The 64,116-nt window shown below is 33.9% G+C and overlaps 4 protein-coding genes and 1 long non-coding RNA gene across 7 annotated transcripts; all 5 read right to left on the bottom strand.

Annotated features, from left to right (window-relative positions):
• Nucleotides 1-19,524: 19,524 nt before the first annotated feature.
• LOC18434416 (CASP-like protein 1F1) lies at nt 19,525-20,786 on the bottom strand. Its single transcript, XM_088870546.1, has 3 exons — nt 20,346-20,786; nt 20,125-20,248; nt 19,525-20,011 (listed from the first exon to the last, which is right to left on the bottom strand). The coding sequence occupies exons 1-3, from the start codon at nt 20,558-20,560 to the stop codon at nt 19,799-19,801; spliced, it is 552 nt and encodes a 183-aa protein (XP_088726672.1). The 5' UTR covers nt 20,561-20,786; the 3' UTR covers nt 19,525-19,798.
• A 6,712-nt stretch (nt 20,787-27,498) lies between these two features.
• Nucleotides 27,499-29,306, bottom strand: LOC110007280 (CASP-like protein 1F1). The gene is made up of 3 exons (XM_020667275.2): nt 29,018-29,306; nt 28,770-28,890; nt 27,499-27,827 (listed from the first exon to the last, which is right to left on the bottom strand). The coding sequence occupies exons 1-3, from the start codon at nt 29,230-29,232 to the stop codon at nt 27,609-27,611; spliced, it is 555 nt and encodes a 184-aa protein (XP_020522934.1). The 5' UTR covers nt 29,233-29,306; the 3' UTR covers nt 27,499-27,608.
• A 4,889-nt stretch (nt 29,307-34,195) lies between these two features.
• LOC148781501 (CASP-like protein 1F1) lies at nt 34,196-36,725 on the bottom strand. Of its 3 annotated transcripts, none has more exons than XM_088870543.1 (3): nt 35,845-36,725; nt 35,624-35,747; nt 34,196-34,561 (listed from the first exon to the last, which is right to left on the bottom strand). In XM_088870543.1, exons 1-3 carry the CDS (start codon nt 36,045-36,047, stop codon nt 34,358-34,360), a joined length of 531 nt encoding a protein of 176 aa, XP_088726669.1. In that variant the 5' UTR covers nt 36,048-36,725; the 3' UTR covers nt 34,196-34,357. The 3 variants fall into 3 exon arrangements, with proteins under 3 accessions (XP_088726669.1, XP_088726670.1, XP_088726671.1); XM_088870544.1 differs by having other exon boundaries at nt 35,642-35,747; XM_088870545.1 differs by having other exon boundaries at nt 35,695-35,747.
• Nucleotides 36,726-38,378: 1,653 nt separating this feature from the next.
• On the bottom strand, nt 38,379-42,388 carry LOC148781500 (uncharacterized). The gene is made up of 2 exons (XR_016058368.1): nt 42,322-42,388; nt 38,379-39,154 (listed from the first exon to the last, which is right to left on the bottom strand). It is a non-coding gene; the product is annotated as an uncharacterized LOC148781500 (long non-coding RNA).
• Nucleotides 42,389-43,040: 652 nt separating this feature from the next.
• Nucleotides 43,041-46,685, bottom strand: LOC18434419 (CASP-like protein 1F1). Its single transcript, XM_020667272.2, has 3 exons — nt 46,360-46,685; nt 45,927-46,050; nt 43,041-43,538 (listed from the first exon to the last, which is right to left on the bottom strand). Exons 1-3 carry the CDS (start codon nt 46,554-46,556, stop codon nt 43,320-43,322), a joined length of 540 nt encoding a protein of 179 aa, XP_020522931.1. The 5' UTR covers nt 46,557-46,685; the 3' UTR covers nt 43,041-43,319.
• Between the last annotated feature and the right edge of the window lie 17,431 nt (nt 46,686-64,116).

Genomic DNA, 64,116 nt, shown 5'->3' with positions numbered 1-64,116 from the left:
CCTTGAGAGTCCTCTTGATGAATCTTCTTTATCAATTTTCTATCATTATCTATTTCTTACTTGAGGGGTTAACCTCTTTTTATAGAGAACCATATTTTTATAACTCTCACATTCATGGTCTATAGGAGTTGAGATCCAAGTATAATTCTTACCTTAATTTCTTTAAGTGCAACTAATTAGGATTAACAAATTGTCACTAAACTGTTAATCCTATGCAATGAGCTAAACTTGTCATTAGTGCACTAATGACTCTCATAATAGGATGTCATCCAAACATTCCTACAACTTGATAAAAGATATTTAGCAATTAAATAATTTTGTACATCTATAATATAAAAAAAATTCTTACAAAGAATTCAAGCACATCATTGGGTTTTCTCTCTAGTGACACTGGGTTTTCCCTCCAGTGCAACATCTTATAAAAGCTCAAAAATGGATCTTACTATATGATATTACCCCGTGTCAACCACATGGGATCTCACATATACTATTCAATATGACTTTTGTACCATTATTGAAAAAATAAATTCCCAGGATAAAAGAGCCTGATAGGCCACATTTCCAACAGAGTATCGGTGTATTTTTATAAATATAACTAAATAAAATTTTAAATAAAAATGGTCATAATAACCCTAAATTTATCAGCAAAAAGTTTACATAGAGCCGAGGCTCTAAACAATCAAATGTGAGCCTACCTCAAAAATTTCACTAGAAGAGGTTATTTTGATCATCAAATATCCTCAAATTGATCATCTCGACATCAAGATCTATGGACCTGAGAATAAAATGGATTTTAAGTTTTGGAAATAGTGTATTTTGTAACATATTTTTGGACCGTCAATTTTCAAGATTTTCAAGTTTTCATAGATCTATCAATCTACACTATTTTTGAAGCTTTAAACTATATAAATAAATATGAAAATATATTTTAAGGCTATCACAATTATTTTCAGTATTGAAACCACATTTCTCGATACTATTTGAAGGTAGGCTCTAATTTTATTGTTTAGAGCCTAGGCTCTATACAAACTTCACCCAATTATTACGAGTCAATAGTTTTTTATTCAAAATATTTTTTTATTAATTTTATTCAATCATACTTATAAACTTATAACAGTGAACCTAAAACTAAAATTTGAGATTAATTCTTTAAATAAAAACCCTTTTTTTAAAAAAATATTATTAGCCCTTGGATGAGCATGGTTCAATATGAACTATTAAAAAGTGCATCTCCACTTTTTAAGCTTCTACGTAGTGTACACTTTCCTGACCCTTTTCCTTAGAACAAAATGAAGATGTTTATTTTTTATTTTTTTGAACATTAATGTTAGTTTATCTATATATATATAAAAGATTCGGTTTTAGTGAGTTAGCCACATGTGCGTCTCCTCATGCATCAAACATCCAACTTAGAGATGGACATAAAAAAAAAAGTGCTTTCAGTATACCTCAAAGTAGATGGTGGCAAAACCTATTTTAAAAAAGGAAAATTGTTTCATACAGGTTGGACCGCACGACTACATATGCAGTCCAAAAAGTGTAAAGCATTCATCTTACAGATGGATGCAAGTAGGTGTTTCATTTAAAAACAATAGAAACTAATGGTCCAAATGTTTTTTTTTTTTTTTTTTGACAATTCAAAATTTATTAATAATGGGTGCAACTTACATCAGGGAATCTACATTATCAGAAATCACAAGAGAATCCAAATCCACTCTCCTCTTAGTAAATAAATCACCCACATCATTTGCCTCCCTATACATATGTGCTAGGGATAAAGTCAAAGATGATATCATATCAAAGATTTGCAAACCGATCAATTTCAGTTACCAAGGGAAACATTATTCTTTTTTACACTATTTAGTAACATTCAGCGAATCCCCTTCAATAATGAATCCACCTCCAAAATTTTTGGCCACCAATAATTTCAAACCATAGAAGAAAGCAAGTAATTCAACATGATTTGCCGTAGTAACTCCACACCGGCCAATATATGCAACTATTACATTTCCTTACCAATCACGGACCATTACATAGAATCCAACTAGGTCAGGGTTGCCCAAAGAGCTACCATCAAAATTCAATTTGAAAACACCTTGGTTTAGTGGCTTCCACCTAGCGCATGGTCTATTTCTAGGCATATCCAATTGAAATAGATTAGAAATATTAATCATAACATCAATCTTAGATATTCCCCTTCATTCCTTAGTAAGGGACAACCAAGATCATAGAGATAGTTTGATGTTGTTTACCACCCTATCAAAACTACAAACCACCCCTTCAAATGTTTTTCAATTCCTCTCCATCCAAACTTCCCATAAGATAACTCCCCTTAAAATCTTCCAAATAGATCCACCAATTTTCGGTAAAGTCACATCCATTTGAGTTATCAAATCCAAAACATATTGTGGAAAAGTTGGATTTATCCCCATCATTTGAAAACACCACTACCAAATTTTGGATATGAATGAGCAATGAATAAACAAGTATGCCCCAGTCTCGCCATCTTCTTTACATATTAAGCACACATTCGTGATTATCTTCCCTCTCTTAATCAAATTATCAATAGTAAGAACTTTATCTTGAGTTGCTAACCAAATGAAAACTTATACTTTATGAGGAAGATGCTATCTCCAAATCTGCAAAATCTTATGAAGATTCCATCGCACTCTATAAAAAAAGAGTAGTGTATAAATAGATTTGACAGAAAACTGCCCATTATTTTCTATTTCCCACTCCAATTTGTCCTCATAATGCTGCCTGATAAACGTCTGCTCAAGGTCTTACAAAATGTTGATAAGCGGCAGATAAATATAACTTTGAATTCTCTAATAAGGGAATGTGATGTTCCAACTAACCTTATTACCTCTAACTTCTACTACATCTGCTACCGTAGCTTGGGGATAACTGACTTTTTCAAATAAAAGAGGATAAACATATTTTAAGGGTAAATCTCCCAACCACTTATGGTGCTAGAATGATACCGAAGCCGCCGAACTAGCCAACTACCTAACATTGCAATCCACCACCTGTTTGAAAGCATTAATATCTCTCCAAAGAAATGAAGTATAATCACTTTTATCTCCTCTATTAATCCACATACCAAAACTACCCACGCCATAGTTAGACACAAGCACTTTACAGTGAATGCTTCTTGTAGACACCCCATTTTAAAATTGGCAAATTTTGTGGTTTTTCTGAATCCATAGGACCACACTATTTCAATAGACCTCAGATCATAGACCACCATAATCCATACTGCCTGCTTTGTGATCCAGAATCATGCATAATCCCTGTTTTAGTAGAAAAATCATTAAAAATAACAAAACACCTCGTTTTGACCCAAATTTTGGCAAGCAACATCACAAGAGCACGTAGATCCCCCAAAACTGGAATTTTACAATTTTGGGCATATTTGGTCTGGGTGACGCTCCCGGTATCGCTCGGCCCATGTTCCCAGTATTGCATAGCTTAGACTAACCTTAATCTTGTAGAATACTATATTTTAGTAAAAAAATCATTAAAAATAGCAAAACATCTCGTTTTGACCCAAATTTTGACAAGCAACATCATAAGAGCCCGTAGATCCCCTTAGAATTGGAATTTGCCAATTTTGAGCGGATTTGGTTTGGGTGACGCTCCCAGTGTCGCTGTCATGACGCCGCCCTTCCTTTTAGAAATGTGTAATATTGGGCCGAGATGCCGCAACTAAAGTATAATATTTTGGAAGAAATTTTATATAGTGGATTTTTGGTGTATGAGATTTTCTATTATCAGATGTTCATCTGCCATTTGAATTATGATTTTAGTTCTTTTCCATGGTTTGCTTTGATCACTGATATTAAATCGTTGAGTTCACTTTGATCTGAGTAACATACGCTACCTCTGGATCACAAATCCGCACTTGGCTACCCTCCGACGAGTATGGCAAGGGGGTCGGGGGAGGGATCATGACAGTCGCCCAGACCCGACTGCCCCAAATTGGCAATTTCCACATGCCAATGCCTCCCGAATCTTTTTTGGCCAGGTTCAATGAACCTAGACTATTTTGGTCTGAGCAACACTACTAGTGTCGCCGAAGCCTTGGACCACCAAAACGGCAGTCCAGGCTAGGAAATCTTCTGGTTATGGTATGTTACCCATTCCAGATGATTTTCAGCTTATAAAAATGTCATTTCGGGATAATTTTAGGTTAGACTCTATAGACTCCAGAGACTCTTTATACCTGATTAGTTCGTGAACCCAAAGAAACTTTGAGATTGTGAAACTTGACCTAGACCTAAGAAAACCTTAACTTTAGGCCACCTGCAGCCCTTAGATTAAGAGATCAATTCAACCAAGCCAATACCTAGTCCAAACGTTAAGAGAAACAAAGAGGACGCACAACATAAACTCAACCGGTACTGATACAAGTAAGGCCTTGAAGCTTCAGGAGTCGTGGGCCAACTGGCCCGGTCTAGTACATTTTTACTGTCTTTGTGTTTCTTTTCATTTTCGTTTATTTCATTAGAATTAAATTAGTTTTATTTCTTTTTATGTCGTATTTCGTATTTCCGATCAATGCTAGCTCTGTCACTGATCTGAGAGCAGATCTGCTCATTTCTGAATAGATCTGGCCTCATATCAGAATTTGATTGTCCCATCTCTATCACACTTTTTAAAATCAGTTTGTGATATGGATTTGAGGGCTCTTCCTCTGAAAATCTCTCCGATTTTGCACTGTAAGCACTTCTCCACCACTATTTGCACAAAACTGCAATATTCATTAGCAGAATCTTCTTGATCCCAAACCCCCTTCACCCTTTGGCGTACATACCTTACCCCACCTAATAAGGTGATACTTCATTTCTTCTCCAAAAGAAAGTGCGCATCATGAATTCAATATTTATTTGCAAATGTTTTCTTACTAGAATTATTATTTCTATTTTTTAAAAGTGTAATGATCCTATAGGACTCTCCCTCACCCATATGTGTAGGACCCCAAAAGTTCAGCATTAAAATTGGCACGGATCTCTAGAAATGTTATCACATGGGTGTGGAACTTGATTTTTCTATAGATCCACGTCAAATTTAATGGTGATCTTTTGGGTTATTATACACATGGGTGGGAGGGGGTCCTATAACATCATTTCTCTTTTTAAAATTTACCTATTTTTTCATAATTTACCTATTTTTTCATATTCATGATCTCCATGTTAGAGATTACATGTCTTTTAAAATTAAGTCAAAAAATCCATCTAAAAAATAGATTTATTAAGAAGCCCGTATTTCTACATATGTGGGCTTGGCCGTACGAAAATATGTTTTTTAGCATTGAAAAGAAAAAAAATTCTATATGCATAATCACCATAATAATCGAGATTAACAAATCCCAAAATGTTGGATCCAAATCCATATTAAAGGTAAATTTTTAAGGGGTGGCCGCACGTCTACGGGTGAGTTGGCTGACTCCCCAACCATTTTTTCAAAAAAATAATGGATTAATTTTGGTTCGTGATGGGACATTCACATTGGATATGCCTGATCTCCACCGTTGGTCATGGCGTTGCGTGTAATCAATCCTACACCACTGGTCTATGGTATAGTTCCTTTTGTACGCATATAAACCAAGGCAAAATAAGCTTAAAAGATAAAGGTAAAAGTTTATATAGAGCCGAGGCTCTAAATGATCAAAGTAGAGCCCACCTCAAAAATTTCCCTAGAAGAGGTTGTTTTGATACCCAAATATCCTCAAATTGATCATCTCCACATCAAGATGTACGGACATGAAAAAAAAAAATGGATTTCAAGTTTGGAAATAGTGCATCTTGTAACGCATATTTGGCCCTTCAATTTTTAAGATTTTCGTAGATTTGCTAGATCTATACTATTTTTTAAGCTTTAAATTTTATAATTAAAGATGAAAATATTTTTTAAGGCTATTAGCAAGATTTCCAGTATTGAAACCACATTTCTTGACACTATTTGAAGGTGCACTTTAGTTTGATTATTTAGAGCTTCGGCTCTATACACATTTATATTAAAAAGAGATACACACTCTTTCCTTTAACTTTAAAAAAAAAAACGAAAAAAAAAAGAAAACAGACTCACAATCTTTGTGTGCCTAGGGAAAAGTAAGATAACCTACGGATGAAGGTTATGATTCAATTTTTGAATGGTTAAATCTAATTGATTAAAGCTTTTTTAAATTCAAAATTATTTTCTTTCTTTCGTTCTTTTTTTTTTTCTTTTCTTTTAATTGCTTCTAGAAAAAGGGATTTTGAGTTCATAATTTGGACATTGAGTTCATAAATAGTTTTTATTTTCCTTTTTTTCCAGACAAAAATACTCTTACATGTTATCATTTCAAAAAGAGCGCTCTATACAAACCGCACCCATTTAAATTAAAAAGAGACACACACTCTTTCCTTTGACTTCCAAAAAAAAAAGAAAAGAAAAAAAAACAAAAGAAAAGAAGAGACACACTATTTATGTGTGCCTAGGGAAAAGTAAGATAAACTACGGATGAAAGGTTATGATTCAATTTTTGAATGGTTAAATCTAATTGATTAAAGCTCTTTTAAACTCAAAATTATTTTCTTTCTTTCTCTTTCCTTTTTTTTTTTTTTTTCTTCTAAGTGCTTCTTAAAAATGGGATTTTGCGTTCACAATTTGGACATTGAGTTCCTAAATAGTTTTTATTTTCTTTTTTTTTTCCAGACAGAAGTACTCTTACATTTATAGTGATCCTAACGTGGAACCCAAGTTTCAAATGGAACGAAGCCCATAAATAGTTCATTTGCTTGAGGAAGTAAGTGTACAGTGTGCTCCAACAAAATTGCATTGATACAATCCAAACTTTAATCTCCTATGAAAGCATATCTTACATTCACTCTCTTGTGTAAAACCCTATCTGAGAACTCAATTTGAGATTGTGATCTCAATCTAATGAGCAACCTCAAAAAAAAAAACGAAACCTCAAATTAAGTGCATAGTGGCTCTGGTATAAGTTTGTTATAGGCGCTAAATTTGAGACTTGTGGTCCTTTCAAAAAGGGACAACCAATATTTTGAAAATTATCAAAAGTTATTATTTTTAGTTTTTAAAATTTACATGTTTTTAGCCGTTTGTGCTCATATAACTAAAAAATTAGGTCTAAAATTTATCTAAAAAAATGGACCATAAAGAGGGGATGCATATCTACATCTGAGTCTTAAGACTTATAAAAACTGTGTCCTCCTGAGATAAAAGCTTCCATTCGTGAATTACTCTAGTTTTAATGACAGCATATGTTTTAAAAAAGGGTGCAGTTGGCATTACTCTAGTTTTAATGACAGCATATGTTTTAAAAAAGGGTGTAGTTGGCATACGGATGCATTCGTAGGTGTAGAGGTAAGGTGTACCTTCAAATTTTATCATGGTATATAAATTTGTAGTAAAATGTTGTTAGGATTATCTCAAAATCTATTTTTATATCTAATTATAAAATTTGAAATTTCAAAAATGATGCTGTTAGGATTATCTCAAAATCTATTTTTATATCTAATTATAAAATTCTAAATTTCAAAAATGGTTAAAATCAAGTAGATCTATAAACATATGAAAATATTGAAAATAGACGGTGTAGATAATATGTTGTAAAATGCATTATTTATGAGACTTAAAATCTTTTATTTTTCATAGTCATACATTTGATGTCGAGATGATTTAACATTAAAACTACCTTTTCCGATTGATTTTTGAGGGGCGTCCATAGTTCTACATTATAAGGTAGCATCCTTATATAAAATTCTTCCTTTAAAAAGTGAATAACATCTCACTTTTTTGTGTATATCTTCATTGCGAAATGTATACAATGGGAAGACTAAATTTTCCACTCAGCCATGTCACATCCTTGTTAGTATGTGACGGTTGTAAATGAAATATATAGCATGTCATCATCATCATCATCATCAAAATCTTTTCTCAACTAATTGAGATTGGCTTACATGCATGGTGTCTACTACAAGTAAATGTTCTCATCGTATATGATACCTCCTTAATCAAGGTTACAATTAGCTTTGGCTTTCATAGAAGAGGGGCGTGCATAATAACCTTGTAAAAGCCAAGGCACTTCATCTCTCAGTTAGAAAGTTTATCATCATTATTTATAAAACAAAAAAAAAATTATTTGTTATATGAAGAAAATAATTTTATATGTTTATTTTTTACTTTTTGGATGTTTATCACTAGATTAGGGAACATATATATAGCATATGGATAATGCAATAGATTTTTAAGATAAGTAAAGCTGGCCTCTCTCTGCTCTCAAATTAGACAATAAAATCGACAGTAGAAGTGCTACTTTTAATCCATAATATCAACTGCTAGGGACTCAAACCCAAGTATAGTTCCTAGGATACGCACAACTTTTAATCCATAATGGTTACGATTTATTGGCGTTGTACCTTTTGAGAATGGACGGTGGATGCTCTATTTGTGCGTCTTGTAGCATACACATTATGCTATTATATTCACTAACTTTCCCCTTGAGAAAAAGGCAAGCTTTTTATATTTCCCTTAATGTGTAGTAGTTATATACTTCCTTTATCTAGCCGTCAGATATGAATGAATGGTTGAGATGGATCTAATTACAATATCACACCTCAACACTGTTTTATTTTTAATTTGTTTTTTATAAATGGTTTGAAACCAAATTTTGAGCGTCCACTCCTTTCTTAAACTTGTGTCTGCAAACAATATAAAAAAATATTCTTGATAAACTATAATGAACAAAATACCCCTAAAAAATTAAGAGGCATTTTGGTTATTTTATTTTATTGAAAATATTGATTTTATATTTTTTAGGTGCGACCGCTTAAGTTGATGGCACTTACCAAATTTAATACTTATATAATTTTTAGAATAAAATCGAAAAAATAAAACTCTGAGGCGTCAGATTTAAATCAAAAGGTCAATGGCTTAGTTGATCTAAATTGAATAGATGGATGCTGGAAGTATAAACCTTCTATAAAGTAGGAGAAGTATAGAAACCTTTCCATTGAAAAAATAGCAATATTCTACATCCTTGTATGTTGTCTTGAAAAAAAACTCGAGCTTTCCTTTCTAGGATTTCTTTTACAGGGTTATAGAAAACAAATTGTTTGAATGCATGTAAATGGCTTAAAAATCTGTTCTCTTTCCTTGGAATATGACAGATTGGTTTAAATTTTGAAGAGAAAAAGGAAAGTACGGAGGAGCCTTGGAAAAGGAAAGATCTTGAAATGTGTTTTTTAAAAGGAAAATTGTTTTATGTGGAATGGACCGCATTTCTATATATGCGGTCCAGAAAGTGTGAAGCTTTAAAGGTGGATGTAAGTTGATGTTCCATCTAAAAAACAATGAAAACTAACAATCCAAATGTGTTTTTACTAGAATTATTATTTTTAATTTTTAAATTTTATTTATTTTTTCATATTCATGATCTTCATGTTAGATATTACATATCTTTAAAAATGTGGTCTTAAAATCCATCTCAAAAATAAATTTATTAAGAAGCCTGCATTTCTATATGTGCGGGCTTGGTTGCATAGAAACTGGGTCCTTTTTTAAATATGGGTAGTTTCAAGAATAACAAAAATTTAAGTGTCTTGGAAAAGAACATGTTTCAAAATTGCATTAAATTGCTGGAATGGAATCAGCAAGTAGAAAAGATCTTCTCTTGTGAAACGTCAGCTAGATCTGAAGAGAAGTTCTGCAATGACATGCTCTGCCTGTCACTGTCCAAAAAGGCTCCAAACTAGTTGGTGAGAGTTTTATCTTTATTTTTGGGGTTAAAAAGAGATTTTTCTATTGGTTGTGGTTGGCATAGTGTTGCAACATTAAACAATGAATGCTGCACCTTCAAACTTTGTTATGAGATACAATTTTGGTATCGAAGACTAATTTTGTCCCTAAGTACAAAATTTTAAACTTCGAAAACGGTTCCAAACTAGCAAATTTATAAACACATGAAAATATTAAAAATGGACAGTCCAGATAATACGTTGCATGATATACTATTTTTAGGACTTGAAATCTCTTTTTTTTTTCCATATTAATATATCTCGATGTTGAGATGATCAATTATATATTTTTTCAACATTAAAAAAACATTTTTTGGTGGATTTTAGAGGTACATCTTAATTCTATATATATTAAAGTGTCAACCTTAAGTAAACTGTTTCCTTTTATATTTCCTTTTTGTAAAAGTACACGAGGACACAATATATCAAATACCTCTACAGAACCGGTAATAACTGTGTCTACCCGCCAATCCAGGTCCCCACTTGGGCCTACTGGATTCGATGTGTTGGGTTTGGGTCTACTTAGCCCAGACATAATCCTTTAGGGTTGGGGTAGGCCCAACCCAATCTAGCATAAGATATAATGTGTGCTTAATCTAAGCGTCCTACACTGTTCCGCACGCTAGGCGGCTCACAAAATCTTTATCCATGTATAGGAAACAAATAATAACGTAAAAGATAGTATTTGATGGATGACCCATATTGAATAGGAAAAGTATAAGAGACTATTTACTTTTAATATAATGAAGTTATAATCAATCTTTTCCTTCAAATTGTAAATCGGATGGTTATAAGTATGTTGTTGACTAGAATTGAAATTCAAAGAGAAATTCTCGTACTTCATGACACACCTCAAGTCATCTAATTTGACATCTAAGGGGCAGAGTGATTGTGACCTCCTTATAATAATGGTAAATGGTCTCATAGTATACAAACCTGTTGAGTACAGCCATCTTTATGGGTGATGTTTTCTCTTAGTATTTCTTTTGAATTTTTTTTTTTTTAGTCCTATGAATCCCAAATATGGCACACATGTGCTTGACCTAATTACTCAAAAAATAAAATAAAATAAAATCGTATGTACAAAAATTTTGGCCAAAATATCTCCACCATGTATGGTACATACCAGCTGTCTAGGTTGCTATGCTAGCTTCAATCTAGGGTGTCTAGCCTATATTGTTCCGTAGGCTAGGGATCTCACATAATCCTTATCCATGTTTAGAAAAAAAGATAATATAGGCCGTTAGGCAAGAGAATAGAGTAAGCCAAATGACCTAGATTGAATTTGACTTATCAAAACAGCTAGCATTTCATGTTGGTACTTTACTTTTAATTTTTTTGAGATGGATTAATGACCTAGGTGATCGACAAAAAATTATAATATTATGAACAAAAGATTTGGAATTAATGTCTTTATATAGCTACCAATAGGCTCTCACCTAAAATGAATAGTCATCTAGGTTATGCATCCAATGATTAGATATTGATTATATGGTTGAAAATGCATGTTATTTATTTAGATTGTAATCTTTTTGTACAAATTATATTAAGCTAAAAATTGAGGTATATCTACTTGACATCATCACACATCAATAAAATGTAAAAATAATTTTGAAAATCTAATTTGACCTAATTAACCCAGAATATTTCAACGGTAGTTTGGTCATTTTTAGTTTTAAAAACTATTTGTTTTATATTTTTGAGTGTCATATTATATAATAATACATATGTCAAAAATTTCATCTTGATCCAATTTTTAGAAAAATTATTAGGATTAAAATAATAACATATATTTTCAACTATCCGATTAAAATATGACAACGGGGAACTTAACCTAAAATATTATTCATTAAGTACGAGTTAGGATGCACCAATCGACGAGTGACTTAAATGAAATACACCCAAATTAGAATGATTTCGATGATGGAATTCTGGATGAAATTATATACAAATTGTAAGAAGGTTTGGGTGTGGAGAAGTTGGATAAAATCCTGTTCAAAATAGATGAATGAGGAAGTTTTCTTATCGAAGGGAAACTTAAGGGATGGGAGCACAATTGCATTCTCAGTTTTGGAAATGAGGATAAAAGGTCAAGTCTTTCAGCATTACATCATTCTCTATTTTAGGTTGTAACAGATATTTTTCTAAATATTCACAAAGAAACCCATATAGACATTCTTTGGCTTGTTTTGCAAGAATCTTTTCATCCATGCCTTAACCGAACAAACCAGCTCTTCTTTTTTTGTTAGTATGTGAGTTCCCTATCCGTGTCCCAACAGGCTCCTATGAGAAAGAAGGAACACTAATCCATTCATACCATACAAGTGTTATCAGGTTCGGACTGGTGTTTGAACCGGTGAAGGGGTTGGTCCAATAAAAACCGGTTTAACCTGCAGTTTGACCGATCGAAACTTTTTTCACTACAAAAAAAATAAAAAATTGATCAAAACATCTTAAAAATTCATTTAGAAAATAGAAAAATGAAGTTAACTAATGGGAAATAAGTAAAACTAAGAAATTATTTTTAAAACATATTGTAAAAATTAATTCTTTAATAATAAAACATTGCATTTTAAAAATTTGTAAATTACCATATTCATTAGTTAAGTAAACATTGCATTTTGTTTAACTAATGTTTAAATTCAGTATTAATAAATAGTTAAGCATTGCATTTTATTTAATTAAACAATACATTTTGTTTAATTAATAGCAAGGTGCGTATGGAAGGCTTTTCCTCTTTCCATATTACATGGCAAAGTAAAAAGAGAGAGAGAGAGAGCAATAAAAAGCAATATTTTGATAAATTTAACCTTTTTGTTTTTGAAAAAAAAAAAGTAAGTAAGATATAACTTCTTTTTTATCATTACATTTTTTGGCAATAAAAATTTTCCATGCAATCAACGTGAAAAAAATGGAAAGAAAGAATAAGATCATGTAAAAAATTGATAATTTTTTTTGAAAAAATAGAATTTAAGCTCAAGACCAATATAACCAGCAAAACCAGTAGTCAAACTGGTTCAACCAATCAAATGCCTGTTTTGAGCATTTTGATGCAACTCCCGATTTAGTACTTGTATTACATTGGACAACACTCTGATCACCGGTTCTATCTGTCAAACTGCTAGTCCAATCCGGGTTTTATAACTTTGTTCCATACTATCGTTTGCTGTGATATAACTTTTTTTTTGTTTTGGTAATTTAGTGGGGGAAGGCGAGCCTCTATTCGTTTTTTCAAATGGTTTAAGAGTTAGTTTTTTTGAAAGTATTAGTAAAGTGGTAATAGTGAGAATGAAAACAACATGATGGCTAAGGTATGAGGATGTTACCACCGCAATCCCAGCTGCTTTCTCCCTTTTTTATTTTTTTATTTTTGGATAGTAATCTGACTAGCAACTAATGCATCACCTACTATAAATGGCTCGATATTCTTTACATTAAGAAACCTTCAATCAAATCATTTCGACCTTGATCATTATGGTTGTGATAAAAAATTAAGATATCAAGCCTTAAAAATAGTATGTATTGTAATTTAATACAGTCAAATGATAGACAAGGATTGTGTAGCGGGCCTCAAATAGTTGAAAAGAGACTCTGATGATGATATTGTAGGGGCAATGATTTCATTCAATGGTTGTATAGTAATATAATGCAACAGCCTTTAAAAACCATGTTATGGCCATTTGTTTGATCCGAATTTTGAAATATATGCTCTTTTCATTATAATAAACAATCACAAGAAAAGAAAAATTTTAAAACACAATCTAGAAAGTATTTTTTTAGCCCAATTAACATAGGTCGTTCATTTTGGTGAGATACTTAGATCTAGGCATTATAAGGATTTTTTCATTTTCAATTTTTTTGGATACCTTTATGATCATTAGATGAACAATGTTAAAAAGAAAAAAAAATGATTTTGAGTTTATAAAGGCTAGAATCTTGAGACAAAGAGTACGTATGGCACCACACTATTCGCTTCACCAAATGAATGGTCTAGATTCGTTTTGGATGAGACTCATTTTGACTGTATCTAGGGATTCAAATTGAACTTTTTCTTTTTGGGATTGATTATTGAGATGAAAAGAGTGTGTGTGCAAAATTTTGGGTCATACAAATACCACAACCATAGTTTTCTAGAAGTGTCGTTGCATTATACTATCATAGAACCGCTGCATGAAATAACTGCCCGCTATTGTAATACATTATTAGACCCTCTAATTTCAAGGGTTCATGGATCGACAACATCTATATCATTTTATGAGCTGCAAATTTCATAGCCGATGGTAAAAGGTTTTAGAGCAATCTTAGGGATTTCCCATGCCCGAAATATTTTTCGGACAAGATTAAGAGGTGAGGCTTTTCTTTTTTTTCCATCAGGCTTAGGCCTTACAGAAACTGCATTATTTTAAAAGTCGGAATCAGACACTAAATTATTAGGATGAGGTTTCTCAATCCACCCAATCCATAATGGTGATTCCTTATTTAAGATAAGTGTATAGACGGAACAAGAAAATAAAATTAAAGGAAATCAGGCAATCATCCCCACCATTTTCTAGTTCAGATCAGGCCATTCGACCAGGTTCGAATTATTTTTAGTATCCTAGTTTGAACATATGGTGCAAAGCCGCAAACCAAGCAACTTACCCTGAAAGAACTAGGGCTAGCAACATGCCGGGCTAACCCTAGCCCAGGCCCTATCTTGGTTAGTGCCAAGCCGGGCCATGTAAAATAAAAAAAATAAAAAGAACAAAACAAAGAAAAGAGAGCTAGGTAGGGCCAGACCAGCCATGGCCAAGCCTAGCTCGGCCCTAGCCTTAGGGTGCGGTTGCTTGGCCTTGGCCGTGGCCCCACCCCCGCCCTCAAGCCACATTTTGTGGCTCAAGCCCCAAATTTTTAGGGCCGGTCTGACCGGGCGAGGCCGGGCCACCCTGCCAAGAAAGAACTTATAGTATGTCCAAATGAACTTTGAAGTTGGTTGTTACAAATATTTATATTGATATGTGAAAATAGCAAAGGCGGTGCCTAACTCGTCCTCAGGTGGATTTGAATCTCTCTCTCACACTCAAAGAGGTGGAATTGGATCTTTGAGTCACCCACTTTTTTCTTTATAAACAGTTTTAGTCTCTTTTTGTTCTGTTTTATTTGATATGATTTAATATTCGCGCCTAGGAAAGGGAAGTGGTGACTTTGGTGCACATCAAAACCTCTTTGTTTGATGCTAGAGAATTCGGGTGCCACTCCCCAACAAACCGCTCACCATTTTTCTTGTGACAAGGACCAAAATTCGAAGTGTCTTTCCGTGTGGAAAGAAGAGAGAGAGAGAAGGTAAGCTGCTTTACCAAACCCAAGAACAATTTACTAAGTCTTAGAATGTGTTCTAAATGGAAGATGTATATGACAATGACTAAGTTTGCTCTTTTTTTTGTGGAAGGGGTTTGGCGGTTTTAGCCGGCCAATTTATTCAATGTGATTTCCTTCAAAAAAAAAATAAATAAATAAATCTTTTTTTAAGTTTTCTTTTCGAAACTAAACCATCAAAATCATTAATTAAAAAAATGAAAAGATTTTGAAGCTTAAAAATAGATCATTTAATCTGTACTATATTTTGAAGTGCAAAATCTGGACCTAAAACAAAAATTTGTCTAATGTGATTTGGTAGTGTTGTAGATCATTTGATCTCTAAGACGAATTTTAGGACGGAACTATTTGGTGTTATCAAGCCACTCATCGAACTGCTTAAGGGTCTTCAGTCAAGAACGGTTTGAATGTTAGGAAGTTGTTGCAGAATATATACTCTTTTTTTCCCAAATTACTCCTTTACCCTAGGGAGTTGTTGCAGAATATATGCTCCTGCAGAAGCATGCTATACACCCTCAAGATTTGGAATTAGGGTTCTTGTATAAAGATTAATTGTGCAAAAAATATTTTAACATGAAAGAATTCCCTCATGTTGTTAGATTTGGAAATATTTTCACAATAATTGATTCTAATGCATCTTTTCACACAAATTGAGGGCAAATTGGTGCAGAAGTATTCTCACACATAACCACATAAGATATTTTTTTTCACACGAAAATATTTCTTGAGATATATTTTCAAACGAATCAAACGTGTCCTGAGAGTAAGAAAATGTGTAAAACAGAAAAAAGGAATGGATCAGTTAACCTCTATGCAAAAGAGTAACACTACTGGATCAAAGGCCCCGTGGGTAGGGTCGAAAGTGAGCCAGCCCTGGCCCTAGCCCAGCCCCAATCCCCATATGGCATGCCTAGGCCATTGATTTTATCAACTGACTCAAAATTGCCAATCCAACTTGAAAAAAGAATCCATGGAATCACTCAATTTTTCAAATTTTAACTTTTTAATTCCTTTTAAGTAGAAGAAGAAGTTCTTCATCCAACAGAACACAAGACCTCATATTGTTGCATCCCAACAGCTGACTATATCTCGATCTGGCTAAACAATTATCCATGTCGAACCGAAATCGGATCCTCCCCAAGTCAGGACGGATCCATTTTCTACGTACTGCATGTGAATTGGCATGTCCAAGGAATAAAGACATGAAATGGAATTATTATTATTATTTTTCGTACAATCATTATTTTTTTCGTACAATTGCAGTGGGGTGTCGTATAATAAATGAGTTATTGAGCACACATGTAAATCGTGACGTAGGTACAGCACAAGGAATTTTTGTTTTGAGGTTTTATGGGCATCGGTGTTGAACCCCAAGACAAAAGTTAGTGGCGATCAACAACCAAGCTTCTACTTTTTGACCTAAAACTTCTCTCATCTAACATTGTATTTAGTTTCACAAATTGAAGGTTTAATTTAGGAGATTGTATATTTTGAGAATATTTATTTTTTATATAAGGAGATTAGAATCATTTTTTGCCAAATCTAATAGATGAAAGTGCATCTAAACATTCGAGTAAGTTAATTTTGGATTTGGTCCCCAAACAATGACACATTCTCAATCACCCAATTTCAAATCAACGGCCAACTATGATTGTGACTTCCGTGTATTAAAAATAAATGGTTTTATTGTATCCATTTCTTTAACTTAAAACATGTATTTGCTCAAGCTCAAAACATGCAGAAGTAGTGAGATAAGATATAGGGGCTTATTAACCTACCGAGAGTATGTAGAGCAAATTGGTGCATCTGGGTTCGTATAACCAACCAACCAACCTCAAATAGTTAGAGAAAAACTTTGATGATGATTTGCTCAAGCTAAAAAAATATAAGTTGATTATTAGCTTGAAAGGGAAAATATAAGTTGATTACTGTCTCTCTCTTTTGTTTTATTGGCCTCCAACTTGGGATTAAGTGGGAAAGGGGTTGGGGTCGTAGTGGTAGCACCCCGACACCTTAGTCACCACATTGTGATTTTCATTCCCATCACAAACACCACCCCATTACTTCTAACTTGAAAAGGGGTTGTGATTTCCATTCCCATCATTAACGCCAAGTGGTAGCACCCCTGGCACACTAATTACCATATTGTGATTTTCATTCCCATCACTAATACCATCCCAATAATACTTTCAAAAAGCTAATTGCAAAAAGCTAACTCACCATTTTTTGGGTAATTCAGTTGGGATGATAGGCCCGTACCCATTTTTTGCAAAAAGCTAACTCACCATTTTTTGGGTAATTCAATTGGGATGACAGGCCGGTACCCATTTTTAATTAATTAATGGTTTTTGAAGTTGTCAATTAGAATAGAAGCCACAATGTGCAAATGAGATATGGGGTGTGCTACCACAACCATCTCAGCCCCTTTCCCACAAAATTATCCCAAAAAAAAACCTCGGGATCAAGTTCAATCCTCGGTTTTGCATGGGACAAGATGGAAGGAAATGATCATAACATGAAAATAACGGGCGTTGTGACGTTAAAGAATCCCATGGGTTACGTTACATGACTGCAAGGAGAACGTTCGAATGAGTTTCCGTTTAAATGTGATTCATCTTTTAAAAATTTATATTTAGAACTCTTCATGCATTTCTACTTTTATGATTTATAGCTCAAACCACATCATTAAAAAAGTTATCACATGGGTGTGAGACTTGATTTTTCTATAGATCCGTGCCAAATTTAATGGTGATTCCTTTAGGATCGACTTTTCTATAAATCCGTGCCAAATTTAATGGTGATCTTTTGAAGTCAACTTTTCTATAGATTCGTATAAAGATCCGTGCCAAATTTAATGGTGATCATTTGGGTCCTATACATAATATTAAATTTAACAATATCTCTAGAAAAGTTAAATGTTATAATGTAAAATCTCATTCTATAGAGTGCTTTCGAAAAATTACTATTAAATTTGATCCAGAACGCTAAAAAAATCAAATCGCACGCTTTAGAGTCTGACTCTATGCTTTGTAGTTTGTACTGTCTTACTTTGGTTTAAAGGGCCAACTTGACACGTGACTTCACCCTTGGTTTAAACGGAAAACTTTACTTGTGGCTTCATCCACATGTAACGTGTATGTGATCCCAACTCGTAGTCGTTAGATTTGAAACTTTGTTTTAGGGGAAAACATTACATGTAGCTTCATCCACATGTAACGTGTATGTGACCCCGACTGGTAGCCGTTAGATTTGAGTGGACAATACAGATTGCTTCAGTTATAGTGTCGTAAGTTATCTCCTGTGTGTCACTCAAATTATGTAATTTTTATTTTTTATTTTATAATTAAGTTTGCAATAAATTTTAGAGTGTTCACCCACGTGATTAAAATAATAAAAAAATATTCATAATGAGGAAAAATTACTAGAATACACCCTGAAATTGCAGGGGCATTTTGTTTGTTTATTTTTATCAAAAATAATTTTTTTTGTTTTTTCCATGCACGACAAGATCGACACAATAAGGTAGGAGGTCGCTCCAAATTTTGCTCAAAAATTTTTTGTAGAAAAATAATAAAAAATAAAAAACATTTGAGCATAGCTCGTGAAATGAGCAATTCCAAATGTATAGTTAAATTGGATGGCTGGGAGGTCAAGGCATATAATATTATTAACATGTAGGTGATGCACATATAAAATTTTCATATTTAGTTAAACGGTACGGTTTGTATAAAATTGAGGCTCTAAATAATCAAAGTAAAGCATATTTTTAAATAGTATAAAGAAATGTGATTTCAATACTAAAAATCTTGATGATAGCTTTAAAATATATTTTTATCTCTAATTATAAAATTGAAAGCTTAAAAAATAGTGTAGATTAGGCCGATCTACAAAAATTTAAAAATCTTGAAAATTGACTGTCCAAAAATACGTTACATGATGCCCTATTTTCAAAACTTGAAATCCATTTTCTTCTCATGTCCATTCCTTTTGAAATCGAGATGATCAATTTGATGATATTTGAGCATCAAAACAACCTCTTCTAGTGAGATGTTTGAAGTGCACCCTAATTCGATTGTTTAGAACCTCACACTTGCATAAACTTTTTCCTTAGTTTAATGCCCTCCGTCCGGAACCTTAATTAGGACTTAATTCGATACATAATATAATTGCTAAGGTTTAGGCTTCCAAAACAACCATATGGATAAATGTTCTAACTAACTAGAGAGAGATATTGAAAAATCACAAACATTGAAGAAAGAAGAGAGAGAGTTCCCAAAATCACACACTTGAGAAATACTTGCCAATAGAGAGCATGAATAAAACATGGAATTATAGAGAGAGAGAGAGAGAGAGAGAGATAACAAAATCAAGAAAGAAGAAAATATGCATTGCACTAATATACTACACTAAATAGTGAGAAGTGTAACAAAAAAGAACAGGGCAAATAACCACAATGAAAATCAGAGTAACCACCTCGTATCTCCCATAGAACTTCCATATGATTTTTTACTTATACAATCAAACATCGAAATAATTGTGCTTTCTCTCTCTCTCTCTAATCATACATAGATCCTATACTATAATTTCAAGTTTTTTAAGGTAACTGACCAATATTTTCACCTACTCCTTAATCTTAATGCTCAACTCCTCTGCCTGTTGGTGAAAAGCAGCATAAGGAGAAAGGATACAGCAAAAGATCCGTAAGAGCAAACCAGGGCCACACCTGTACGGCTGCAAAACCTGTGGAAAGTGTTACAAATGGGTAGCCATCCACTGTGTTCATCTCCATTTTTGGCTACATAAGATATAGCAGTTGCGGCCGATAACCCAGCCATTAGCAAACACAACATCATCTGCATGTCCAAAGTCCAACGGTAAATCACCAAACGTCGAGAGATGATCTGCAATACATGAAACAAGAGAGAGACAGAGAGAGATGATCTGCAATACATGAAACGAGTCTTACCAGGTCGATAGTGTATACGAAGAAATGAAATCTTGGGTTGCACCTTGGATATTTGAGGAGGCAAACGAAGGGCAATGAAATCAATGAATATGCAGCTGCAATTCCATTTGCTACTACAAAAAACCTGAAAATCGCGAAGATGAATTGTTAGAATTCCCTCCCATCTCTCTAGTAAAGAATGAATTGCAAATTGAACAATGTACTGGAGATTTTGGGGGCACCTGAGGGCAGAAGAGTAGCTATATTTAGCGGTGAATGGCGCGCCAAACAGAGTGATGGTTTGCTTTGAAGTGATCGTGATAAAAATGGCAGCTAAAGAAGCAATAGCTGCAATTAACCTCAGAAAAAGTTGAAATATGAAGAGGGTTTTATTAGGCTTTCCATTGGAGATTGGACATGCCTCTTGTTGGGATATCTTGGCCTGGTCTGTAGCCATTAATGACCTGAAAGAAGGTTGTGAAGCTTCTTGTAGAGAGAGAGACTAATGAACCTTTTACAGATAGAATAATGGAGAGGAGAAAAGTGGGTTGTGCAGCTTGTATAGAGTGAGGAATTTCCTAGGGTTGCTGAGATGAGTTAGAGAGGGATTTATAGAGTGGGTATGTTGGCAACTAGTTAGATGACGATTTATTTATCAAATTGTATTATGTTTATTAACTGTGTGGAATTGAAAAGAGGGGCATGGCATGCGATAGTTCCAAGGGCTAAGGGTCAAATGCTCATTTTAAGGGGCAATGCTGAACTAGTCAAAGAGGGTAAGGGGAAGTTGGAAAATCACATAATCCTAGGCCAACAAATTGTACATTTAATAATTAAACGTGCATTTGTGGTCTTGCAAGACCAATTTTAAGTTTGGTCTCTTTGGCGTTACATGTGGGGGTCCTTTTATTATTACCATTACTTGAGCCTTATCCCAATTATTTGGGGGTTGGCTATATGATTCACATTCCACTATTCTTCTCTAAAGCCACACCGTCAAACCATAAGTCATCATATTTTTTCTCCATGCTTCCATTTATATTCTTTTTGGCATTGTCCTTGCCCTTTTAGAGGCTACCACTAAAATTAAATCGTTCCTCTTAACCAGTATTGAGGCTTGGGCCGACCACCGTTGGCCTTAGGTCAACCCTAGTCCCTATAGGTTCGGCCATGACCGGGCCAAAAAGGCTGTGGCCCGGCCCGACCATAGAACTATCAGGGCAGAGGCCAAATAAAATTGAGAAAAAGCAAAAGAAGGTGATTGTTGATAGTTATAGAAACCAGATATTGAGGTTCTTATCTTGCATATTACAATGTATTAAGTTTCCTATATCGAGTTTTCTATTTTGTGGAATTAATATTACAGTGAGAGTTGTTTCCTAAAAGACAAATATTGTAACTCTATAAATCTCTGGTAAACTAGAGTAATCTTTATGAATGAGATATTTGTTTACCTTCGTAGACGTATGTACCATTGCCGATTCTTCTTCTCTCTCTTATCCGTCTGTATTTCTTTTATTGTAAACTCTGCAATAATAAAGAAAAATAGGGCCTGGCCTTGCCAAGTAAAATTGAGAAAAAACAAAAGAAGACAACGAAGAAAAAAAAAGCTAAGCAGGGCCGAATCGGGCCAACCATGGCCCAGGCCTGAGCCGGCCCTACCCTTGGCCTGGGATTACCCAGCCCTCAAGCCACATTTCGTGGCCAAGGACCTAGTTTTTTAGGGCTGGACAGGCCAGGCTTCCCTCGTATAGAGGGGTTCTTTATGAGCTGAAAATTTTCACAGCATCTTTGAACCATGTAATCAAATTCAACGGATGAAAAAAATATTTTGGGGTTATTAAAACCCTTAATATTCAAGTCATGGTGTAGATAGGTGATGGTCGAGAGCCAATTTTGCTGGAGTATTTGGACCTTATTATGGGCCACGCTTTTTGTTATAGTGATATTAGAGATGTATAAAGGCGATTTGGGAGTCCCTAAAAGCATCCACGATGGGGGAGTGTTTTGGTTGTGGAACGAAATGTACAAATTGGTCCAGCGAGAGTACTCCATATTCCAATAGGAATCGAAAAAACAAGCCCGGCGTGATACGTTACACGGATGGACCTCGCGCTCATGATTTTTGGGGGAAATTTTGAGGAAGAATAAAAAAGGCAAGGCAGGGCAGGGCAGGGCAGGGCAGGGCAGGGCAATGTCAAGTCGGTGTTTGAAGGCACGAAATTCTATTGGCGATGGTTGGCACGAAAGGTCAAAAATTGGTGTTGCAGTCGTCCGTTCTGCCATCATTCAGTTTTTTTCTTTTCGTTAGCGTAGAGAGAGGGACTTCAATGATAATTCGTCGTTAGCGAGACGGTAAATAATAAAAAAATTAGGTAGACCAATAAATCGATTTGATTTTAAAAGAAATCAGATAAAAAATATGGGTCATCAAAAAATAAAGTAAACTAAGACATCGTAGACAATTTGGATCTGGTTCAAATACACATAGTGAAAAATCGGATACGTAATGATGAAACAATATAAGATTATGATTTACAACAAAACATATCATAGATTTATTTAAAGCACAAAATAAATCGAAAATAACAAGTAAGAACTAATTAGTAAATAACAAGCACTATGAACCAATGTATATAATTATTTTTCAAAGAAAAAGAATAAAATATTCCCTCAATATAGGATTGCAGCTAATTAAAAGAAAAAGTAAAGACCAAAAAATGTAAAATAGTGGCTCATCCAAAAAATACAATGTTGTATACACCAATAAAATATAAAACCAAAAAATAACATATGAAATTAATCAAACTTCTCTATACATAAAAAAAAAAAATCTTAAGAAATTGTGAATCTCGCACTGAATTCCTAGCTACATAAATCTTTAGTATCATTGAATCTTTCTCTTGCCTTTTATAAAGACGTTATGGGTTTAAAGAAAAAAAATAGATTTTTCATGAGATTACTCTTCTTCTTATTTTGCCTATTATTTTAAGATATATGATTGTTTTAATTTTTTTTTTAGGAATATATTGCTTGTATTTTTTCGTACTATTTTTTAAAAGGGAACTCATCAGTGAAAATGTTTATGGAATTTTTTGTTAAATCAAGATTCTTAATTAACTTCCGTTGTTAATATACTTATCTTTAAATAAAAATTTAATAATATTTAATTAGTGAAGAAATAAAATTATAGGGAAGAGGTTTTTTTGAAAAAGATAAAATACAAATTTATATCGATTCCATTAAAAAACGTGAATTTTTGAAGATTTTGAAAAAATCATGTTTTTAATGGAGACTTGCTTACTATGGTCTCTATATACATATTTATGGACATGGGTGTGGTTTGCATAGTGGGTCAACTTTACGTTAAAAAAAAGAAGTAAGGTGCACCTCTAAATTTTGCATAATGTGTCAGTTTTGGTATAAAAAATCTTTATAATTGCCTGAAAATCTATTTTCAATTCTAATTATGAAATTTAAAGCTAAAAAAATAATGCGCGATCGAGTATATCTAAACATACTTGAAAGTCTTAAAAATGGATAGTCCAGATATTTTGTTACATGATGCATAATTTGTATCACTTCAAATCCTTTTTTTATTTGTAACCATACACCTCGTGGTCAAGATGATCATAGTTTTCTAACATTTCCGATGGGTTTTTAAACTACGGCATACTTCTACACTATAAAATTGATCTTATATAATTTTTAGAGAGAGAGAGAGATAAAGCTTTTTTCCCAACGAATCCCAATCCGTCATTTTACTCTATTAAGGGTCATAGCTTTAGTGAGACCATAAGTCTCCATATCTTTTATCACTACTTCCAACCATATTCTTTTGGGCCTATACCTTGCTCTTTTTGAAGCCCTCCACTTGAATTAATTCTCACCTTTTAACATGTGCGATATAGGCCAAATTAAGTGGCCTCTTTAGTGACACAAAATGTTATTCAACCTTCACAAACTTAATCCTCATAAAAATCGATTATAGTCAAAGATAGAAGCGCAAAAGATGCAAATTGTGTCTTATGACGTAAATAGATGCTTAAGCTTTTGCAGTTCTAGGCATAACTTAATATACTTCTACATAAAACGTAACAGTAAAAATTGACATGAAAAATATGAAAATTGTTCTTCAGGCATGAAATGCCGCGGTGAAGCTATTTCAATAATGGGAACCTCTTTCGCAGTCCCATGGGACCAAATTGGACATTTGGTCTTACCGGCAGCGCTCTTTATTGTGGGAGGTATGCCTTGTTTGAAACTTGATCTCTTATTCAACTTCCTATCACTTATTTTTTAGCTCTTAAAACCCTATATTTGGTAGTCAATCTTAGTGCCGGATTTGATTTGGAGTGATTTTTTGTGGTGGAAGATAATTTCTTTTCTTTTCATTCCTTTTCTTATTTCTTTTCACATGAACCAAGAGATGCATAAGGATGACTTGCTTCGAGGTGCAAGTCCCCTAACATGATGTTTTTGGACGTGAGACTAATAATACAATTTCAACCCACGAGTCTACAAAATGTTTTTCAACAGATTCAATTATCAAGGATAACAAGAGGGTATAAATGATGTGCTTTTTATTTTTCTTGTTTGTGGGTCATTGGGGAGAGGGCCCGACCGTCAGTAGGAATTGAGCGTAGGACGTAACGTCGTAAATCATGTGCCATTTACAATATGAAATGATATTAACATTTGATTGATGAGACAAAAGCCTGATAAGACAATTTAAAAAAAAAAAAAGTCAGAGGATGATTGACACGTAACGGCAACTTGTCAAATTTTAATTGTTAAAAGACAGGAAAGAGAGAAATTTCAGCCATTTGTTCATGTTTTAAGGCCATTGACATGCATTTAAACTATCGGTGGTGGTGTCATGCCATTTAGATTAGACTTAACAACAAAAACGTTATTCTTTACATTTCATTTCATGCAACTGCATGCCTTAGTCTAAACCCCTAGTCGTCACAATTTTGTCTGGCATAAGCCTCCCACCTTAGTTTTTGTTTGCAGATGCCACGAGCAAATTGCTTTGAAGAGTTTTCTTATGAGAAATGTTCGCAACCAGTATTGCCAGTTGGTTAGCTCACTGCATCGGTTAGAGGTTTGATCCAATGGAAATTGATTTTTCTACTTGATGTCAAATAGGATTTCAAAAATAATATAAATTATAAATTATATTAAAAAAAGAATTGTCCAATCATAATTTTTTGGTCCATATAGTTGGAATAACCAATCTAACTGACCAAAACTGGTCCAATATTGATTACGACCGGTTCTTTTGATCAAAACGAACTTTCGCTTAAAAGATTCCGTTAGGCTCGAGTCGACTGTCTGGCCTATTGTTGCGCCAGTCCGGTCTAGTCTTGACAATTTTACTTGTACCCCACCTTATTTTCTTCCTAAGTTAGCAATGGAAATCAATCTTGAGAGGTGGTCATGCTAAAAGATAATTCAAATAAATTTATTCTGATTTTTGGATATCCAATGCTACCATTTGAGTATTCCATGGTGTACTAGGGTTCCCCTAGAGTTAATCTATCTCTAACTTGTGGTAAAATCTCACATAGGGTGATAATGACATGATCCTCTGGGAATCAGGATTGCCTAGTTCCTAGGATTCTATTTTTTTTTTAAAAAAAATAGTCTATGTCCTATGCCTAAGTCATAGACCCTATCAAACAAAAAATTTATTCAAGTTACACAAAACTTAATCATCATCACCCGAACTTATCTCAAATATTTCGGGTCGACAGAGTTGCACAAACTTAATCTCCATTTAAAATTGTTCATAATCAAAGATTGAAGCGCAAAGGACACTAATTGTCTTATCGCGTATATAAAAATACACACTCAAGTTTTTACAATTCTAGAGATAACTTCAGATAAGTCTACGTAAAACATAACAGTAAAAAATTGACATGAAGCATATGAAAATTGTTCTTTGGGTGTGAGACAACACTTTGAAGCTATTTCAACAAGGAAATTGTTTCTATGGGCTGTAATGGTTACACCACAACTTTTGGGTTCCGAACATTACATCTGTATTGGTCCATATCATTTGGCTCAAGTGAATTCACTAAAATGATGAAATTACGCTCACTTGATCTAGTTATCGAACTCAAAAAATATGTTTTTCACTAAAGTTTCTTGTTTTAGGTTTGGACAAGCGCCTACTTCTCTTTCCAAGTAGATTAAGAGTTAGCTTTTTTAACGTGTTAGTGGGGTGGTATTAATTGTGGGAATGGAAACCAAAATGTGGTGCCTAAAGTGTGGGGGTGCTACCATCACGACCCCAGCACCTTCCCCGTGAGTAGGTACTTGAGTGAATGATGATGCTAAAATAATTACTTTAATAATAAATTGCTTCATTTGATGACCTTAATGATTAATTATGGTGCTATGATCATTCTAATTCTATTTTCTCCATTTTCCGGTCGCCAAATTATAAATAAATGACACCGTTGTGAAAATTTATACCTTACTATGTGATGAATTGTATTATAATGACTGAAATTCAAAACATAATCATAAGCATGAAATCAAATAAAAATTAACAAAATATAGTAAATTATCTACAACAAATATGAACATTAAAAATTAATAAATTATTTCTTCATCTACAAGAAATATTCTAAAATTAGATCTCAACCAATGTAAAAAAAATCGAACTGGAATGGTCAACCAGACATGGACCTGGAAGTTGTTCAATTGGCCTAATTGGTAAACCAGTTGTTTCAATCATTCTAACTGGGCAACTCGAAGGCAGTCAAAAAAGTGTTAAAAATAAAAAATAAAAAAAGTTTAATAATATACGAAAAGTACATTTAAAGAATAATTAACCAAAACACATCTAAATGAAGTTGACAATTACTAGAAAATAAAATCGAGAATTGAGTTGTGCCAAGGGGTATTTCTGAAATTTATAAAAATAGATGGTAAAATGTAAAAACAAGTATTAATGGCCAAAACAATTTACAATCTTTGCCATAATGATGAAAGCATTAAAAAATTTATTACAAGTAAAATCCCCAGTTTTTTGGATTATATATATATATTATTATTTTATTTTATTTTTTAAATAATATCAGGACCAAAACTGGTTGAAACAAAAAACGGCCCAGTTCCAATCTAACCAGGCTGTTTCCGGTTAGATTGCCCAATTTTCTCAACTAATTTCTCACCAAGATCACTACGCAACTACAAGCCATCAGCTAGTTTTAAGAGAACGGGGAACATTTGTCCTCAGCTTTGTTTCTCTACTCTTAAGCAAAATATAAGTACTCAGCCAAACACAATTGGTGCAATTAGCGAAACCCAGAACAAAAATTTAGCCACATGATGCTATTTTGGGAGAGCTGTTGCCTTCCTAAGAAGTGTTCACAAAGTCTATTACACAACATTGTGAATCTGATTATAAATAGTTCACTAAGAAAACTTTTAGTACACATATATATGAAAATAAAGGAACTTCCCATGAAGAATTCAAATGCAAGTTACAGTTACAGTTGGTAGGGTAATCCAAAGGCAGAGAACAAAGTGAGGAGAAAGAGGGCAAAGAAAGAAGCGAAGGAGCAGAACATAGAGAAGCCTGCACGTTCACAAGAGGTGTGGAGATTATCGCATATGGGAACCCAACCAGTGTGAGAGTCTCCATTCTTGGCCACGTATGCAATGGCAGTTGCAGCAGATGAACCAGCCATCACCAAACACACCATTATCTGTACACACATTTCAAAAACTACAGCTCATGTACACGAACATAAGAAGAGAGATGCCCAATCCTGACACTTTCTAAACCATGCTACTGACCCGGGACCTGAGGGGTAGACCCGGTATGGGTTCAAAAATTCGATCCGACGAGTAGGGCCTGGGTCCAAATCTTGGATCCGAACACTCTTTTGTTTTGGATCCGGTTCTGTTAATATTTTTCAGGTCCCAATATATGAAATAAGTTTAAATATAGTTAAACATATATATATATATATTAATTTTATGTCCATACCATATTTTCGGGTCCACTACCCGACCTAACTCGTTGCCAGCCCTCTGATACATACCAACACTATTTATGTTTGCATTTACCGAGGAGTAGAAAAGTAATTTTTTTAAGGATGGAAATACGGCCTCTCCACACACCTTCTTTTTATCTCCTCTATCTCTCGAAAGAAAAAAATCAAGTTGGTTTGACACAATATGTAGCCGACCAGCTTCAATAAGGAATAAAAGGGGGTCCAACACATTATGTGTCTGAACAGTTTAATTGTTTAGTGAAGCAGGTCTGACACAACACCTACCAGGCTGACTTTAATAGAAACAAGACTTGTGCCTAACAGGGTTCGTTGTTTAAAATGAAGCCCGTCCAACACAATATGTGTCAGACCGGCTGGTCCAACACATTATGTGCTAGACCGACTTCATTAAACAAATAAGGGGTGTGGGTGCAAAAGGTGATGGTTTAGAAAGGCATTTTGGTCGAAAAGATTTATTTTTTTACTTAAAAACGAGGGTACAATAACAAACAATATTGAGATTAGTGAGATGATTTAAAAAACATTATGAGAGTGGGCATGCCTAGAAAGTTGGGTGTAGGGGAAATCTATAATTTTCCCTAAAAAGGATTTCTTATATGTAGGTGGTGCCTTTGTGATCTCGGTTCCTACCAGGTCGAATAACAAAAATAAGTGACCTCCTGGCTTGCATAGAGGGGACTTCAAGAGAAAACCAAAGGCTAGCGATAAGAGGGAATATACAAAGGCCACAGCATTCACACCAACTAAGAACCTGTCAATAAAATAAAGTAAATTTCTTAGAACTTCCCAACAATATTAACTCTTAGAATTAATAAAACTAAATAATATAAACTCTGAGAATTACTGAAGCAAAATATAGTAGAGCTTTTAGCTCTTACCTGAACGCTGATGAATCGGTATATTTAGCAGTGATTTGGAGGCCAAAGAGAGAGATTGACTGCTTGTTTGTTATCATAATAAGAGTAGCTGATAATGCTGATACAGCGGCCACTGTCCTTATTATAATCTGTGATGTGAAAAAGGTTTTTGTGGGTTTGTTCATGGAGAGTGGGCCTGCCTCCATGTTGGTTGGCTTGACCTGGTTTGTGGCCATTTATAGAGAGAGAGGTCCTGTGGCTTACAGGAAGTAGGTGTAGAGAGAGTGGGGGGGCCTGTGGCTTAAAGGAAGTAGGCTTCTTATGGATCAAGAGGCTCAGAGGTATTTATAAGGAGATATAGGGCTAGCTCTTAGCTGTTTTTGCAGTTTTAAATAGTGATAGGTAAATTTTGGATACTTTAAGAGCCATTAAATCATGTTCACTCAATTTGGAATGGCCTAGATGTGGTTCAAAAGGGGGCTTCTAGACTAAAGGGAGTGCAATTTATTAAAGCATTTAACGTAGGTATGTCCTTGTCATCCCCTTCTTTTATTGTTCTAGTGACTTTTAGAGGGGTTCACTAGGCAATGGGCATATTTGCCAAAATATTATGGAAAAAATTTATATAAGGGCGAAGCCCTCAACAATTAAATTAAGGCGCACATCAAAAAAATTCATTGGAAGAGGTTGTTTCGATGCCAAAAATTCGATAAATTGATCATCTCGACGTCAAGATGCATGTACAGGAGAAAAAATAGATTTCAAGTCGTAGAAATAGTGCGTCTCGTAATACATTTCGGATCGTCAATTTTCAAGAATTTTAAGCATTCATAGATATGCTCAATCTATACTATTTTGAAGCTTTAAATTTTATAATTAAAAATAAAAATAAATTTTAAGGCATCATATATATTTTCAGTATTGAAATAACATCTTTAGACAGTGCGCTTTACTTTGATTGTTTAACCTCGGCCGTATACACACCACACCCAAATATTATTGATTTCCATCTAACTATCTTCTCATGTCAATCTTCCCCATAACAAGTTAAAATAGTCTTTTAGTGCGCTAAGAATTTTCCGAGTTTGGATTTGAAACTTGAATTTCAGACCCTATCCAAATCTAGAAAGATTTGGATCTGATGGGTCAGATATGGATCCGATTAGTAATTTAGATTGGATCTACATACATGTGGATCTGATGCTGATTCGACCCAGTTATTAAAATATTATATATTATTTTATTTATACATATATATTATGTAGGTTTTTTTTATATGGGATTGTATACAAAAAGACTATTTACCTTTGATAGAAGAAGATCACAATTCCTTACAACCATTTGAAATTTGATAGCTTGGATGTTTCACAAAGTTCAAAAAAAATCTTTTTGAAGTTTGAGCTTGCTCAATGGAATAATTGGAGCCACCCAATTTCACATCCAATGGTTAAGATTAATGTGACCACCTTCTATCAAAAGTAAATGGTCTCATTCTTACTTCTTCTTTTTTATTATATATTATTTCATAGATATAAAATAATTCATAAATTAATTTTTTGGATCCCATTGGGTCTGGATTCGGATCCATATTTTATGGATACTTTTTGGACCTAGATCTGGATCTCAGTGGATCTGGACCCAATCCAACCTATTCTCTGCCCTATTAATCTCTCTCTCATTCTCTCTCATATAACAAGTTTTTCAACGTTTATCGTGACGAAAGCCCATGAGAATCTTTTGCGAAGCAATCATTATAATAATATAAAGCCCATGAATGTTTATTATTTGTTGATTGAATGATATAATAACGCACCATGAAGAGCAAATGTCACCCCTTTCGGTGTCGAAGGTTCTCCATGTTTCACCAATAAATGTTTCACCAAAATATATATATATATATATATATATATATATATATATACGAGTTGCAAGTGTTCTTCATGAGAGGGTTGCAAGTGTTCTTCATGAGAGGGCTGTATAATAATTTTGAAATATAATTTATTTTTTTATTAATAAAAAAACATGTAGGAGCGCAATTCCCACTTATTTACCAAATAGAAAAAGAAGGATATTAATTTATGAAACTTTGTTACTATATGGAGAAGCTTAGGATTGCATCGTACTGTTGTCCATATATACCGACTTAATTGACCAATTGCTGTTATGCGCTGGGCATGTTGGAAATAGTTTAGGGCAGAGATTTAAAAAAATGATCGGTGACCCGGATTGGGCACCCCAAAAATTAATTCGGATTGGTGAATTGGTGGTCCGAATCGCCATTTTTCTATGCAGAAAAAATAGTGAACCAATAAAAAGACAAGCTAAAAACTGGTAGATCGGTGGTCCAGATTACCGTTTTACTGCGAAGAACTGTCGTTTCCCTTTTAGACTCGGTCATTTTTCTATATATATGCAAAACCGAAACGTGGTGAATGATCTTGGTTAGGACCTAGTGATTCCATCCCGACCCAGCATTTTTTAAATCACTTGTTTAGGGCATTATGCTTGGGATATTTCTTTTTTAGTGTTCATTAAGCAGAGGATATCAATCTCAATTTGGGTCGAATTTGGTAAATAACAGCCCGAATAAACCCGTGCTTATAAATTGCAACAAAAATGTATTGCTATTAGAGGCCTTACCATTCACAATATAATTTTTTGGAATCTAATACTTTCTAATGGACTGGAGCTCTATCAAAATATGTAATGCTTATCTCAAAAGTCATGGAAAATTGCAGTTTTGGCTTCGAAAAACCTTCACATCGTTTACCTTGACGATTATAGTTGTAGAAACAAAATTAGGATTTTAAGCTCTAAAAATTATGTATATTATAACATATTATCTAGACCATTCATTTTCAAGTGTTCACATATCCGCAAGATCTGCATAATTTATTGAGCTACAAATTTTATAGTATATAGTGGAAATTGATTTTTTAATACCATCATAGAGATTTCCCATGCCAGAAGTTTTTCATAAGGTCAAGTCTTGGAGAAACTCCATCTTTTTTAAAACCAATGCAATTTTACCATGTATATTTACTTCTCCAAAAACAATTCCACATGTTTTATATAATATTCAAAGGAAAAAGTTTATATAAGGGTGAAGCCCTAAACAAACAAATTAAGGCGTACCTCAAAAATTCACTAGAAGAGGTTGTTTCGATGTTGAAAAACCTTCAATTCAATCATCTCGACTTCAAGATGTATGGACATAAGAAAAAATAGATTTCAAGTATTGGAAATAGTGCATCTTGTAATGTATTATCTAGACCGTCAAGTTTCAAGGTTTTCAAATGTTCATAGATCTGCATGAGTCGCACTATTTTTAATATTTAAATATTATAATTAGAGATGAAAATAAATTTCGGGCCATAATAAAGATTTATGGTATCGAAACAACATATTTTGGCATTGTTTGAAGACACACCTTGCTTTGATTGTTTAGGGCTTCAGCCTTATAAAAACCACACCCATATTCAAAAGGGTAGATATTGGTTCATATAAGGTAACGGCCGTATGGAAAAACGGGACATTTCTTAATCTTGCAAAAAATGAATTTCAATGCTAAAAATCCTTATGAAGGACGAAAAATATATTTTTCTCTCTAATTATGAAACTTTAAACTTTCAAAGTTATGCATATTTGGCTGATCTATAAATCCTTAAAAATAAACATTATGATATTATGTTACAAGATACAGTATTTTTAGAAATTAAAATATTTTTTAATATATCCATAATTAATGAGCTCCATGTGAACAATTTCTCGGTTTTGTAGGGCTAAAACGATATTTAACCATGTATATTTGAGGTACAACCCTACTTTTATATTAAAAAATGTATACAATGAGACCATTTAATTTGGATACATGAGTTACTTTTTTAATAATTCACATCGTTCTAAATATAGTTCATGCCCTCGCTTTTTAGGCACTTGAAGCTTTGACTTAAGTTTTCTATCTTTTATGCTCCGACGAATTTGAAATTTGAAGTGCTTTAAGTTAGAGAGAGAGAGAGAGTTCGGTGGGTTTTCTCAAATGAGAACCGTTTTCTCGAATCCGAATTTCAAAGAAAGACAAAATTTTAATTTACCCTCAAGCCTGTCGAACCCACTGCCAAATTTTCAGGGTGTAAAACACAAGAAGGCTCCAATGAGATCCTCACTACTTCAAATTTCAACCCATCAACATTTTTCTTGAGCACTCCAGAAATATTTATTAGGGAAATTTACGTCTCTACCCAAAAATTGATGTGCTATTACGTACAATTTTTCCTACATTTCACAAGGAGATCTTACTTTTTTCTTCTTTTTTTTTCCCAATTTTTTTCAGTTGATGTTGTAAATATTGGATCAATTTTTTTAAAATATTTTTTTCTTGGTTGGTAGGGCCATAATTTGAAAATCTATTAAAGGTTGGTCCGACATTTGAAACATCGCATCACCTTAAAGTTAAGTTGTTAAATGTGTCATACATGGAACAACCCTACACAAGTCATATCGCCCTATTTTGGGTCTGTCCGATTCTAGAATGATCGGACCAATCCCTAGTATATAGTTTTACTTGAGATATTGTCTAAAACCCACATTATTTGACCACTTGATTGAATACTATAAGATCATTTATGTTTCGAAGTGACAATTATTTCTAGCCGTTAGATGTAAAATTAGATGGCTTACGGTGTATCACAAAGTTCAAAAATTTTTTTTTGAACATTGAGTATAGTCAATAACATGCTCACAACCACCCGATTTTGAAATGCCAAGACAAGATTGTATTCTATTTGTGCTAAAATTTATATTGTTTCCTTCTCTGCCCCTACCCCCAAACCCTCGACCTCAACCAGCTTGTGTTCTAGTGTTGCTAAGAATGCATTCAAAACAAAGAAGCGCGTGCTTTCTTTTCCTACAAGCCCCTCGGTTGTCATTAATCATGGTTGATTGTGAGATGTTAAATCTAGAGTTTGAAGATTTGTCATTGATTGGATACAAAGTTTAAAATAAAATTTTTTGAATGTTATGACACATTTTGAAACGTTAAATTTCACTTTCAATAACTAATAATGATTGTAACCTCATTGTGCGAACACAATCCCTAATTAAATTATCAATCAACTTAATTCATTTAGTCCCTAATAGATACTAACCCCATAGTAATTTTACCCAAAATTTGCCATTTATAAGTTCTTGGAACTTGAGTAACCAAATTTCATTCTTCCTTTCATTACTCAACTAGTTGTGCGCCATTTACTCGACCGGGCAAACAAATTACCAACTTCGAATACACATACTTATGAGAATTGAATGAACTTCCCATGAAGAATTGAAATGCAAGTTACAGTTACAGTTACAGTTGGTAGGTTAGTCCGAAGGCAGAGAGCAGAGTGAGGAGAAAGAGGGCAAAGAAAGAGGCGAAGGAGCAAACATGGAGAGGCCTGCGCGTTTACAAAAGGTGTGGAGATTATCCCATGTCGGAACCCAACCAGTGTGCTTCTCTCCATTCTTGGCCACGTATGCAATGGCAGTTGCAGCAGATGAACCAGCCATCACCAAACACACCATCATCTGCAAATACATTTCAAAACTAGTTTAAAAGAGAGAGAACCAGAGAAAAAAAAAAGGAAAAAAAAGGTGCAACATGTGTGAGGGAGACAGATAAGGAAAAGCTCTATACGGACGCAAAACTTTTTCTAAATTACGAAATGCTGTATTTAAAGATGGAAATTATAAAGAACGTCAGTTAACTCTTTTTTTTATTGTTTCCAAAATTGTCTCTCAATGGAATCTTCGATCCGAATTTTAATTTTAATTTTTTTTAGTAGGGCGGTAGTTTTTTTTAGTAAGGCAGTGCCCTAAGCTTTAAGACAGTGCCAAGCTAAAAAAAAAACCAAACAAAAAAAATTAAAATTAGATCCAAGGATGTCATCATTTAAAGACAATTTTGAAAAAAAAAAAAAAGCAGATTGGCCAACCTCCTTTATAATTTTTACATATAAATAGAGCATTTCATATTTAAAAAACTTTTAGGATCCATAAATCACTCTTTAATTAATAGAGGGACACGGCAGAAAAAAACAAGACGCCTACGTGCATGTGTAAGTAAGGGGAGAGAGAGGGAGAGAGAAATAATGTGTAAGAGCAGTGTTTAAAAAATATATATATATAAAATTTTAAAAAAAATAAGATATTTTTGTATTGTATTTTTAAATATTTTTTATCATTTTAGAAAATATTAAAAATTATTTTTTCCATGATTCTACATTTTTTCATTTTTTTGGAAAATTTTGAAAATATCTCTGGATACATATCAATTTTTAAAAATCGATTTTTTTAAATGCTTTTGAACTTCATTTGAATGCACTTTATTTAATCAAGCTTTAAATATACTTGTCGTATTTGTTTTTGGATTTTTACATTTATTTTATTTTTTAAACATTTTTTGGATCATCTGGACCTGCCCAATTAGGCCCGTTGAACCTGCGGGTTTACCTATTACTCGGACACGGCCCTTAGGCGGTTTCCGGGGCCCTTACGATTTTTTGAACACTGCTTAAGAGAGAGCAAAGTACATGATTTTGATTTTAAATATGTGGAGATGGTGGTGAAGTTTGTAAATTTTAATGTTACCAGGTCGAATAAGAGTACAATGAAGTGGCCTCTTCGTTTGCTCTGAGAGTAATTCATGAACAAATATAAACCTAAGGCAACCAGGGCGTATGCAGAAGCAACAGCATTTGCCCCTACAAAAAACCTGCATACAATTAAAAAAAAAACTCAATGAACTTCCAAATAATATAAGGATTTAGAAGTAAGAAAGCTAAATTTGATGAAGGTTTCGTAAGTGTTACCTAAAGGCAGATGACTGGGTATATTTAGCAACAATTTGGAGGCCAAAGAGAGAGATGGACTGCTTGTTCCTTAACATGAGAAGTGTCGCAGATAATGCAGAGACAGCAGCCACTGACCTTAGTATGATCAAGGTTTTGGTGGGTTTGTTAATGGAGGGTGGGCATGCCTCTACATCGCTTATCTTGCCCTGGTTTGAGGCCATTTTAGAGAGAGAGAGAAGGGAGTTAGAGAGAGGGAAAACCTATGACTTAAAGAGAGAGAGAAGGCCTATTGCTTAGAGAGAAGAAGAGAGAGAGAGAGAAGGCCTGTGGCTTAGAGAAGGTAAGTTGTGGAGGGGCATAGAGGTATTTATATGTAGATAGGTGCGGCCACTTGATTCAATTTGGCACCATTGAATAATGAGAGTTGAATTTCTGATACTTGGAGGAGCCAATAACATTGGAGTGATTCGATGCAACGGGGGCTTCTCCGGCGCTGCTGAGTAAACACTTACAGATGTCCTTTGCACAAAAGATTACGTGTTCTTGCGGGAGCAAACTGTATATTACTCCCTCTGCCAAAAACCTGAACTGGAGTATTTTCTCAATCTTAAATTTTGTTAATCAATCTAGCAGCTAAAAAATAAAAATAACGGCCTAAACTTCCCCGAAATAAAATCACACCTCGACTTTGGACACCGGTCCTTTGTTTTCAGAGGTCATATCTAGGAAATGACACTCTTTCTCTCTCTTACTCTTTCTTTTAGTTATTTATTTATTTATTTAAAGAACAACTGTTTCATACGGGCTGGACCGCATTTATGCGAGGTATAAAGTATCTCTCTTAAAAATGGATGCAAATAGGTAGTCCATCTAAAAACATTTATAACTGACAAACTAAATGTTTTTCCTTCTAGCTTTCACATATATATATATATATATATATATATATATATATATATATATTTTCATATTCATGATCTCCACGTTAAAGATTATACCAAGTCTGCTTTCTACAATATGCGGGCTAGCCGCACTCTAACTGCGTCCTTTTTTAAATGTTCATTTGCTAATTCTGGAAAGGGTGAGGTTTGTAAAGGTTGGTACCTTGATCAATCAAAGGTAAGGTGCACCTCCAAATGATGTCGAAAGATGCTATTTTAGTGTTAAAAATGCATGTGATGGTCTATTTTCATTTCTAATGAAAATTTTAAGCTTTAAAAATAGTGTAGATCTAGCTTATCTATGAACACTTGAAGATCTTGAAAATCAATGTTTCGTGTAATATATTACAAGATGCACTATTTTCAAGATTTAAATCTTGGTTTTTTTCTTTTGTACATCTATATATCTTGAGGTCAAGATTATCAATTGGTCGAGATGATCAACTGGAAAGAACTTTTTCCAACAAGTTTTTGAGATACGCATCACTTCTATAGTATAAAATTAACATCTTATATAATTTTTTTCTTCTGAAAAGAGAATAAAATTTTTAGTAAAACAAATCCACCTCAATAGTAATTTGTTCCAAAAGGGTAAGTCCACAATCGGCTCCTGTGGGAGTAGGCGACACACAATGTCCTTCTCTTTTTTGCGACTAGTGACCCTTAGAGTGGTTCACTGGGGCAGAGTTTGCCAATAAATTATTGAACCACGGCATAGCCAGCTCTCCTGTAGCACATGATTCTAGTAGTTATGGTTATCCCTATCTGGCTCTCTCAGGCCCTAAGGTGGCAATAGACTCGGACCCGACCTGACTCGGGACCCAAGGGTAATCGTAAAGGGACCTGCATGTCATATTCGAGTCCAAAACTTAGACCCGAGCACTACTGGGGTCCAAGTCTGGGTACTATCGGATTGGGTCCGATAATATTTTTTGGTTCTCAATATATGAAATATATTTAAATAATAATAAATGCATATATATATTAGTTTTTGGATCGGGCTGGGTTTGGGTTCGAGTCCGGATCCAGTCGGACCCAAACTCAATCCGACCCGTTGCCACCCCTACTCAGGTGCATGATATTTTAGCATTCCTATGTCATCTCGTCTTAACTTATTTTCTTTTTGTTCGCTCATAGCTATTTATTTATAAATCAATCTCAAATAGTTAGAAAAAGACAACGATGATGATGATGATAGTTATTTATCATACTCCATACCAATGTTTTGACTTGAGCGATAAAATAAGTACTACATGAAAGTAGCTTTGTGTTGACTGAGTGATTAACAACGCGTTATGGAGGCATACCAATCGTCATCACATTTGGAATCCAATGATATTGATGCTTCAATTAATTTGTTATTATGCGGGCGCTTCTTGGTTGCATCATACAAAGTGTCACGCGCATGTTGGTTGCATTATACTAAGTGTCCGGGTAGACCGACTCAATTGATTTGTTCATACTTAAAGGCGGAAATAGCTACCGGCCCTTACGAAATCACGGAATTTGAAAGTTTAAATATCAACATCTTATTCGAGGTCGTACATATAATTAGTTAAATGTGAAATATGTAAGTACAATAATAATAAAAAATGAGACATAAAACAAATATAAAAACTGCACATAAATTACCCCAAGTAACTTATGTCCACTGCCTCGATAACACAAATTCAACCATCTCTCTAAAAAGGGGCAAAACCATAACTGATTTTGCTATCTAAACCCACTCTTCCGATTGAACAACATTGTTAATCAATTATCCTCTTTCAGACTACTACACTATTATTGGAGAGAGAATCTTGAGATCAATTGACATATTTTCTCTCTCTAAAACTGAAAAATATCAACCTAAAACTTTATGGACAAATTGCGCCTCTATCAAGCTATGCGTCTCCCTTGGTGACTCATCTCTTTTTTAAAAAATCCCTTCCCATGACCCCAAAGGGGAATCCTAAATGGACAACTATTATATTTGAGCAATGATTCAATACAATGGTTGCATGAAATCATTATATTTATCCTTGTTCTCTGTATATGGAGATCTTGGTCCCTGAGGAACTCATTTTTCCCTTTTACACAAGTACCACAATACTCCTAATCTTTCTAGAGAAACATAGTAATAATTTTTGCAATCACAGGGTCTAATTGCTCCACCTTGATAGAAAAGTCACCATATTCATTTATCTGACTTAAGGTAGATGGATTTCGTGTTTTCTTTCCTCTCGATCCATTGAGAAATTTTTAGAAATGCTTTGCCTCCAAATTTGTCGACATCAACCTAGGTATCTAACGTCATCATGCATCTTGTTCTCTAATGGAAACACAAATGTATGTGTCCTACACACTTAGGTTCCAATACCAATTCTAGGGACCTTCGGAACCCGAGCCTGCAAAATTAGGAACCCAAATATCAAGGTCCCCCGTAAGATCTTGTACATGGTTGTTTAGAAGTTCCATGGCTAAGTACTATGGCAAAAAAAGAGAGAAATAAAGCAAGCACAGAAGCACACCATAACGACACACAATTTACCTATTTCATATCGACTAGCTTACATCCGTGGCTTCTGTAAGATAAAATTCACTATCATAATGAATATTAGAATTTTTTATTATAAGTGATATACCGCTCTCTAAACATTACAAAATCCTCATTGATTTTTCCATCTGAACCCACTTTTCCAACTGAATAACAACATCAATCAATCCTCCTCTTTTCCCATCATACATTGCTACCTAAAAGAGAACCTCGAGAGCTACTAAGAGACTTTCTCTCCTTACAAATGCAAACTATTGGGCCAAAACTTCATGAGAAAATCCTCTCTAAAGTTATTTCTATCTCTCTCTTGGAGACATAACCCTCTTGGAGATCCCTTACCATCACCCCTAAGTGTGGGGGCAAAGTGTGATCCATAGAGGGATGAGTATTATGTGTAACCTTGGTATGGTTATAAGGCATTGCTCACATCTTTCTTGATTCCAAAGAAACTTCGATTTTCTTTATACACAAATATCCTAATGGAAAAGAGTTTGGTGGGCTGCAGCCCAATCAAAATAAGTAAAACCTCACCTTATAATTCATCAAAAATTGTAATTCAAGTATTAGAAAATCTTTACATCGATCATCTCTGCTGAAATACTATGGTTGTGAAAAACATTTAGGATTTCAAGCTTTAAAAATAGTGTATATTGTAACAAATTATCTAGACCATCTATTTTGTCTTAAAAATAAATGTACAAAGATCCATAAGATCTGTACCCTTTTTTTAGTTTCAAATTGTATTGTCTGTGTTGGAAATTGATTTTAGAGCTATCATGGAGATTTATTTTAAAGATTTATTTTAAAGATTTTCAAATTTTCATGGATCTATTGATCTACACTATATTTGAAGCTTTAAACTTTATAAATAAAGATCTAAATATATTTTAAGGTTATCACAAAGATTTCCAATGTTGAAACTACGTTTCTCGACACTATTTGAAAGTAGGCACTAATTTGATTGTCTAGAGCCTAGGCTCCATACAAACCGCACCCTTTTACAAAAGGTCATGTTTCTTCAAGAAAGGGATTTACGTTGACTAAGTTTTTCACAAGTTTTGGTTTGTGGAAAATCTCTAACTAATTTTTTTTTTGTAGAGCATGCCACTACGCAAAAATGTGAAAAATTCCCCCCATTTCATGAAAAAGTGACTTTATATCGAAGGAGGTACGAAGTTGATTTCTTGGAAATATCCTAGTTGAAGAAGAGTTGGAGATTTTTAATGAACCCTTGCGTACAGAAGATCAATCACAATTTGAACAGAACTCCTAACAAGAATGCATTGTATTTTAGAAAGGTGGGCTCTCCATTCAAAATATTTGAATTGAATAAGGGTGTGGTTTGTGTAAGATTGAAGCCCTAAACAATCAAAGTAAGACACACCTTCAAATAGTATCGAAAGATGTTTCAATACTGGAAATCTTTGTGATGACCTGAAAATTTACTTTTATCTTAAATTATAACATTTAAAGCTTCAAAAACAATATAAATTGAGCAGATCTATGAATACTTGAAAATTGACAGTTCAAAAAATATACTATTTCCAATACTCAAAATCCATTTTTTCTCATGTCTGTATATCTTGAGGTCGAGATGATTGATTTGAGGATTTTTTGGCATCGAAACAATGTCTTTTAGTGAATTTTTGAAGTGCACATTAATTTGATTGTTTAGAGCCTTGCCCTTATATGATCTTTTTCTATTGAATAAAATCCTTATTGATGATCAACATAAGTCTTCACAGTATTTGGTAGAAAATCTATGAAAATATGTATTTGAATAAGCAAAAGTTTGTATAAAGAGTCAATTTATACTATCAAAGTAAGACGTACATCAAAAATCTATCTGAAAAGGTTGTGTCAACTATACCTGCTACCCTTCACGTTTTTCAGTTCCTCTCACACTTAGTCTCCCGTTTCCCTTGTGCACGACAGCCCAATAACTCACCCCACACAATACTCAAACCATAAGGAATTGACTTCCCAACTTCAAGCAAATCTCTGTCTCTATCTAGTTCCAACAAGACAAGTCTCTCTTTTAGGGGTGGCATCGGGATGGGTACAGATAGGATTTGGGTAGATCTAGATCCGATCTGAATAAACAATCAGGTCCAAAATTTTAACCCATATCTGAATTTGTCTTATTTTTTTTTATCAACATATACTTTATGAATATGGGCCTCTTTTTTTTTGGCCAATAATACTATAAATATTGCCAATATTATAACAAAATGAACACCTAACGTGCATCTAAAGACACTTGATTGTCATCATATATCCTATAACTACAGATATGGATTCGGTCCAGCTGGATCTAGACGCGGATAATATTCGAGTCCAAATTTTAGTTCCGTACCCGAGGCCAAGTACACCTATTGTGTCTCGATTCTAGTCGGATCCATTGCCACCGCTAGTTGGACGTCAGTCTTTAAATTCCAGCAAGACTCTCTCTCCCTCTCCATTTTCCATCCAACAGGGTCAAAGTTAAGAAGGTAGTGAGAACTCCCCTTTCTACAAAAATTAGGAAGTGCGAACTTGTCCCATCTATGGTGTTTAAGGCTGATGAGGAAAATCCACAACCAAGTTGTCAACATTTCCCAAAAATAGGCTTCCAAATATAGCAAATGGCAACCAAAATTTAATTAATTTAACATGCGTCCTCAAACATAAATCCAAAATCCCAACGCCACGTTGGACACCATAATCGAAGACGACACTCCACCGAAATTTCGTCCAAAATTTCGAGTTAAACAAGTTGCAACTCCATATTATTTTTTAAGGAAAAAGTTTGTGCAAGGTTGCAAACTTATAATGTAGAAATATAGTTCAATTGAAGGCTCTAGAACTAGATCATCCAGCAAAATTTAATATAGTGCAGTTGAAGGCTCTAGAACTAGATCCTCCAACAAAATTTATATATATATACACGTCTTATTTGTATAGTATAAGGTGGTCATTTTATAAAAGCTTTACTCAATTATATAAGGCTGAGGCCCTAAACAATCAATTAAAGCTCACCTCAAAATTTCATTAGAAAGGGTTGTTTTGATGTCAAAAGCCCTCAAATCAATCATCTTGACCCTGAAATGTATAGACATAAAAAATAAATAGATTCAAGTCTGAGAAATAGTACATCTTGTAATACATTATCTAGGCCGTTAATTTTCAATATTTTTTAGTTTTTATAGATCTGCCTGATCTACACTATTTGTAAAACTTTAAATTTTATTATTAGATATGAAAATATATCTTCAGGCTATCATAAAGATTTTTGTTACTCAAAAACTCATCTTTTTACTCTATTTAGGGGTGCGCCGTACTTTGAGTGTTTCGGGCCTCAACCTGTTAGAGACCACACCCTATATAGACCTCGCTCTACTTCCAAAATCCTTTTCCAAAAAAAGCATTGGATTTCGTAGCCAAAACGGTGCTGAAATTTCGTCAAAATGTTTTGAATGATAAAGCTTATAAAAGGTATCGGGTAAAGTGGCACCGTAAAAAATCCACTAGAGAAGGTTATTCTTATATTGAAAAACCCTCAAATCGATCACCTCGACGACAAGATTCATGGACATAAAAAAAAATGGGATAAACATAATTTATCTTCTAACATATTATTTGGACCGTCCATTTTCAAGTTTTTCAAGTGTGAATAAATCTGCATGATCATCACCATTTTTAGAATTTTAAATTTCATAATCAAGAACAACAATAGATTTTCATATCATCGTACAACATTTTGCAAAGTTGTCTGGTGTACCTTATTTCAATAGTATAAAGTTGACACTTATACAAACCTCACCCATTTTTGAAAGGGATTGTCTGCAAGTAAATATAGTATTTCACAATAAAACCATGCTGCTGCTGCTATACACACCCATCTGCCCATCAAGTACATGGGTGAAACCATCTTATTTCTACGTTATTTTAACGAAATTTCGGAATTTGTACATGATAGCAAGCTGTTTGCCGATGAAAAAGCATAAATGAAGTAATTAGGGGCGGGGTTCTTAGCATTAATTGGAAGCCCTCATTCTATTGGTGTAGAGAATGGTGAGGAGAATGAAGACGAGGAAAGCAGTGTATGAAAAGATGAGGGCCAAATTGACCTGATTGCAAAAGGTAGTGAAGTGGTCACAAATGGCCCCCCAACCCGAGTGGTCGTTTCCATATCGACCAATGTACCCTACAGCTGTTGCAGCCGATGAACCCGAGATCACCACACACACCATTATCTGCAAAAACCCAATTTTCAATCAGAGACCACTTTTTACACTAAGCCAATATCAACGAGAGTGAATGAATTGTCTCCACCAGTCTTCGAAAAATTGAACCGCCCTCGGAAACCGGCCAAGCGTAAGGTTCGAGCAACCGGTAAACCGGCACGTTCAACCAGCCAAACTGAGCAAGGCTCCATCAGTCTAAAAAGTGTTTAAAAAATCGAAAAAAAATTAATAATATATTTAAAAAATGATTAAATAGAGTACACCTAGTGAAAAAATGGATTTCAAAAAATCAATTTGTGTTCAAAGGTATTTTTGAAAAAATTATAAAATAAAAAAATATAAAAATAAACATTTATGACCAAAATACTTTTCAATATTTAAAAAATTCAAAAAATACATTAAAAACAAATCCCTTATTTTTTTGAAATTTTATATACATTTTTTTAATTTTTTTTAAATACCCAGCCAGACCACTAAAATTGGCCAAAACCGAATTGGCAAATGCCCGGTTCCAGTTCCGAGTTGGACCAGCCAAGTTTGCCAATATTAATGTGTGTGAGAGAGGCCAATATTAACGTGTGTGAGAGGGACCACTCTTACTCAAACAGTCTCTCTTTCGAATAGGAAAACCTAATTTGAAAAGGGAAAAGTTTGTATAGAGCCTAGGCTCTAAACAATCAAATTAGAGCCTACCTCAAATATTTTACTAGAAGATGTGGCTTTGATGCATAAATATCCTCAAATTGATCATCTCGACATCAAGATGCATGGACTTGAGAAAAAAAAATGGATTTCATGTTTTGGAAATAGTGCATCTTGTAATGCATTTTTGAACCGTCAATTTTTAAGTTATTCAAGTTTTTATAAATCTACTCGATATACTCTATTTTTTAGGCTTTAAATTTTATAATTAAAAATAAAATCTATTTGAAGGCTAGTCAAAGATTTCCAGTATTAAAACCACGTTTTTTGACACTATTTGAAGATGGACTCTAATTTGATTGTTTAGAGCCTTGGCTCTATACAAACCTCACCTATTTGAAAATAATATGGAATTATTTCAAGGGCAAGCTTTTTATGTTTCCCTTACTGCATAAAACTTATATACTTTCCCTTATCCAACCGTCCATTCTGAATGGAGGGCTAAGATTGCCGCAATTACAATGTCACGTCTCTACACTATTTAATTTTTTAATTTTTTTCTATAAACTATTTGACACCAAAATTTGGACCTCCAATACTCTATTAAACTCGCACTAGTGAAAAATATAAATATATATATATATTTTTTCAATAAAATAAAATGACCAAAATATGCCTGAAAGCTTCAAGGGGTATTTTGGTTATTATATTTTATCGAAAATTTATTTTTAATATTTTTTATAGGTGCGCCCCAATGAGAAGATAGCACGTACCAAATTACATATTCAAACAATTTGTATAAAAAAAAAACTAAAAAATAAAATACTTTGAGACGTTGGATCTAAGATCAGATAGTGTGTGGCTCTCTTGATCAAAATTGGACGGCTGGATGGTTATTCTACATTGTAGGGGAAGTATAGAAGCCTTTCCCTTATATCAAAAGCCGCAAGAAAAGAAACAATGTATGTTTTTTTAATAATGAAACAATTTATTTTTTATATAAAGAGGCCACAATCATTACTAATTGTTAAATTTAAAATTGGATGGTTGAGGATGTGGCTTTATTAAAACACAAAATCTATAACAAAATTTCTCAAATAGTTGGACACATCTTTTATCGGCTAAAAGTGATTGTCACCTCTTCTACAAAAAATAAACGAATAAAATCATACAAGTAATAAATACAATCTTTTGTTCTTGTTGGTAAATCCATTTCTAACATTTCCAAAATACCTAAAACCCTAGACGAAATTAACGTTAAGATATAGGTAAAAAGCCAACATGAATATCTTTCAAGTAACAAATCCCCCATCTATTATAACAACCCTCAAAGACCTAGAAAATAATCATGTGGGGAATCAAAACCCCCATCTTTTACAGTTCCAAAAAGCGAATAAGAAATTCTAACAAGTTGCAATCCGCCATTTTTCTGCTTTCCCATAAGAAACACTCAAGAAAAATAAACTTTTATTATTTATTTTAGAACCTAACAAGAAATTCATGCAAGAATTAATCCATTAAGGCATGTGATTCTTATAACCCAAGAAAAGTTGAGAGAGAGGCAAACCCATTATAAAACTCACTAAATTTCTTATGCATTAATACACTTAAAAAAACAAGCCAAGCCTATTTTTATGGGTAATTAAAAAAAAAAAACCTTTGATCATGCATTAATATTCAATCCAAGAAACACCTGTATCAGTAAAATAAACATGATATATTATGAGAATTCATTATAATGATGAATTTACGTACCAAATCAAACATGAACATGAAGAAATGGTTCCGTGGATCCACGCTTGGGTTATTCAAAATAAACACAAAGGGAATCGACAGCGCAGCGTACCCAGCTGCCAGCCCATTTGCAATAACAAAAAAGCTGCCATTAAAATGAAATTTCTTTCATGAGATCCATAGGGGCTCAGCCATTAAAACAAAAATCTCAAAGAAAAACAAAAAAACCGCAGGGACATATATATATATATATATATATATATATATATATATATATATATATATATATATATATATATATATATATATATATATATATATAGAGAGAGAGAGAGAGAGAGAGAGAGAGAGATGGTTTTCATGAGAGTGGGAGGGGCTTTGCCATTAAAACCAGCCTCTAGAAATGAAAGAAAATCGAGAAAGAGAGAGAGAGAGAGAGAGAGAGATGGGTCACCTGAAGGCAGGGGAATAGCTATATTTTGCAGTAATGGGCATGTTATATATAATAATAGACTGCTTGGAGGTGGCCATGACAATAGTTGCAGACAAGGAAGCCCCTAAAGCAATTAGCCTAAGGAAGATCTGTGATATGAGAAACAACTTATTGGGCTTGTTTGGCCCTTGCTGCAATCTAACCTGGTTCTCCTCCATTTCTATCTACCACAAAGAAAAGGAGGCCAAAGCTTATACCAAAAGAAAAAAAGAAAAAAGGAAAAAAAAACAAAGACAACAATGAAAAAGAACAAGAAGAAGATGATCTTAAAACAGAGAAAAGACCTCAGCTTCAGTGAGACTGGATGGCTAGAAATTTATAGGGCCAAAAAGATAGAATCCCTTAATAAGACAAGGTTTCTATTAGCGTCCTGATCTTCCCTCTCTTGAATCAACCCATAAATAAGTAATTGCCAGCCTTTTGTTTTAATTTTGGAATTTGGATGTTTCCCTGGGCTCGTTAGTTGGGTGATTTTTGGGGTCCATTGGGCTTTGGAGGCCCCTAGCCATGAAGGGTGGAGAAAATAAACAAAGCAAAACAAATATCTTTTCATATGCCCTTTTGGGTGAGTTTATATTTATGAACAGTTAAACCGAACCACAACTTATTTTTTGGATGGTACCGTTTTCATTTTAGGGATATACTTTCCCTATTATATATAAATTATCCACTTTCCCTCCAATCCAGGCGTCCAATTTAGATCAAGTGAGTAATTAGCGGTTTGATCATGATCAAATGCCTAAGAGTTTTTTATTTTTTATTTTTTCTACATATCATATAAATATTAAATTTGGTAGGTGTCGTCATCTCAATAGGACACACCTAAAAATATATTTGAAAAATATTTCTGATAAAATAAAATAATCAAAATACTCCCTAAATCTTTTAGGGGTATTTCCGTTACTTTATTTTATCAATATATATTTTTTAGTAATCCAGGTGCGAATGTAAGAGAGCACTGGACATCCAAACTTTTGAGAAAAAAGTTTTCGTAGAACAAAAATAAAAATAAAAAACATATAGGCATGGCTTGTGATTAGGTCCATCTCAACGTCCATTCAGATAAGACGACTGGATAGGGGAAAAGTATGTAAATTATATATAAGGGAAGTATTGCCATATTTATCTCTTATCTTTACGGTCAAGTTTTACCAAAATTCGAACCTCAAAAGAGTCCTAGTAGATAGCAGGGTTAGTAAAATACAGGCTCTAAATTACAATATTATGGGAAAGTTATTAGGTGAGGGGCTGGGGTCGTGGTGGGAGCATTTCCACTCCCAGTTATTACATACCGTTGACTCCCCCAATTAACGTTTTCAAAATGTAACTCCTTGATCTATTGAAAAAACCCAATTAACACTTTCAAAATGTAACTCCGCAATCTATTGAAAAAAAAAGGATAGGGGCATGTCTTCCCCACTTAATTACCCAAAAAAAAGTTATTAGGTAAGGGGTGTGGTTTGTATAGAGCCGACTCTCTAAATAATCAAAATAAGGAGCATCTTCAAATAGTATCGAGAAATGTCGTTTTCAATACTATAAATCTTTTTGATATCCTTAAAATATTTTCACCTTTAATTATAAAATTTAAGGCTTCAAAAATAAAGTTGAGCAAGCATATCTATGAAAACTTGAAAATCTAGAAAATTGATGGTTCAAAAAAGATACATTATTTCTAAAATTTGAAATCTATTTTTTTCTCACGTTCATGCATCTTAATGTCGAGATGATCAATTTGAGGATATTTGAGCAGCAAAATAACCTCTTATAGTGAAAGTTTTTAGGTGGGCTCTAGTTTGATTGTTTAGAGTCTCATTTCTATATAATTATTTTTTGAGTAAAAACCATTTATTTTTATTTTTTTTATAATAAAGTGGGAAAACAAGGCCTACCCTTTGTGGGGTAGTTACCACTGACGACCCTAGCCACTTCCCCTAGTGGTGAAAAACAAAACAAACGCGTTTTAAACTTTTCACCATAAAGGACGGGATCGTTTTGCTGATCTTTCAAAAATGATTGAGTTGTAGGCCATTTTTTTCTTTCCAAATATTCCATAGACCATATTTAATGAATGAAAAAGTGTTTTAAATGTGGGATTGGTAAGTACGCTCAAGATGATGGTGGCAACGAGAATCAATGTCATTGGACCGATGGACGGTGATGAGACCCCAATTTGGTGACGTGTCGTGTCTTTTTAAAAATGGGGAAATTCATCAAAAGAAAATTTTATACAAGGGTAAGGGAAATTCGTCAAAGGAAAAAGCTTATACAAGAGTGAGACTCTAAATAATCAAATTAAAGCGCATCTCAAAAATTTACTTGACGTTGTTTCAATGCTAAAAATTTTTCAAATCGATTATTTTGAGGTCAAGATCTATGGATACATAAAAAAATACATTTTTAGTCTTGAAAATAGTGCATCTTGCAATGCAGTATCTAGACCGTTGATTTTCAAGAATTTCTAGTGTTTATAGATCTGCTTGATCAATACTATTTTTGAAGCTTTAAATTTTATAATTATAGATGAAAATAAATTTTCAGGCCATCACAAAGATTTCTACTACAGAAACAACATCTTTTGACACTATATGAAGGTGCGCGTTATTTTGATTGTTTAGGGCCTCAACATTATTCAAACCACACCCTTTGAAATTAAATCAAAAGATGAGAATAGTATGTTAAAAATGTTAAAGAGCTTATATATGTATTTAGACAGACTTCCCTTAAAAAAAATTTAAAACAAAGGAGATATAACACTAGTTTATTTTTAATTATAAACATTTTTATTTTGAAGAATTTTCAAAATATATATAAGAGTTATGAAGGGCACTTGAAACCTTGTGCATATTTAGGATTAAGCCTTTTTTTAAAAAAAAATATCTTGTTTTATAAAAAAGTGTATTATAAATTTATCTATTTTCTATATGTCTGTCATATTCATACTTCTCACCATCACACTTTATAAAGAAATCTCAAAATTAAGAATGCAACCTTATAGCATTCAAGGTATTTTGGGAATTTTATTTTTTTTAACTTGTTATTCTAATAATTTTAAAAGTTTATATCATAGATAAACATCAACATACCGAACTTGAGCTTAATCCAATGTGTATATAAGAAGACAAAACAAAAATGCGCGTTCTCCTCTCAAAAAGTGGGACTCCAATTTATAATACGAAATATATGATATTATTTTTGATATTTTTGTAGAGGGTGCTGTTTGTATAGAGCCTAGGCTCTAAACAATCAAATTAAAGCCTACCTTCAAATAGTGTTGAGAAATGTGGTTTCAACATTGGAAACCTTTGTGATAGCCTTAAAATACATTTTCATATTTATCTATAAAGTTTAAAGATTCAAAAGTAGTGTAGAACGACATATCTATGAAAACTTGAAAATCTTGAAATTAACGTTCCAAAAATGCGTCACAAAATACACTATTTCCAAAACTTGAGATCCATTTTTTTTTCATGTCCATGCATCTTGATGTCGCGATGACGAATTTGAAGATATTTCGGCATCAAAACAACCTCTTCTAATGCAATTTTTGAGATAGGGTCAAATTTGATTGTTTAGAGCTTCGGCTCTATATAAACTTTTTCCTTTTGTAGATTTTTCATGAGAAAAAAGCTAAATAAGAGGGAGAAAGGACAAAAAGAAAAAAAAGAAACTTAAATGGCTTGATACGGCACGTATCTTGCATGTTCCATTCATTGAATGCTACGGTTTTGATGGTGACGATAGGCTTGAGTCTTTCCATGAAAGGTGGAGATTGAAAGTCATCGGCTTTTTGGGGAGCACGTTGTGGTTTACATCCGCACACTAAAAGTACACGCAACTCACGTTATTTCGTCTTCCAACTAAATTGTTAACCCTTTATTGATTCATGAGCACCTATACAAGGCTTTATTGGGAGCATAGTTTATTTCTACTACCTCAGTTAAATGATTTATGGGATCTCTTGGGAGCATAGTTTATTTCTACTTCTTCAGTTAAATGATTTATGGGAGCGCTGGATGATTATTCTCCAATAAAAGAAATAGAAATTTGAGTTTTTTAATACTTATATATTAACCTCTAAAAAGTGAATGGTTTCTATTTAGTCTTAAGGCATTATTTTTTCAAGTGCTTAGATGGTACAATTAGCATTTTTATTATTAGGGTCAATGTATGCGTTAAAAATGTTATATTCCCAGGGTCCTAAAACTATTCCTAGGTGGGATTGTACCTGAGTAAATAAACAATGTACCCCCGAGGGAGTACAATATCTTTTGGTTGATTCATCCCCATATACAACACACACGTAGAAGCTACTTTTTTAGAACACGCACAGAGAAAATACAGTTATAGAGATTGTAACCGCTTATATTACAACTCGTTCATCTTCTTTCTCTTTTATTACCACCGCTTATATTACAACTCCTTCAGCAATGGAATTTTTCTCTCTATACAAAGTTTAAATTAACACTTAAATCCATTTATTTTATGGGTGCGGTTTGTATAGAGCCTAGGCTCTAAACAATCAAATTAGAGCCTACCTTCAAATAGTATCTAGAAATATGGTTTCAATATTGGAAATCTTTGTGATAATCTTAAAATATATTTTCATCTTTATTTATAAAGTTTAAAGCTTCAAAAATAGTATCGATCAATAGATCTATGAAAATCTTGAAAATTGATGGTAAAAAAAAGCATTACAAAATGCACTATTTCCAAAAATTGAAATCCATTTTTTTCTCATGTCCATGTATCTTGATGATCAATTTGAGAATATTTGGGCATCAAAACAACCTCTTCTAGTAAAGTTTTTGAGGTATTCTCAAATTTGATAGTTTAGAGCCCGGCTCAATATGAACTTTTCCCTTATTTTATTTCCACAATATCTTCATTGACCGATGAAATTCCACCTCTTTGCACCATTTAATCACATTTATTGAATCACCTTCAACAATAAAGGTACGTTTAGTTTGTATGTAAATACTTTTATAAAATATTTACATGTGTAAATTGTGTTTCATACATTTATTTGCTGCGTAATGCATTTGCAAATAAATCCCATAATAAAAAAATTTATAATGAAATGATGCAGGCTTTTTTGCAGTATGCTTCTATAAGGCCCATAGTAGATTCTGTTTCATACATTTATTTGCTGCGTAATGCATATGTAAATAAATCCCATATTAAAAATATGTACAATGAAATGGTGCAGGCTTTTTTACGGTATGCTTCTATAAGGCTCAAAATGTTTTAGATTTTTTTTATTTTTTTCCCAAAAATGTTTTAGATTCTTTTTTTTTTTGTTTTCCGGGTTAGTTGCTCACCTTTTTCACTTTTTTCTAGTTCATTTTAAGACAAACAATGAACGTTTTCAACAAAGGATTCTAGCACTCTAGTTTGCAGCCATTTTCAAAACATATGAGCTTTCAAGCTCTCTCTTCCTGGCTTCACATGGCATCTGTCATTTTCAAAACACATGAGCTTTTAAGCTCTCTTCGTGCCTAGGGGTGGCAACGGGTCGAGTGCAGGCGAATCCGACTCGACCCAAACCCGGGTCCAAAATTTGGACTCATACCCACACCCGTTGGATTCTAGATCTACCCATCAGGTCTTGGGTTTAGTCGGATCCATTGCCACCCTATGACTATGAGCTTATTTTTATTTTTATTTTTTTGCTCTTTTTTTAACCATCATATATCTTATGACTATGAGCTTCTTTTTTTTTGGCCAATAATACTATAAATGTTGCCAATATTATGATAATATAAACACCTAGCTTGTGCTTAAAGACCCATGATTGCCATCATATACTCTATGACCCGGACCCATACCGGGACCCGAGATCCGGTCTACCCATCAAGCCCAAGTCTGGTTAGGTCCATTGCCACACCTATTCGTACCTTCACATGGCATCTCATGAGGACAACTCAGATCTCCTAATAGGGCATGGCCACAAAATATGGCTCAATCGTTGAGTTAGTCAAGGCCACATGGCGCCAGGACCTAGCTGCGCTTGGGCCAAGGCAACCAGCTTAGCTCGAGCCGAGCATGTCTTCCCTTTCCTTTTTTGAGCTTTATTCCATTAGGACCGGGCTTGGTCTTAACTAGGGTGCCTTTGGCCAGTTCTGGCTGGGCCAGCGCTATAAGGCCTAGGGTGGGCATAGGTCTAAATTGGCCCAACCTAGACTGGGCCTGTCGGTAATCCAAAATTCTCCAATTATCATAAAAAAAAAACACTTTTTTATTTTTAAAGCCTTTCCCAATATTTTATCTCAATTTTAAAAATCCTTTAGAAAAATACTTTACTGAACTCCTTTTATCTTTTCCTTGTCATTCGATCCACAATTTGAATGAGGACCTCAATAAGAAATCTTAACAAATAAAACTATTTTCTCGAATTCTGGAAACATCCCCGGATGCAAAACATCAATTTGGAACTTTTTAAATTATGAATATGGGAGGAGGAGACGCCCCACTTCTAGAATCATGGATGAATCCAGGAAAAATATCATTTAAGGGGATGAAAAAACTCTTCATGAGAAATCTCAGACTCAGAGCGCGTCCAGGTACACATGCCGATGGTGCTTCGAGCGGTTGAGGAAGTGGAGGAGCGAACGACACTTGTGTAGCTCCATGGGTTGGTGCGGGGAGCCATGGTGGAAGGGACCCAATGATACAACCTTAGGAATGAAGGCTTCTTTGTGGAGTGCTTTGAGCAAGCTTGGGACTTTATAAAGGTAACTATGCTTCCATTTCTTGGCCCCTTTTTCTCAGTCCGTTTGGACCGAGAGAAGGGAGCCGAAGAATGAAAGCATCGCTGTATTTACAAAGTCCCTGGCTTCCTCAAGAGCTCGACAAAAAAGCCTTCATTCCCAAGGTTGTATCATTACATCCAACACCCAATTATCATTACATCCAACACCCAATTGTCCTCCTTTGATTGTTCCCCTCCCTGTATTTGCCTTAGAGCTCGAGAGGCTTTACTTCAAATTATCGTCCTTCGAGAATACACAGAGACTTTGAACAAGGTTGAGCATATATGAGAAAGAAGAGGGGCATAATTTGCAATTACCTTAACCAAGAATCTAGGAGTTCATTCTTGTCGTTTATTCTTTTCTTGGCTAGTGAGTTTAGGTAGAATCAAAATAAAATTGAAAAAGGTGCATAATTTGCGATCCCCTAAACCAAGAAAGTAATCCATCAAGCATCTCCAACTTCCAAGACTATCCAACTTTGAGGGGTGGCAATGGACCCGGGCCCGAGGACCCGATGGATAGACCTGGGACTCGACGGGTAGACCTGATCTTGAGTCCGAGTATGGATCCAATATTTGGACCCGACAAGTTGGATTTGGGTCCAAAACTTGGACCTGAACACTATTCGGGTCCGATCCAGGCGGACTCGACCTAACCAAACCCGGGACCCCACTATTACGGTTATGAGTCCAATTTTTTGGATCCAACGGGTTGGGTTTAGGTCCAAAACCTCAATCAGATTACTATTCGGGTCCGGATCCAAGTCCAGCAGGACCCGACGCGACCCGCTGCCACGCCTACCAACTTTACAGTCAAGATGCATCTATTGAGGCCGGGAGGTTTGATCTTTCCGCGTTGCGTTCCCAAAAGTTGTATGATTGAGGTTTTTCTCTGCACTGATTGCTTTTACAATCCTAAGATTAATCTCTTCATATATATGGTTCCTTATCACTTTTCTTAATTTCCCTTGCGATTTGTGTGACTTTATTTGATAATTTTTTTTATTTTATTTTTACCTTGAATTCATATGGCCATGAACCAGTACAAAAAGGTTCCAATTGGTGTCAGTTGTCTCACGTAGAATCTAGTGGCTAGGGGTGTACTATTGACTAGTCCAAAAGAATTTTCACTAGATGAAAAATTACATCATAGTCATATGACTTGAATCAGACGACTAAGAGTGTTTGTGATCTATTGATCATGATTACAAACAATTTATTGCGGGAAAGCTTTTTATGGAACTATGACCCCACTTCTCAACTATTTGATCTGAATAGATGGTAGGGATTGCTCATGTCATAATGTCACGACAAATGCTATTTTATTTTTTTATTTTTATTTTCTACAAAATGTTTTTTAATGAAATTTTGGACACCCTATATTCTTATAAAGGTACATCCCTAGCCCAAAAAAAAGTTCTCATAAAAATAAATGATCAAAATTACCCTAAAAGTTTAGAGGTATTATAGTAGTTTTTCATCATGTGAAATATTTTTTATTATTTTTATCATGTATGCCATGGGAAATGTATACATGCCTGAAATTTTGCTCCAAAGAATAAAAATTAAAAATAAAATACTCTGAGCCATCAAATCGAGCTTTGAGGCTCAAGAGCCAACTTGTGACATCATGACTCAAGCCATCCCAGCCCATCTACTCATATCAAATGGCTGAGAGCAAGACTCACAAGTAAAGTTTTCCCATGTATTGTACACAATTTAATATACTTATTCTTTACTTTGTAAAATTTATATAAATTGTCAACCCTAAACTGTAGAAGTAAGCCGTACCTCAAAAACCTACCAATAGATATTGTTCTGATACTACAAAACCCTCCAATTGATCATCTCCACCTCAAAATGTATGGATATGAGGAATTTTTTTATTTCAAGTTTTGAAAATATTGCACCTTGTGGCACATTATCTAGGCTATTAATTTTTAAGAATTTCAAGCATTTGTAAATCTACTCGATCTACACTATTTTTAGAGCTTTAGAGCTTTAAATTTCAAGATTAGGGAGGAATACAATTTTTTAGCTCATAAAAAAAATTTCTCATACCAAAACTGCATATTTAACGTAATTTAGATATGTGCCTTACTTGGATTATTTAGGGGTGACGCCTTACACAAACCACACCCAATTACATTTGGTCGGACACCAATAAAATGCATTTTATGAGAACGTATTCTATGTGGGCCAAATATGTAGCAAGGCCCGTGAGTCCTTTCTTCCGTGATGAACTGTTGGCACTAGTTCTACACTTTATCTCTGTGAGCTAACGAGAAAAAGGACCAAGAGAGAATGAGGAGATCAACTTCATTCAAATATACAACATAGATTCTGACAATGCAATGTAGTTGGACTCTAATGTCGATCCCATCCTAATCTCACTTTGATTGAACAAATGTTCTAGACTGCCGTCATAACACTATTTTAATTGAACTTTCTTGATCAAGAAGAGGTACATCAATAGCAAAAAAAAAAATCAGTTACGAAAAGCTAGAAACGAGGTAAGAGCAACCAAAAAAACAGTTACAACAGAAATGGGCACTTTTATTTTTTGTTTTAAATAGCTAAAATTTGAATTAAAAGCTAAAGAAGTAATACAAAGAGAGCATGGAATCAAATAAGGAGAGTCAAAGAAAGAACAAGATACAAATGGGAGACCACAAACGGGCAAGGTAATCAAGCGGAACAAAAAGTAGTAGACACGGGTCTATATATATATATATATATATATATATATTTATTTATTTATTTATTTATTTATTTATTTATTATTTATTTATTTATTTATTTATTTATTATTTATTTATTTATTTATTTGCGGATTTTTGGTCTACCTTGCATGTTTCGGGCCAGGTTCACGCCTGGGCGGTCCCGACCCATTAACACTCTTAGTCTTCAACCCATAAATTAACCTCAATAAATCCAAATCTTACTCTCTTCACTTTTGATTCCAGATTGAATAGTGACTATCTAATTTTCAGAGAGATCCATGTGTTAGAAAATTCAATCCAAATCTTTTCTTTTAAAAATACTTATCTAGTAATTCTTAGATGGTTCCCAAAATTTCATATCGAAAAACTCCTCCCAAGAAAATGTTCTGCCTATGTTCCCCCAAGAAAAACGCATAATTTTTGTATTTTTTATTTTCATCAAATTTTTCATGTCTTCTTTGAGAACCGTGATTTTATGGCTGAGAGATTAACTTCCATTCTATTTTTTCCTAACTTGAGTTGTTCTTGTTTTTCTTTTCTTTTCTTGAGGCGGGGTAAATGCATCTCCTACATGGCTATGAGGGCAAAATGTTAAGTCAATAGGGATTTGGGCCCTACCTTTTGGTGATAATGGAATCAGAGACCTAACCATGGAACTCGGCAAACAAATGTCAAGATCGCTCACTTAAAAAAAAAAAGAGAAAAAAAAAAAGGAAAATAGCAACCCCTTTGTTGTAGCCCCAACACAAAACACAATAATGTGCTCCACAACAAGCACATCGTACATTTAGTCTCTCAAATAAAATATATTTTTAATTTAAAAATCTGAATTGCTTCTATTTGAAAATAATCATCAGGTTCTAAAGGGGACTTCAAATTTTTAAATAAAAATAAGTATTTTTTACTTGGGATAACAAGCGTACAATGTGCATTGCAGGTTAAAAAAAAAAACCTTTATTTGAATTTAGTGAGATGACTTCATCCCCCTAAGGTAAAATATATTAATTTGATTTAAAACTTTGGGGTTTTTCCTATCGCTCTCCCACTTTATCTATGTCTGGCAACAAATGCATCGGACCAACACAATTTGAATATAGAAGTGTGCTACACTTGACACAATTTCAATATAAGCTAGTCGAATGCATTTTGTGCAGGACCATCAGAATATCATACACTAATTAGGCACATTTTTTGTTGGATCGACATATTTTGTGAGAAGCCAGTCCGGCACATTTTGTGTCAGACTAGCACAAGTCAATTGAACACATTTTTGTGAGAGACCGGCACTTATTGGGCATAGCATTGTGAATACATAGGTTAAAATAGGAGTGTATTTTGTCCAAAAAAATAACTTTTTTACTTTAAAATGAGTGTAAAAATAAATAGCATTGGAGTTAATAGTATGATTTAAAAAGAATTCAGGGGGGCTAGAAAGTACAAATTGGAAGGCATTTTTAATTTCCCTATTTTTAGTTTAAAAATATAATTTTTCTAATGAGTGATTTGATTCATTTAAAATTATATTTTATTTTCAAGACAAATATTAAATTATTCATCTGTCACGGGTGATTTGAATAAGGGTGAAGTTTACGTAAGGTTGCTTCCTTATATTGTAGAAGTAAGATGAGCTTCTAAATTTTGTCTGGATTTAGTATCAAAAGTCATATGATGGCTTGAAAACTCTTATTCAACTATAGTTGTAAAATTGAAAATTTCCAAAATAGTAGAGATTGAGTACATATATAAACACTTGAAACTCATGAAAAGAGATGGTCCTATTAACTTGGTGCAAGATACATTATTTTTTGGATTTGAAATTATTTCTTTCTTCTTTTTTTTTCCCTTATATCAGGTCGAGACGATCGATCAGAAAGTTTTTCAAACTCTAAATTTCTAGTGGATTTTTTAGATGAGCCTTACTTCTTATAAAATATAAGGGTGCAACCTTGTAAAAAACATTTCCTTTGATTAATGCTAAGGTATTTTACACCTCGAGGGAGTATACTGTCATTTACTGGTACTAACTGGTTCACCCCGGTGAATGGGACATCCCCAAGCAGTGTGTGCAAAACCAGCAAAGGTATCTGGTTCTCGACCATCATCATGTCATTGGGCCGGTCGTCATCCTCATAGAATGCTTGACAACAGTCTGATGCCACTCTATCAGGAAGCAGCCATCGAGAAGCATTTTCTCCAAGAATTTGGCGCTGTCGAGGTGGGCCAAATTGAGAGGCCACTGGTAGCAGGCCCTGAGCTCATTCTCCACACTTTGGAGTGCATTTTTGCAGTTCTGATGAGATTTCCCTGAGCGTTCGAGAAAGTGCTGGAGGGCACGGTTCTTGTGTTCTTCGATGGGTAGGAGGCGAGGGTCACCATGGTGGAAGGGATCGAAGGTAATAAGCTTCGGCGTGAAGGCTCCCTTGTAGGTCTACGAGGAAAGCCGGGACCTTGAAAATGCACCGTTTTTTCCACCCAGCCTCGTTTCCTGACTGGATTCCTTGTGCAGTTATTTCCTCAGTCATTGCTCAGTTATTTCCTCAGTCATTGCTCTTTGATCTCGAGAGAGCTTCCATTTGTTTTGGGATCGTTGGGTGGCCTTAAAACACGGCTGCAGGCAGTTCATATGAATACGATTTTCTTCCACATTAGCGGATGTAAGGGCCTCGCCTGTACCTGTGTGAGAGTCTATTTCCGTTGCCAAGTTATGGAACTATGGTCAGATCACCTATTTGGGAGTAAACTGTACATCTACTCCCCCAGTCAGCTATCCATTTGGGAGGATACAATCAAATTAAGGCATACCTCAAATACTCAATAGAATATGTTGTTTAGATGTTGAAAAACCTTTAATTCGATGGTCTGGACCTCAAGATGCATGGATGAGAAAAAATAGATTTCAGGTCTTGAAAATAGTACATCTTATAATGTGTTATCTAGGCCATCAATGTTCGAGATTTTCGATTGTTCATAGATCTGCTCGATCTATACTATTTTAGAAGCTTCCAATTTTATCATTAAAGATGGAGCTAATGGGTTGGGGCTTGTAGAGATATTTTAAGGCTATCACAAAGATTTGTAGAATTGAAACCACATTTCTTGACACTATTTGAATGTGAGCTTTACTTTAATTGTTTAGAGCTTTGACTCTATACAAACCGTATCCTTTTATAATTAGATATGAAAATTAGTTTTTGGCCATCACAAAGGTTTCTGATACTGAAACCACATGTTTCGCCACTATATAAAGGTGCTCTTTACTTTGATTGTTTAGGCCCTTAGCCTTTTACAAACCGCACCCTAGATCTTAATCTTATAAAATTACATGGTCTATATGCAATGTCAGAAATTATTTTCCATGGTCTATATGCAATGTTAGAAATTATTTTCTTCAAGTCTGTGCAATTTGTAAATTTTTTATTGAGGCTAGTCTATCAATTAAAGAGGTTATATCCCCAAAATTTGATGTCCGCTCCTAAATTGAGTTTTACCGAAATGAGTAAATAGACAAATATACTCTCCGCGTTTATTAAATCTTTGCGCTTATTTTTATGTATAAACGAACCACCGAGCTCTCTCGGATTTCAGTGTATATCAGCATATACTTTCATTGATCCATACGTGTGAATAATTTCATCCGTCACTAAAAGCCATAAGCATTCACTCCCTCTTTTAGAACAGCGTCCTGCCTGTACTAAAACTATGTTTGACTATTTTTTAAGGAGATTTATGTATGGATCCGAAAATATATCTCGATTACAGTCCAATTTTTTTCTTAAATTTATGCAATGATCTCACTTTCTAATTTGTTTGTTTTTTCCAGTTTTGTCCCCTGACCGTACACAATATTGGACCAGGCCAATGTTTGCTACGGGGCAACATGGGACAAATAAAAAATAAGAAGAAGTAGGACCTCTGTGTAAATTTTCTTAAAAAAATTGGACCATCACGTAGAAGGAAATAATGTCCTAAACTATTTGAAAAAACAGATAAGGCATGTCTTCCCCCCATAAAATTCTGAAAAAAAAAAAATCTAGGTTAAATTTCTTTGAAATTCTGAAGAGGATCCAAAATTCAAGAAAATTCTTTTAAGCAGCTTTTTTTATATAGTCTACTCAACACTAATACACGCTTAGAACTAAAATTTACTAGTATAATTGAATGTGCCCAATTTTGAACCACATTAATTTCCTATATGCTTGAATTTTAAAAGATCGAAAATCCAAAATTCAAAAGTTTGTAGTGATTGGAGGCTATGCTCACCGGGGGATATGCACATGCATTATTGTGAATAGGACCATATTTATACATGGTAAGACCATATTTGTGATTTACATAATTTTCGTACAATCGCAACATGGATCTTTTCCTGAAAACATTTCTTCTTTCAAAGAGTAAAGTGCTATAAATTGGCACAACGATCAAGAACAAAAGAAGAGTAATAGAAACTTAATACTAAACAACAAGATTAAAAACATTCAACAAAGTAAAGTCATGAATAAGGATAAAGTAACCGTGTCTCTTTGGTATAAAGTACATCTCTTTGGTACAAAATGCAACTGGTTATACTTTATTAGCGGATTACCCATTACAAAACATAGGCCTTTATTTTTAACGAACGGCCTAAGTCTTTTTGTTATTCTTTCGTGAACATCAAGTGTGTAGAGGATAAAAACTAAGGTTTTGAAAAACATCAGAGAATAGAAAATAGTATAGAAAATTAAAACAAGAGACACACAAAAGTTTACATGATTCGGCAAGTTGCCTACATCCACTGGGCAATATAGTTCTCTTCCACTAATAAAAAAAAATACCACCATGCAAGCATGGAAAATACAAGAGACTATAAGCTTTTTCTTTTATGCTCTAAAACACCTACCCAAGGACTAAAGAAAACTAACAATTTTTTCTATATTTTTGTATCTCACTTTTTCCATGTGTTCTTTTTCATCTCTCTACAAATGATACTTTTTATAAAGAGTAGAACCCAAGAGACACACATGAGGCCTCTCTTCCATTCCTAATATGATTTGGTTTCCTATTTTTTAGGTTTAGTAATAGATTTCTATCTCCCATAAAAATCACGCGCTATCCATGCTTCCAAGATTTTATATCCCATAAAATATGGTCATCATTAATTTAGGAAATATAATGGAATGTATCAACTTCCTTGAAATAAGGAAATAATAGTTTATACAAATTATTTCTATGGCTTCACGGTACTCAACATTCTCTCACTTGAATACATGTTTCCATTCTGATTAGTATGCTCCAAGAAATTATTGCCCACCAGTAACTTATCATCAAGTAATCACGAGCCCCAAAGAAGTTTTGCACCAAATGAACTTTTCCTTCCCTATGGGTTTAGTCAACATATATGTTGGATTGTCATCTTCTACCACATCACGAATAAAGTGATATTAAACATCAATATGTTTAGTCTTGTCATGGAAAGTTAGATTCCTTGCTAAAAACAAGGCGCTCTAGTTATCACAATGAAGCAGAAAACCTTCTTGCATAACTTAGAATTCACCAAGTAACCTATTTAGCCAAATTGTTTCTTTAGATGCATGAGTAAGTGACATATACTCAGCCTTTGTAAAAGACAATGCTTCTATAGATTGCAACATTGATAACCAACTAACTGCACCACTTCCCAAAGAAAAAACATACCCGGTAGTAGATATTCCTTTATGCAAGTCACTTGCAAAATCTGCATCGACGTAATTAGTGACTTTCAAATCCATTCCACTGTAACAAATACCAGCATTGCAAGTTCTCCTCAAATACTAAATGATTCATTTCACAATCGTCCAATGATCATGATCAAGATTTGTCATATATCTGCTCACAACTCCCACTGCTTGTGCTATGTCACGTCTGGACTTGACCATAGCAAACATGAGGCTCCCTACTACAGATGGATATGGTACTCGAGACATTTGTGTCTTCTCTGCTTCTATGCTAGAACATTGTGTCGAAGACAACTTCATATGCATAAGAAATGGGGTACTAACTGATTTGACATTCTACATATTAAAATGCCGCAAAACCCTCTCCACATAACTCTTTTGAGTTAACCAGATTTTCTTATTCCTCCTGTTTTTAAGTACACTTATCCCCAAATTTCGATTAACGTCTCTCAAAACTTTCATCTCAAATTCGCTAGCCAAATGGACTTTAAGTGTTGCAATTTTCTCTTTGTTTGGTCTGGCAACAATCATGTCATCGATATATAATAATAAGAAATAAGCTTCCATGACCATATCCATGAAAATAGGCACACTAGTCAGCTTCATATTTACGAAAATTCAAGCTCAACATAAAAGAGTCAAATCGTTTTTACCAATACCTCAATGCCTGTTTCAACCCATACAACGATTTTTTAAGCCTAAAAACCAAATTCTCTTTACCTTCCTCAATAAAACCCTCAAGTTGGGTCATATAAATTTTTTTATTTAAGTCACCATGCAAAAATGCAGTTTTCACATCTAATTGTAATAAAAGGTACGAATATATTTACCCATATTTAAAAGCATACTCTCAAGTGTAATTTGTAATTTTTTTACTCCTTTAGTGATATTGAAAAGGTTTTCAATCCTTTTTTTGATATTTTCCTTTTATATATTGTGTAAAATGATTTGACCATCTATTTGATATTTTCCCAAAACAATGGAAGAAAAATAGTCTAACAACATGATCCCCTAAAAAAGAATAAGAAATCTATATTCCATTTGCTAGTGAGATTTCTTAAGTTTTTTCGTGTTTTTTTTTTTTTTAACATTAACGTGTTTCGAAAGTTTGTATATTAAAAGCAAGCAATTTATTTTTGATAAACAAGTTGGGCTTTTAGAATTTTTTTTGACAAATGTTATGAACTTTTATTAAAGCAATGCTTTAAGAGCATGAGATAACAAATATTGGATCCAATTGTTAGAAACTTGCAAAAAGGTTAAAACAAACTTGAACCGGTTGGCCAAATCAGTCACCCACCACCATGAGTCATCCGAGCCGACAGGTCAGCCAGTCCAAAGTGGAAAAAAAAAAGCAAAAAAAAAAGTAAACAAAATTTATAGAGTTCAAAATATTTAAACAAGGTCTAGAAACTTCAAGTATTTCTAAAACCATATCGGTTTTAGATTAATAATTTGTTTAATGATGTTTATACACCCCTAGGTCTGGGTCACACGTCAAGTGGCTCTTGGTCCCGATTCAATATTAAGTGGTTCCAAATCAAACGAGCTATTTTTTCAGTGTTGATTATGGCACAAGGCTGATTCGGCCAATGTAGCCCTTTTTATTGATGCATCTTGATGTAGCCCTTTTTATCGACGCATCTTGACTATGCAGTATAGCCCAAAAAATGGAGCTCTTTCTTATGGGCTTTGTTTAGACCAGAGATTTAAAAAATGGATCGGTGACCCTAATCAGGCACCCCTTGTTGGATTTGGTGCTATCTATAATCACTTACATTAGAAAATCTCATATTATGTGGGATTGAGATATTCACATAGTATTTGGGATTGAGATAATTCTTTATTATGTGAGATTGAAATTGCTATTTGATAAGTTTCCTAAAAGAAATAGAAATCCAATATGATTAGGACCTTTTGATATATCTCTTGGTTTTGAGATATATGTAACTTCTATAGGAAGTTTTTTATTTAGTGTGTACTCCTAACCTTATATGTATGAGATTAGAGAATTTGTGTGCTAGATTATTGAAGATTGAGAGGCTTATTTCTTGTAAACAACGGTTCCTATAGAGATTTTGGGTTATTTCTTTTTTTAATTAGAGTGAAAGTCAGTTTCTCGTTGCTCTCGCGTCTCTATCTGGTGTTGTCGATAATGGTTACCAAAAGTAAAGAGAAAAAATAGAGAGTGGATTAAAAGGATTTTGCTCGATTCTATTTTTGTCGAGGTTTGTTCTAAAATCTTTGATGTAACTTTCATTAGTATAGTGGATTTCTATTTGTCGTGTCGACAGATGTAACTATTTTGGGGTTAACTATATAAATCTTTGTGTTCTTGTTGTATGTGTTTCATTGTTTATTTCTCATACTTTATTTGCCAAATATTAACCAATCGGGTTTAGAGCTTCCGCGCACAACATGTGGTATCATAGCCCTAGTTTGGGGTTATCGATATCGCAGTAAAGGTTTTGAATGCAAGGTTCAAGGTAGAGAAATTTGATGACAAACATTATTTTTCACCAAGAATAATGAAAGAATTTATATGGCAAAAGAT

Source organism: Amborella trichopoda, chromosome 6 (assembly GCF_054954075.1).
Source record: "Amborella trichopoda isolate Santa Cruz 75 chromosome 6, AtrichopodaSantaCruz75HAP2 v2.0, whole genome shotgun sequence".
NCBI lineage: Eukaryota > Viridiplantae > Streptophyta > Magnoliopsida > Amborellales > Amborellaceae > Amborella > Amborella trichopoda.
Note: the sequence above shows the minus strand (reverse complement) of the source record. Positions and strands in the feature narration are given on the sequence as shown.

Bases quoted from the DNA above. Each gene is read 5' to 3' on its own strand.
- LOC18434416 (XM_088870546.1), bottom strand. From the start codon at position 20,560: ATGGCTACAGACCAGGCCAAGATATCCCAACAAGAGGCATGTCCAATC. The intron at 20,249-20,345 runs GTGCCCCCAAAA...CGCGATTTTCAG, and splicing joins AGCTACTCTTCTGCCCTCAG to GTTTTTTGTAGTAGCAAATG. The intron at 20,012-20,124 runs GTAAGACTCGTT...TTGGACATGCAG, and splicing joins TCGTATACACTATCGACCTG to ATGATGTTGTGTTTGCTAAT.
- LOC110007280 (XM_020667275.2), bottom strand. From the start codon at position 29,232: ATGGCCACAAACCAGGTCAAGCCAACCAACATGGAGGCAGGCCCACTC. The intron at 28,891-29,017 runs GTAAGAGCTAAA...TTTTATTGACAG, and splicing joins ACCGATTCATCAGCGTTCAG to GTTCTTAGTTGGTGTGAATG. The intron at 27,828-28,769 runs GTAGGAACCGAG...ATGTGTGTACAG, and splicing joins TATTTTTGTTATTCGACCTG to ATAATGGTGTGTTTGGTGAT.
- LOC148781501 (XM_088870543.1), bottom strand. From the start codon at position 36,047: ATGGCCTCAAACCAGGGCAAGATAAGCGATGTAGAGGCATGCCCACCC. The intron at 35,748-35,844 runs GTAACACTTACG...AATTGTATGCAG, and splicing joins ACCCAGTCATCTGCCTTTAG to GTTTTTTGTAGGGGCAAATG. The intron at 34,562-35,623 runs GTAACATTAAAA...ATGTATTTGCAG, and splicing joins TTGTACTCTTATTCGACCTG to ATGATGGTGTGTTTGGTGAT.
- LOC18434419 (XM_020667272.2), bottom strand. From the start codon at position 46,556: ATGGAGGAGAACCAGGTTAGATTGCAGCAAGGGCCAAACAAGCCCAAT. The intron at 46,051-46,359 runs GTGACCCATCTC...TTTTAATGGCAG, and splicing joins AGCTATTCCCCTGCCTTCAG to CTTTTTTGTTATTGCAAATG. The intron at 43,539-45,926 runs GTACGTAAATTC...GGGTTTTTGCAG, and splicing joins TCATGTTCATGTTTGATTTG to ATAATGGTGTGTGTGGTGAT.